The following is a 72,089-nucleotide window of genomic DNA, read 5'->3' on the forward strand; positions in this document are numbered from 1 at the left end:
CAAAAGTCAATTCTAGTTAAATTTCAAAGTTAGCAATTCTATCTAGGTCAACAACAATCAAAGTGTGCCCTAACCACTCAAAGTCAATAGTCAAAACAATCCTCTAAGAGCTCGGTCAACAATCCACAAACTCGGCCTTCAATGCTGGTCAAATAGAGGTCAAAAGAATCCTAATCCAAGCGGTCAAACCTAGTCAACGAAGAGATTTCATGTGGTCAAAATCTACAATCAAGCCCGCGATCAAGCGGTCAAACTTGATCAAGAAAGAGATTTCTTGTGGTCAAAGTCAGCAATCAAGCCTGCGATCAACGCTGGTCAAAGTGCCTAGAACGCCTTAGTTCTTATGCCAATCAATGCGGCCTAGCAAAAGCAAAATTCTCCCAAAAGATCGAAGTCAAAACATGCCCAAAACATCAAGGTCAACGTTGGTCAAAGTCTCCGAAAGCATAATATAAAAGAAGACTCCCCCCTTCGCACGTGTGAAGAGAACCCTACAATTTTCAGATTGTACAAACTAACTTGAGAATAGAGAGATGCTTGATGATAATGTCTCCAAAGAGGTACCTCAACTTCTATTTATAGGCATTGGAGGAGGGCTAATTAGCCTCTTTAGGTCTACCTTAAATTTTGTGCCATTGGGGGTTTTTTTATAAAAAAATTAGTTTTACTTAACCAAATTGAATGCTTCAAGTGGCAATTTTGGGTCTCTCTCTAGATGAAGAATTTTGTCCAATAAAGGGAATTTATTCCTAAGCTGCCAAATTAACACTCTAAGAGGGACATTTTCCTACATCCTATTTTGGGGGAGATGCAAACAAAGGTAGCAAGGTAAATCCCCTCAAAAAATGAGATGCTCCCACATTCCCTTTTGACCAAAGTCCATCATTCTAAGGAAAAAAGACAAACAAGCAGAGTAAAAACAAAACAATTGTAAACTTAATGCACAAATAGATGAACGTAAACCTAATGCACAAATAGATGAAGGGAAGAGACCTAATGAAACACATCTTTGGTTGGCTCATGTGCTATTGAGTAATCTTCATAATGTAAGAGATTCAAATGCGATAGTAGGATTCTCATGGTTGGTTTTTATTCCTATATGCAGTCATTAGATGCAGAGACTAGTGAAGCATTAATGCCTCATGTAGTGGTGATCATTTGACATTTTGACTAGTTCTTAGATTAGTTATCCGACTTAGATCTATAATCTTTTAAATATAATGAGAAATACAATGGTGATAGATAAGTTTTGAATTATGACTAGTATTTTATGTTACACCATTACACATGTCAATTATGATATGTTACATCACTTATGACAATCATTAAAATTTGGAGGTGCTTCCACATGTTCCCTAGAATTTTAGGATTCTTTCAGATATCCCTTAGATGTTTCCTACTCTCACATCCCAATGTCCTACAAACTTGGTATAACAATGATATATATACAAATAAGTTATTTCACTCTAAAATGATTTAATAGTTCATATCATTTTATTCAAATTTTGCTAATTGTAGCTTTAACAACCATGGCTTAGCAAAATAAAATACCATGCAAATTAACAAAAAGATAGATAATGTACCAGCACTATAAAGCATAGGACAAGAGTTTAAGAATAAACTTGTAAATTATACACATAATTGCCCATTAAAAAAAAATCACAATATTGTCCCACATGCTTCAGAATCAACAATAACAATGTTACTTGGAAGATGAGGAAGCATTTTCTATTTGTATCTATTTAATTATGCATTCCGAGTAGCTTAGTGCACCTCTCACACACTGTTATAACGAAGTGTACTTCATGGTTTCATTAATAAGCTTTTCGATTTTCGATATTTGTTGAACATTAATAAATTATCTTGTTTTATATATTATTTGAGGTAATAACATATAGAGAAATATTACTATTCTGAGAATTATGCCGCAGATATAGATGAACTAAACAATATTAGTATTTAATATTATAATGTGTAATATTAAAAAAAATTACACATTATAGAGAAGCAAATATCAACCAAAATCACAGTAAAGGCAATTCCGAAACATTTTTCTTCTTTCCCACATCAATGAAATATAACTTATATGACAGCAAATGCCTAAGTTTGCATGAACATCACATACTATGGTAGAATACAAACACCATTAGTTACAATGCATAGAAGCTCTATTGATATTAGTATTGGACATTAAGTTATTGTATAGTAGAATAGTTTATAAATCAAAATGCATACTTTCTGTGTTATCGATCTTAGGACAATGTCAACTATTTACCTATCTATCTATTCTTTTGAATTAATGATACCATAAAAACATTCATCCAAAAATAGGCAAGTTGTACGTTTAGCATTCCTTTCGTCAACATATGCATACAAATCTGATATTGTTTTTTCTTTTCTTTTTTGGTAAGTTGGAGGTAAGTTGGAACTTGGGCGGCTGAAATATCATAACAGTACAGAAAATAAATGTTTTCCTGTACCTAGTCGTATGCTGCTTTTTTTACGACTCAAAAACTTGGAACCATGTCACAAAACCTATCAAATACCAAATATAGCTATCATATACTTTTAGCTTACTGCTTAGGGGGACTTATACTAATTCTAACCAGATAACAAGATTGTAAATATAATTAAAAGTGACTGAAAACAGAAATTGTCCATCAGATAAGCAGTGGGGGAGTCCACCTAGATAGTTTTAGGCCGACCAGCATCCTGTGAGTCTGAAAATACAAAGTTATACAATTTTGCTCAGTTTCTTTACCAGAACCGTGATTTTACAATCTAGTTTCCCATGCTGAAATTGTATTATTCCAAATTTTGAAATGAATCTTAACCACAAACTGACCCATGTATTCATGCATGCCATCACAATACGTAGATAGTTCAACTAAATAATACTATATTTACATCTATTTTTACTGATAGCACAGACTGTCTGGTAAGAGAATCCAAGAGAAATGCCAGCAAGTACATAGGACGAAAATGTCAGAATCAAGAGCAAGAAGAAAATATATTCAGATGGTAGAAAACTCCATCAGAATATGTACAATATTCTTCCATCACTGTCTGAGAAGCAGCAAGGGCTTTCTTTCTAAGTTAGGTAAGAATGCCTGGTCTTTATCATCAAAATTAATCCCGTTGAGGTGGGTTTAAAAGTATCGACCACGATTGCTGGCAGTGGGAATGTTGCATGATGCAGCACTGCTGAATGTATATGTTTCACAGCATTGTCGCCAGCAGATCCTTCAGTAGAGCACCATCTTTTCCCAGTATGATCCTTGAGGTCAACAGCTAACTTGGGACCTGCAAAGTAGGCTTACTATATATCAGAAGCAGACAGTGGACACCATGTTCATTCCATATTAAGAGAGCAGACAGTGGAAACCATGCTCATTCCATATTGAGAAAGCCATAAATCAGAGCAATACCCCTACTTATATACCCTCTTGTATAGCCTAGCTGAGGGGATACCACCGTATTAATTCATGTCTAGTAGTTAGCAGGGTTACGCCCAGTTATTAGTCAGCTGTTAGCAGAACGATTGGTTACTTTATGGATCTGCTTGAAAATGTCTTTTATAGTTCGTGTTTAGTTACGTGATAGTTTCATTGGGTTAGAGAGGAAGTACGTGAAACTTTTAAGACGCTATCTTAGAGGTGGATCCACCGGGATATTGTAAAAGACCAATTGAAAATAATAAAGTCAAGAGTATTTTTCGAGACATTGTTATTTGTATGGAAATAGTCCGGAAGATAAACTAAAGTGAAAGTTATCAAGCCTAACCGATCATACCCTGTCATATGTGAGGAGACTCGGGCAGATTAAACGCTGACAGCGCTTGTCGAGTCAACGTTTTTTGAGAAGGGCACTTCATCAGTATGAATATCATCATGTTGCTGAATCACTAATATTGATGCACTGATTGGAACAGTTGGTGAGGCCAGCAAATCCCCAATTGGGCCTAGTTCTGGACAGTCCGCAGTTTGATCCGCCAAGTCTGCCACTAGCGGGGATGGAAAACGCCCCCTGCCCACCAAAAACAGGTCGTACTTGTTGTTCTTCGCAATTGCCAGAACTGAATGCACCGTGTTGCTGATCACCTGCTCTTCATACACAATGGGTTTCCCCGCATCACTACCATCAGATGAGTGGGTTTTCTTCGTGATAGGGACTAAGGCATCTTCATCCAGAATACTCTCATGCTCTCTGTTCATTTCTGCAGTGGAAAATTTGTACTGTTGTTGTGTCTCACGCTCATGGGCGGGCAGAGGAGTAAGGTTGACGAGAGTGTGGTTGAATTCTGTTCCAGGCAGGAACCTTATGACTGTGAGCGCAATGCCTGGATGCTCTGCCATTCTTCTTCCAAACACCAGAGCCTCACGATCATCTGGACCTCTAAAGAAGAGAACCGCAATGTTATGGTCTACATTGGAAGGGGCCAACTGGGACTGACCCCCGAGGCCCCTATCCACCAGGATGCCGACTGAGCAGGGTGAGTTCTTCAATATCTTCTCGTTCACCGTCCTGAATCCTAGGTTCACAGACTCCAGGACACCATCAACGCGCTGGTATTTGTGGAAAGGGAGGACGATCATGGCGGCCCGTTTCTGGTCCGCAATTTTGCAGATATCCTCATGCATGTCCTGAAATTGAGAGATTGCTATCATGGGTCTGACCGCCACTTTGCTCAGCTGTCCGTACGCCTCGAATGCAACCACAATCTGGTCTTCTTCTGATCGGTTGTGGTTCCAAAACGGGAGACCATTTTTCCTTGCCTTGTGAACCATCATGATGGCAGAAGACCTTTCGGACAACTCCACTAGGTGCATAATGTAGAGGCGCAGGGCATATTTTCCAACCCCTCTGGAGGCCTCTATTAGGTTTATCATGGCTGGGATGTTCCTCGAACCATGTACACAGGCTACAATTCTCAACTCATCTGGTTTATCTCTTTGTATCTTTCTGTGCTTGTATGGGACTTGTTTCCTTGCTGGTTTGTATATGGCCATTACTATTGGGGTCGTGATGAATGTCGTGACCAGAGCCATCAATACAAGGATTGCAAATGTTTCGTCATTCAGCACCTGTTAAAACAAAACAAACAAGGAAATGATACTCTTGTCCAGAAGAAATGGAAATCACGGATCAAATATATTGCTCTGTTAAAGAAATACGTGATAGGCAATTAATACGCAATTCATTCATCGCAGAATCTAAAAGTAAAAGAAGCTCCAAAAGATAACCTCAGGGATCATACTGGGAAAAGATGGTGCTCTGTATGTCTATGCCCATAATACTGGAAAAACTAATAATAATTTAACAGAAATAAGAGGCCCTGCAATATGGGAGGATGCTGAAAATTTCAGAGCTAGAGATTGAGTGGACTCGAATACTTAGATCCCTTCCATGTGGGATGAAGAGTATCCGAGAACACCAATTGGAGACTGGTGTTAACAATGGAATACATAAAATATCATGTGAAGGCCTGTTCCACTGTCGAGTTTTTCCATGTACAAGGCAAGGGCAGCATGGTGGCTGATCGATTAGCCAACATCAGTGATGAGGCTAACTGAAAAGTAAAACGCCTGAATAACTGATGGACAGATATGAGAGGGACGAGCTACTATCTTGTGCTCAAAGCACTAATTGCGCAGCGTATCACTGGCCAGGATCCTCAACCATTAATTCCAAATGAATCTTTGCAGTCAGAAAAATCTCAGGTTCATGATACAGGGCATGGGAAGGAATGAACAGTTCTCCCACTTCAGCAAACACAGATAGCTGGGCAATCATGTGTTACTCTCATGCTTTTATCCATTTTGAGAATGAACTTCAATAAATTCGAATACTGTATATAGACATAACAACCCATCACTGGCTGTGAACGGTATGCCTGTTTTTAGTTTCCTCATCTGATATCATAGTGTGCCATAACAGTTGAGGATAGCTTCTCTATCAAGGACAGTGAAGAGAGAGCGGTGGCTTAAGTGAACACACCATCCCGCTAAGTCACAATACCTAATGTGTCTCATGTATCATGTTCTGTTACCGCTGCTCTTTCTATTACAAGTTTTACTTGGTTAATATTTGATGCTGGCAATTTTGGTAAGATATTATTTGGATTGCAAGAATGGAATCGCAAATTCAGATTGAAAAGCCATCTTTCCTGGTAGTAAGAGTACTGTTAGACAGGAATTTTTTGACATTTCAGCAACAAAAAGAAAGAGAGGAGAAGGACAAACGAGCAAGCATAATCACCATTCAACCAACCATTACTAAATAATTTATTCAACAAATGAAAATAATATTTGAAAAAAAAAACAGCGTTAAATTTTAAGACAAAAAAATTATTAATAAATTGGGGTTTTACCTTCCTGTCCTTTCCAATGTTGAGGACAATTAGCTCTACTAAGCCTTTGGTGTTCATCAAAAAACCGAGGGTCAATGATTCACGAAACTCCACCTTGTGGGCTATTGCAACCAAAAATGTTCCCAGAATCTTCCCAGCACAAGCAGTAGTAATTACCAAGACAAGCAGACCCCAAGATGTCGCTCCATGAATAGTTGCAACATTGGTCTTCAAACCACTAGAGGCAAAGTAAAGTGGTAGCAGCAAGGATGATACAAAGTCTTCAATCTTTTCAGTCAGCATCCTTGCGAATGGGCCATCTTTTGGAATTGTCAATCCAAACACAAAAGCTCCAAAGATTGCATGAATCCCTATTGCGTCAGTTGCAAATCCAGCTGCCAGGACTCCAACAAGAGTAAGACAAACATATGTCTCACTCACTGGTTCATTGTCAGGTGAACGATGGCCAATCCAGGTCATTGCGCGTTTCACTATGGCCATCATGAAAATCACAAATGCTATTCCACAAAGAAGAACATAGACTGCTATGACCGGGCTCTTGCCTGAGTTTGAAAGAGCAATAGCAAGGGCCAGAAGAATCCAGGCAACCACATCGTTTACAGCAGCTGCAGACATAGCCATCTGCCCCACATCTGTTGTGAGAAGCTTGAGTTCTGCAAGTATCCTGGCAAGCACAGGGAACGCAGTGATAGACAGAGATACACCCATGAAGACAAGGAACTGTCCATAGCCCACATCCTTAGAAATCGTTGCCCTTAGAACATAAGCAATCCCAATCCCAGCTACAAATGGTAAACTAATTCCAGCTGCTGCAATTGCTAATGACTTCCTTCCAGTTCGCTTGATTGCTTGGAAATCTAGTTCCAACCCAACCAAAAACAGAAAGAAAAGAAGCCCAATATTTCCAACAGATTCAAAAACAGGAGTGCTGCTCTTGGGAACATTCTGTTCAAGTAAGCTTCACTGCGCCCAAGAGCCGATGGTCCAAGAAGAATCCCACCCTGTATTGACAACAACCAACACAGACAAGTCATAAAACTATACTTTAACAATCCATTCAATGTTCTGGATGATGACTTGACTATTTTTTATAAGAATCTCCATCAGTAACAACTAGTATGAGTGATTCAAAAGGATCAATACCCTTGTGAAATTCCTTCATGCCAAAAACAAACATGTCCATATTTCTTTTGGATCATGGTTGTGTTAATGTTTTTTCAGGTCTGACCTTTCAGGTAAACATGCGATTGAGGAATGATTGATAATGATGCTGTGGCCATCCCTAACTATGCCTATTTATTTCCATTCTCTTCATTGTTCTCAATCATTCCTTGATAGCATGTTTTCTTTCCCTGATAACGGGTAATGGTCTTACCCGGAATGCCAGACCTGCAAAAACCTTCAACACAACTATAATGCAAGAGCAGTATGGAATCCGGACAATTCCACAAGCTGTGAAAGCTTAACTGATTTATAACAAACCTACTTCAGAGATACTTGGAAATACTTTGAAGCCAAATAATAATAGGAAACGAAACACTTTGGAAATACTCGGAATGCATGACTAGTTTCATCTTCAAGAAGTTGATTAGCATGACTAGTCTCTCCTACTCTGTAATGTCAAAACACATGTAAGCTAAAAACTATTACGGGAAACTACAGAATTGTGGAGATGGTTCCAGTCAAGGGATATAATTCAGTTCTTTGCCAAAAATTGAGAATATTAAAAAACTAGTAACATAGGCGTTCAAAAACATAGAAGAAGAAAATTTACGTAGTAAATGTCATGTTGGAGGTTTAATAGTCAAAACCCCGTTGGAATGAAAAGATTGTTTGCATAGACAAAATGATGGAGAAAAGCTGGTAGAACTTCAAAATCATGAGTAAGCAAATAATAGAGTAACAATCAAAATTATCGCATGTCCATGGAATGTGGCTAATTTTTTTTGGCTTATTTTGTAATTTTTTATTTTTATTTTGCCAATATTCTGCAATATTTGGTGATATTTTCAAGCTACTTATGATACTTTTCTTTTCTGGACCTCAGTGATATTTTCACCGACATGATGTCAGCAACATTGATAATAATACAGAAATAAGACAAGTAGTACAGATACTGAGGGAGAGACCCCAATTCATCATGTTCAGACACAAGCCAAGCATGTCATTTACTTCTAACCTTCTTCTCAATCTTGAGGACAATGCCTCTGACTGTAATTAAAGACGGATATTGTTATGAATATTATTATGTTTATTATTTATTATCTATACATAATTATAATAATATGTAAATAAATAATAATTAGTTAAACAAAGAGACATGTCTAAGGAGACATGACCGTTCATAATGGGACACCTGCTTGGTATATAAGCAAGCCCCTCACTCTCAATTTTATCATCATTATCATTCATACATTTTATATATATTCTTGTATCCTCAATGGATATCGACATATTCCAAGTCTTCTGGAGTATTTAACTTGAAGAACGAACTTTGTTCGTTCCAGATATATCCATTTCCTCCACCAACTTAAAGGACTAACCTTCTCTGTGATTGATAATCAAAGTTCACCGTGCTCCATTCTCGTTCCCCTAGTTTGTCATTTCTTCATGCGTTTTTCTGGAAAAAGTTCCTACATGGCAAGAAATTGAATCTCAAATTTCAATTGCATTAAGAAGCCAATAACCTAGTAGTTAGTAGGCATATGTTTCTAGGCCTTATGCTACTCGTAAATGATGTTGTTAGGGTTGACTTCCTTTTTTTATTATCAGTTTCTTTCCTCGAGGTCACTCTTCTTCTCAGCTCTTAAATACTCCTGAATTATCCTTGATCCTCAAACTCTAAATTTAATTTGCCACACCTACTCTCCTATTCATCTATCTAAGCATGCGTATGCACTTCACAAAAAGGTTGGTACTAATGACCGCTGTTTTGATCTAATGCTGCCTCTCAATATTTGTCGTAGTTCCTGTAGGATTCTCCTAATCAGCTAGAACTTTCTTAAGATGCTATTGAGGGGTTTAAAAAACTGATCATTCAATCTTTGTTATTTCATGAAGATGTTTAACAAGGCCAAGGTTCAGCACTTTTGTGGACTTCTAAATAGGAAGATAAACCTGTTCTTACGGTTCCTCAGTTGCAACACTTGTGCCTAAAAACTATGCTTAGGCAACCATCTATGCCTCAATTACCATGCTTACACAGAGTCACAGACATGTACATATTTATGTTTAGGCAACCATCTATGCCTCAATTACCATGCATATACAGAATCACGGAAATGTACATATCTTCTCAAACAAGTGAATGCAGTTAGTACTTTTCTTATTCTTAAATTGCTATTTGCCCATTCTTTTTTATTCTAACATTGACCATAATTGTTGCTGCTTTGGAAAAATATGGTAACTTTAATGCTCAGTCATTTTGTTTTCTGTCTTCCCAGCATGAGATGGGACCATGTACGAGTCTCGTTTGTGAATATGTGCAAAAACAGCACCTCTCACTTCCTATTTATGGATATACAAGTTCAGTAGTTAAAATAAGATATTTTTATTGATGTGCAACAGATGATCACAAAATTAGGACGATGGGATTAAAAGATATAACAGTGTGAATACAATGTGAGAGTCCAAAAGCAATTACTAGGTAATGCTGAAAGCAATATAATGAAAGCTAAAGCAAAAGTGTGTCATAGATAATGCTGAAATCAATAAAAGGAAAGCTAAAGAAAAAGTGTGTAATAGATAAGTATCTAACTAAGATAATCACTAGGTATAATCAACACCAAAAGATATAGATAACAGTATTCTACACGCGGTGATACAAAGTGAGAGTCCAAGACCAGAAAACTGGACATCTTAATGTTGAGAGAGAGAGATCTGAGGATGAAGTCAATGATGTCAAGATCTCCTGGGCCTGATGAGTGAGGGCAGGGGGATAAATGGGTCATTGGCTCGCTGTGAGAGTCCACAAACACCATGGAGGGATCTGACTGTACTAACCTAAAAGGGAAATGAGAGCATGGGAACCTTGTTCTCCTATCATCTGAGGTTGAAGGAAAGTAACTCCAGATAGATCCATGGTTTCTTAGCTAAAGCTAGGAGCTAATCTGACAGGCAGGATTCACCTTGCTTTGGAGCTGTTGAGAGCTGGCCCATCTGTCACTATGAGGATGACAATGAGGATGTTTGGTCGGACACATTTGAACTGGCCTCAAGGATGTCAGTCCATCTCCCTGGGAGGAAGATTGAGGGAAGATCAAAGGTCTCATCATTCTATGTTTTGAAGTACTCTATATCTCTACTTCTCTCTTGATACCACTAGGCTCTATCTGTTAGAGCAACATGAAAGTATGAGGTGATCCTCCTAACAGTCCCCATGGCAGGGTGGTGCATGCAAGAACTGAGATCTGTGGCTAAATATCTGCCTAGTGAAGAGGGATAGGCATCTTTGATTGCAATATTGGAAGAAAGTGGAGAGGTAGCTCCCTGAGTCCATATAAAGGTTGGTATTGTCATATATTCTCATAGTAGACGGGGCACCTAAAGATGCAGTGCACCTCTATATCTAGCTCCTATAAGTGACACATTTGGCAGATTCTATTTGGTTAGGGAATATGATGATCAGTCTCAACATGGAGTCTATGAGAGCTAACTTGGAGCTGGACCAAAGGGATCCTGAGTGAATGCATCCAATGTCTCCACCTGTATGAGGGATGGATGATGATGCAATCCCATAACTCTAAAAAATGCTTTAGGTAGAAAGACATCTTCAGACCTAGGCTCTTTGAAGGTGAGATCCAAGAGACCTAGATATATAATCTATAGATGTCCTCTCGGCTAACCTGATTCAGATCCTACCTAGTCAACAAGAGATGGCCGGGTGCATCTAGAAAGGCACTTTAAGGGGATGGTCATTGACTACAGAAGCTGAGAGGCCTCTGAAAACCAACCTCATGTACAACCATTGTGGCAATATGAGGCAAGAGCCTTTGAGGAACAGTGTGCAAGGTAAGGGTACCTCTCTCTCTCAAAGGTAGAGTCCCTAAAGGTCCTAACTCTATGTAGGAAAGAGACTAGACAAAAGATAGCATCAAGGTGAAAGGGGTGGAATCTAAAATCCGCATGAATAATGGGTTGGGCCACTTTACATTTACATCAGATGATGCACTTGAGGAGTAAGATATAAACTTTCTCCATTCATGCCTAGTTAGTCTATAGCAAGATGCGCTTGAGAAGCAAGATCTAAACTCTCTCCATCGATTACTAGTTTGTCTATAGCAAGATGTCCTTGAGAAGCAAGATCTCAACTTTCTCCATCCATCCCTAGTTTGTCTATAGCAAGCTCAGTCCTCATATCTGTAAACCATACAGGACTATATTAATGTTTTAAACTAACCATGGAAACACTGTCTCTTGATGAGGCTAGAGAGCCATAGTTTTAAGCCAAGGCTAGAGGGCTTGAGGCATAAAAAGTGGGGCCTCGTTTCAAGCACAATGTCGTGAGCTGCTTTAAATCAAAACATATTTATGTTATGTGAATTGGTCTTAAATAGTACCTGGATGCTTCTTTGACAAAAGCATAGTTTCTTACTGGAAAGACATAGAGCAAGATACTAAATAATGAGAATCATATTTCAGGATAGTCTGGCTCTCTGATTGCTGTTTGAAATATCTCTAACACTTGAGCTGTTGTTTTAGATGTTTTGGCTTTTCCCAACATCAATTTTCTCCAATGAAAAGGGACAGAGAAGTGGAAATAGTGTCTGAAGAACATAAGACTCGCGAATCAAAACAGGACAAATGCCAATAATTCCACTCATAATTCCTGAATAACAGGTGGAGTGTCCACTTGAAACATTGGATGTTTAAAAAATTACAGAGTTAAATCTCCAGAAATTTCAAGCACCAGGATAAAATATGTATCAATTTTAGCCTTTAGGCAAGTTGAAAACAGTCAATTAATGTTAGCTGTGGAGGATACACAATCAGCACCTATGAAAGAATCAGTAAAACATTCTGAACGATAGTCGTCAGACATGCAACGAAACCAAGTCATTGTGGAGGAACCATCTCCTTTCAGATAGACTCTTTGCCACTTGGATCCAAAGCAGATATGCTGGCACTCCCAGCCTCTGTTGGCTGGGAATTATTCTGCCCATTCTTTGGACTTTTAGATATGTTGATCTCGATGTACGTGTTTACTGACTTTTTTGGAAATATATGCTGCATTTTCAAAAAGAAAAGGAACAGGGGTTTAAGAAACTTCAAGATGAGCAGCAAATTCACCGAGAGGCAGATCAGGAGGGAACAAAGAAAAAGGCAGGAAAGGTGTTGATTTCAACATTGATTTTTAATGAAATATATGCTGCACTTTCAAAAGGAAACAAAGAAAAAGAAAAGAGATTTAAGAAACTTCAAGATGAGCAGCAAATTCACCAAAAGGCAGATCAGAACGGAACCAAGAAACCTAATTTCCTCACATTGCATTTCTACAACACATGCAACACATGCAACACGGTATATTGGTGTGTTGACCTGACTAAGAAATAATGTTGGATTATCAACTAACACTCGGAGCAAGATTGGATGTCACAAAACAGGCATGTAGTAGCTCAGTGTTAGGACAGCTTGTTAGCTGGGAGTTGGTCCTGGACTCCTTTGCCAGTACAAGTTGGTTAATTGGCTAGGTAATTCTCAAAGCTCTACATCTATACGTGTGACTGTGGCTTGAGAATTCTGGATTTAATTCCTAGCCTGTCCAAGTTTTGACAAATTCAACAACCAAGACATAACAAAGGACTGACACAATCTATTTGGCATATTGATTTGTTGACCTGCATGAGAAATAATGTTGGATTATCAACCCACATCCGAACAAGATTGGCTCTCAAAACAGGCATGTGGCTCAGTGGTAGGACAGCTTGCTAGCTGGGAGTAGGTCCTGGATTCCATTGCCTGTACAATTTGGTTAAGGGGCTAGGGAATTATCAAAGCTCTACATCTATGACTTTGGCTTCAGAGTTCTAGATTCAATTCCTAGCCTGTCCAAGTTTTGACAGCTTCAACAACCAAGACATCACAAAGGACTGACACAATCTATTTGCCTTACATCCAAAGAGAAATGTGACAAATATTGCCCGATAAATATAAAGTCATGCATTCCATTACAAATTGTTTCCGCAACCAAGTTTAAACAAATTCGACCATCAACAGCCGACACAGGACTGAATCCATTCTGAGAGAGAATACGAACACGGTTACGAGTGCGATCAACACCCCCACAAAGGGCTAACACGATTCACTTTAGGAGTAAACGGTCACAAGCTGTGAGCATCAGTGAAAAATAGGAGCTATAACTGTTCCCAGCATAGTTTGGATCTAAAAAAATAACATGGTTGCCCCTAGCGTTCCAGTGTTGATTAGCAGAAGCTATCATAACAGTTACGCCAGGCCGAGTAGTCACAGGCCCTTATTTATAGGGCTATATGGAACGGCCGGCCTCTTACTTAGCAGTGTTACTAAATATCTAGACATGCATTCAATTACTGATTCTTTCCGCAGCCACAAAATAATGTGTTAAACGGGCACGAAACAAGGAACAGTGCTAGAGGGTTTCTGGCGACTAAGAAACGTAAACGCGCCATTATATACTCTAGATATATAAAATTGATGGTAATGTAAATATTGAGTCATGCATTCTATTACTGATTATTCCCAAAACCACAAGTTACATGTAAACAGATGCAGAAAACGGGGTTAAAGGGTTTCATGATCTAAGAAACATGCACAGAATGACAAATGGCTATCTTCAGTAGATAATTAGGCCGAATTCATCGGTCTTTGAATCTCACTATTGAAGATATCTTTTCAATGTATCAACGAACCAAGAAACGATTTCCCACAGGAGCTTTAACATTCCAAACAGAAAATTAAAGAAGACTTTAAGCGCGGAAGCCAAAAAAAACACAAAAATCATCAGAAATGGAAATTTAACACAAAAGTCATCAGAAAAGGAAATTTAACACAAAAATCAACGCATGGAGCCGCAGAGAATACAGATCGAAGAATTCAGGAAAATACTTACAATAATTTCTGCTATGACGCGAGGCTGCCTCAAGGGCTTCAACAGAAAAGCCAGCGTTCTTGTGACGAGAAGCACTAGACAAATCTGGATTATAAGCAACGGGAATGCAAAGTCCATGGGATTATCACCTTGCCATACTCCATTGGACGACGTCTTCATCAATTTCACACATGTTGAGTTGCTCTGGGCAGTGGCGTTCGCCACAGAGGCAGCTCTCATAACAGCACCCTCCATTACTATCTTCCCACAATCCAATGCGACTCGTTCCGGCACCTTAATATAATATAAACTAGATTTATGTTAAACCAGCTTTATAGTAAACCAGCACTAAGATAGGCAACATGCAGAAGCTTGCAACCAGGGAGTGTCAATCACTAAGTTTAGCCATTAAGATAACAGAGTCACTAAATACTAAAATTAGAAAAATCCAAATACAATTATAGCCTCAAATCCATCGCAATCCATGATATTTGAGTTCCTGTAATGCAATCGCTTGAGAGATCTAAAACTGCTCACCAGACTGACGAGATTTATGCGGCCAGCAGCAGTGACGTGGTTATTTCTCGAGATAAGTAAAACATGCAGTAAAACTGGGATCCAAGTAGTGGTTAAATTCGTTTTCAATTCAGTTATCATGTATATTTTTCATGGTTAAATTATATATATATATATCAATGTGTAGATTGAATTACTTTATTATTTAAATTTGGAAATAGATTGATTCATTATTGCTATTTCATTATTTCAATATTTAAAATTTACATATATAGATAATAAATAATTTCCATTATTAATTTATTTATATTATAATTATTATATATTTATTCCTATTATAACTCTTATATATTTATGCTATATTTACGCTATATTTATGCGTAATTTTAAATTTGCATAATATGATGATAAGTTTGACACATCATAAGTTTAACATCATCTTAGGATAAGTTTGACATCATTTTAAGAAAGTTTAGCATTATCTTATTTGGTAAAGAGTTTAAATAAAAAGTCCTTTAAAATCTCTTTTTTCAATTACGTTGGGAACTCAAAAGGTTTATTTGAAATGCTTTCTATCTATACAGACATAAAATAAAACATAATTTATAAAAAAAAATTGTTGATTTGGGTTCTATATATATATATATATATATTTTTTTTTTTCTCTTGGGAAAAATCGTAATTTTATTAATAAAAATAAATTACATTTTGCAGATGCATAAATGCATATTCAGATCATTTTCAAAAAACTTAACTCTCATCATCAACAGTGTTCAAAAAATTGTTTCCTTGATCCACACAGGGAGGCAGCAATATATATAGACCTGTAAAAAACTACAATATATAAAAACTGTGAAGCTCTTCATGCAATAGATATATACACAAAATGATAATGTTTATATGCCAACAGAAAATTAATGTATTATGACCAATATATAGAACTGTAAAAAACTACAATATATAAAAACTGTGAAGTTCTTCATGCAATAGATATATATACACAAAATGATAATGTTTATATGCCAACAGAAAATTAATGTATTATGACCAATATATAGAACTGTAAAAAACTACAATATATAAAAACTGTGAAGTTCTTCATGCAATAGATATATATACACAAAATGATAATGTTTATATGCCAACAGAAAATTAATTTATTATGTCCATAAACGGTCGGTGATAATATTGGTAGTGTTCACCATCGTGTAGTTCACGGATCATCTAGATGCTCGACTCCCTGATCGTAGCTTCTTTGGATAGGTTGTCAACAACCCCGTTCCGCTCCCTGAATATGTGTTTACATGTGAAGGAGTCAAAAGATGTAATCAATCTCAGAGTTTCATCCAATATATGACTCAAAGAAAAAGAAGAGCAACTAGATGTTCTATTTAGCCAATCACATATGATTTTGGAGTCCCCAAATAGTTGTATGTCTCTGATATTTTTCTCCAAAGCAAAATGTATGAGGTGTTTTGCAGCTAGTAGTTCTACAAAGTTATCTGTGCCTCTTCTGAAACCCATGAGAATGTTGTAAGAATGATGATGGTTGATCCACCGCACCTAGTCTCTTGTGCGGCCTCGTCAAAATAAGCCCATGGCTTGCTATCATCTATACGTTCAGGTACAATATTCCTGGGCCTCCTTGGGGGTGGGTCATCTGGAATAAGAATGTAGTCGACCAGAACCTTGGCAGCAATAATAGTCCAGCGCGATGGTTGGTTCTGAAAACTTATGTGGTTTCAGGCGATCCAAATAGCTCAGCATATCAAAAGGGGCAGATTGCGATGCTTATGCGTAGTTGCAGATGTATACTAGGTCTATCAAGCCTTAATAATGGATAAGCCTGCCCATGTACTCGATGGAACAGCAGCTGGAATAATGATATCCCACAATTTTCAGGCTTCTGTGCAGTCGAGGAAAAGGTGTTGAACAAATTCATTTTCACTTCTGCAAAGGTGACACCAGTGAGGGCCACATTGTGCTCGCTTAAGAAGGTTATCGCATGTAGGTATTTTATTCTACAAGATTGTCCACATTAGCATCCGAAACCTGGGAGGGGCCTTTAGTTTCCATAGATTCCTCCACCATTCTGCAATGATCTAAGGTCTTCAAGGTTCAGACAGGACCAAGTAGCCATCTTTGGGGGAGTATCTCCCAGATTTAGATAGGGCCCAAATAACCTCATCATCTCCTTCAGTGATGCGTATGTGAGCCTCTGTAAGTGCCTGTGTATAAGCCTCCCATATCTGAGCCCATTAAGGAGGTATATGAAGATGCAGCGCAGTTTTACAGGCCTATTGAAGGAAAGTGGTATTATCATCATTTGCAATATGGGCTATGTGAGTGGTATTTTGAATTTGTAGGTGATGTATGAGTTCAAGAGGTAGTCTATGCATGTTCCCGTAGCCAATCCATGGATCAATACCAATGCGCACTTTATTTCCTGAGTGTATTCTCCAAGTTATACCCACTCTAATAGGGTCTAAGGCCTTTATAACCGCCTTCCAGATGATAGAAATCCTAGATGTACATCTGTGTGATCTCCTAATCCAATCCATAATGTGTGATGGGGCAATATATTTTGCAACAGTAACCTTTGACCATAGACTGTCTGTTGTTACCAGGTGCCAACCAAGTTTAGCAGCCAGGGAAGATGAGAAATCATCAAGCTTTTTAAGCCCCGTCCCCCCCACTTATTTGGCAAATTAATGGCATCCCAATTTACCCAAGCAAAAGTCTTGCCTTGCATGCTACCCTTCCAGAGAAATCTGTAGCAGAGGGATTGAATCCTGGTGAGGATACCCCTGGGTATCCAAGTCAGAGACATTCAATAAACTGGTGTGGCTTCTAGGACGCTCTTGATAAGTGTGAGTCGCCCAGAACACGATAGATATTTGAGGTACCAGATATTGAGTCTTTTTTCCATCTTTGAAATGAGCCAAGTCCAATCCGCAATCTTGTAGCCTAGGGGTTTTAACTTGTACTAGAATTCTGAAGGGGATGTTAGTTATACAACTCATAATCCATTTGATGAATATGTATCGAAAACCCAGATGGGTTAAAAGCATTCTAATGTATAACCAATTTACTCTGTCAAAAGCCTTGGATAAATCAACTTTCAGAATCATACCTTTGCATCTCCTGGTATGTAGAGTATGTAATACTTCTTGTGCAGTGCTCACTGCCTCATGGATCTGTCGATCTTATAAGAAAGCAAATTGTTCCAGTGAGATGTGGTTGGAAAGAATGGGCCGCATCCTGTTGGCAGTGATCTTTGCAATAATCTTGTATATGCAGTTGCAGAGTGAGGTAGGGTGGTATTCTTCATATGAGACCAAATTATCTGTTTTCGGGATGAGTGCTATGAAGGTAGACTTGATGGATGCTGCTATATTCCCACTGATTCTGGTATCCTTAACTACTTTTAGCAGATCTTCACCAATGATGTCAAAGAAAGCTAAGTAGAACTCTATTGACCATCCATCAGGTCCTGGACTTTTGTCTTTTTTAAACCACTTCAGGGTGGCCTCCAACTCTTCCAGAGTAACTGCTTTGGTCAGGTCCCCTTCCTCCTCATGATCTACAAACCTTGGAAAAAGTTGAGCCACTCTTATGATGTCTGCCAGGTTTGCTTCCCGCGGGGTACTATATATACGTTTGAAATGAGAGGTTGCCAGCTCAGCCAGTTGTTGAAATGTGTTGACAACCTGTCCCTGTTCGTTCTAAAGTTGCCAAATAGTATTGATCGCTTTCCTCCTGTTGGCAAATTTATGATAGAATTTGGTATTTGCATCCGCATCCTTCATCCATATAGCCCTGCTTCTTAATCACCAAACTTCTTCACGGTCCTTAAGTATTTTCCCTCTAGCAGAGTATAGGGATGTGATCTTTTCCTTGTGATCATTATAAGTAAATAATCCTCCCTGATCATTTTCAAAGACAGATAAATCAGATTCTATCTGTTGTGGGGAATGCTCGTCCTGTACCCTTTTGTTGTGTGCTCACTGTTTAGACATTTTCTTCAACTTTGTAAGGTTTTGGATAAAACCTTGTGTGAAAAATAAATATTTTTTGAAGAAATCACATCAGAAAAATTCGGTCGACGCGTTTCGAACTAACCAGTGTGGTTAATCATCAGGACAAGATGAAGGATCAGATCATAGCTGTAAGTTAAATAGGGAGATGGGCATTCTAATGGCTAAAAGGAAACGGCTATAAAACAGCTATATTTGACTAGGTTAAGAATAATGAGAAAAATATTACATTGAGAAACCATTTTTAATTAAAAATATTTAAATTAGTCTGATTTGAATTAGTTTGATTTTATTTTATTTTTATTTATTCATTTATTATTATTTATTTATTAATAAATCTAATATATATATATATATATATATATATATATATATATATATATATAGATAGATAGATATAAACTAAATAAATATTAGATTCAAACTAATGGTCAAAGGGAAAAATATAAAATAATTAATAGTTATATTATCAATTAAATAACTAACCAACTCAGTTGTCAAATGAACATTTTTTATTATGTTTTATTATTATTTATATTAATTTGGAAGGAATGGAGATTAAAAATAAATAAATAAAAATAATAAAAATGAATAAATAAATATATATTTAACGAATAATAAAATAAATATACCTAACTAAAACAATATAAAATAATATATACTAAGAGACCATAAGAGCATGAAGGGAATGAAAAGATAGAAAAAAGAGGATAAAAAAGGAACCATGGGGAATTTGACAAGGAAAAAGAAAAGGAAACTAGGAGGAGAGGGCAGGAACCCAACAACTACTAATCTTCCAGCCATCATCCCTATTAAGATTGTTAGGCCTCTTCTCAATTTCTATGGCTTCCCTAAATTTACGGTGATGGAAATGAGAAACTTTCGCAATGACCTTAGCCTCCTCAATACAAATATGGTGTTTTGTCTTCTATGCGTGCTCTGTTAAGGCTGAAGAGCGAGTTCTATTGTGCTTAATATCAATTGCATGTTCCTTAATCCTTTGATTAATGGACCTCCCCATTTCACCAATGTAAGAGGCTCCACAAGAACACGGGATGATATAAACACCTTTCATATCCTTCGGGTCCACCGGGTCTTTTACCGATTTTAGGGAACTCTTGATGGTGTTAAGGGGTCTAAAGGTTGATGGAATATTATGCTTCTTAAGAATTCTCGCAATCTTGTCAGTCTTCCCTTGGATGAAGGGGAGGTGAACTCCAGAAATATGATCGCTAGGGTCTTTTTTGACTTTGGGACTCTTGCTAGCTTTGAGAAAATCTTTAAGACCCTGCTGCCTACTATAGCCATTATTGGCGAAAACCTCCAGAAGATGGGATCTCTCCTTGGGAAAATGATCGCCATTAGAAACCCTCTGAGCACGAGTGGCTAAAGTGTAGAGAACACCTAACTTTTGAGCAGTGAAATGATGGGAATTGGCATGAAGATATTGCTCAGTATGAGTTTTCTTCCGAAATACCTTATGGGAGAACAAGCCATTGTCTTTCTTAGAAATGAGAACATTGAGGAAAGGAAGGCATCCATTAACTTCCTTTTCCATGGTGAATTTTATGGAGTTAGATTGATTATTAAGATGTTCGAAGAAGAGATCTAACTTATCTTAACTGGGCTGCCAAAGGGCGCATGTATTGTCAACAAATCTATTCCAAAGCTTAGGTTTATAAATAGTTGAGGCTAAAGCTCTGGATTCAAAGTCTTCTATAAACAAGTTAGCAACGATGGGGGACAGGGGGGACCCCATGGCCACACCACATGTTTGTTCATAGAACTCACCTTCGAAACAAAAAAAAAGTTGAAGTGAGGCAGATCTCAACTAATCTAGAAGTGTCGGGATTAGTGAGGCGGAAGATGACATCCATGGCTTCCCTGATAGGGATGTTGGTGTAAAGGGAGACTACATCAAAGCTAACCAAACTATCTCCAGGTTCAAATTTCATATCCCTTAGCTCCTTGACAAAAGATGAGGGGTCTTTGACAAAAGATTCCGTGAGGCCAACAAGGGGTTTTAGCTTCGAGGCTAGATATTTAGCAAGAAGATATGTTGGTCCACCTATGGTGTTCACGATGGGTCTAAGAGGGACTCCCTTCTTATGGATTTTTGGAAGTCCATAGATCCTCGGAGAGATCAATATTTTTGTTTTTTTCAAATAGTAAAAAAACTGTGTCAAATTAATTAATGGAAATAATTATCATTAGATATTATCCATTAATGTAAACTCCAAGATATTTATATATATAATTTTTTAAAAGAGTTGCATGCATATTTATAATTTTTTGTCAGGAGCCACATGGTTTGGGTTATATATATATAATATTTAATTTAATAATTTTTATTTTTTTTTCTAATAGTAAAAAAAACTATGTCAAATTAACTAATGGAAATAGTCATCACTCATCCTTTTAATGGGTGACTTTAATGCTTGAACTTCAAGCAACCAAGCTATTCTTCTAAGCAATCATTCCAACCCTAATCCTCTTTGGTTAGACGAAGACCTTACTCTGGCTAGCCGATACAAAAAGAGCTCTAAAGACCTCGGAGAGCATTTGTTTGGGTCGGAGCTAGTCAAGCTCTGTAGTGCTCAGGATCTCATAATTTGCAACGGTCTAAAGAAGTGGCCCAATTCTAGCTAGATGACCTACATCCATGGGCTTGGTAGTAGCGTGGTAGACTATGTTATTTCCGATCTCCCTGTATACAAAAAAATAATAAATTTTGACATCTTAAACAACCACAAGCCTGACTCTGATCATAGGCCTTTACTTATAACTCTCAGTTTTGTCATGCATAGAGATCCCATAGAAGATAATCCTTATAGCCAAAAGAATTTAATCTCTGATAGAAATAAAATCGATCTCTTTATAAATGAATTAAAAACTATTTTGCTTCCTTTATCTAGTATAGATAACATAGAAGACCTCTATCATAATTTTACTACAACCCTCTCATATTCTATTAACAAGTTCTCAATTGAGGTTTCAAGTAATAAAAGAAATAGCAAAACCAACCCATGGTATGACAAAGATTGTAAAAGTGCGAGGAGAGCAATTAAGGAAGCTATTGATGAATCTCTTAAAATTGGCAAGATAAAAATATACAAAGCCCTAACTAAAAGGACAAAAGCGCAGTATATTCATAAAAGACAAGAGAATCTCTTACACCTCTCTAAGGTAGCTCCTAAGAAATTCTGGAGGTAGACTAACAAGGAAAACTAAAGATAATAATAAAATTGCTTTACACGACTGGAATTATCCAAATGTCATGGATAACTTTGAAACCCTGCTCACAACGAAAGAAGTTTTCTCATTAGAAGACATTGATTTTGGGGTTAAACGCTTGGCAAATGGGAAAGCTAAGGACATTGAAGGTTACTAGGCGAAAATCTTAAAAATTGGAGGTCCTGTCCTCATCCCCCACATCCACAAGCTTTTCAATCAAGCGGTCAAGCAAGGGTTCCCTAAACCATGGACTCAGAGCCTCATTATCCCTATTTTTAAAAGTGGGGATACAAATAACCCCTCTAATTATCAGATAATTATGATCAGCCCTCTCTTAGCCAAGTTATATGGTATTATTTTGGAAAAGAAGTTGATCATATGGCTTGAAAGTGAAGGTAAGTGAGCTAAATTCCAAGCGGGTTTTAGAAGGCAGCACTCAACAATAGACCACCTCGTTACGCTTAGGATCATTATGGAGGAATGTCATAATGATAAATCCAATCTCTTTTGTTGCTTTGTGGACTTTAGAAAGGCTTTCGATACGGTTCCTAGAAACAACTTATGGAATAGATTAGAAGAGCTAAAGGTTCCTTTCGAGTTGAGAGCTGCCGCTATAAGGTTATACGAGAATGTAATTGCCAAGTTAAAGAGCAATGAGGGGTGGTCGAAAGATATTAAGTGTAATATCGGAGTTAAACAAGGTTGCCCCCTCTCCCCTACCCTATTTGGCATTTACATTGACAAGCTAGAAGGTTGTTTAGAGGAAGCAGGCTGTGCTGGCACGATCTTAGCTAGGATAATCATCATCCTTCTTCTCTATGCTGACGATATTGTTCTTCTCGCAAGGTGCCCATCTGATCTTGATAAGCAACTTAGACTTCTTAAGGATTTCTTCTCTACCATGGGTATGACTGTTAATGCTGACAAAACAAAAGTTATGATTATCAAATCCAAGAAGGACACTTACGCTATTTTTATGTATGACAATAGTAAGTTAGAGGAAGTGTCTTCTTACAAGTACCTAGTAATTGATATCCATAATAAGCTCAACTGGAACTATAGCATTGAGAAAATGATTAATGGGGGGTGAAAAGCTTATTTTGGTCTTGAAAATAAATGTAAAACGACAAACCTTGTAACGTGGGATACCTCTTTGAAACTTTAGTCACTCCTGTTATCTTATATGGATGTGAGGTTTGGGGTTGCAACATCTCTAGAGAATCTGGGAGAAAGATTGAGCAAATCCAGAAGCGTTTTATAACGTATAACCTCAAAATTAAAATCAATAAACCCTATCCTATTCTCCTTATAGAAGTGGGTCTTTCCCCTATTGAGAGCCTAGCTATGACTAGGCTTCTGTTGTGCAAGCACAAACTCAATAACATAGGAGACCATAGACTTCCTAAGATAACTTTAAATTCCAGCCAAAACCACCGAAGGCTCAAACGAGGTTGGTATAAAGACACCAGGGCTTGGTTAAACCATTGGGAGATCGACGAGAATGTTGCATTGCAAAACATTAATAACATTAAAAATATTGTTACTTTTAAGTTCAAAGAAAAAATGTGGTGTGAGAAAGATTTAGTAGCTAAAAGAAAATTAAGATATTATAAGGAGGTCGTCAATCCCACCCTAGAAGATCAAAAGTATCTCTCTGTTTTAACTAGCTCAAAGAAGAAAATTAATATAGCCAAGATTAGAACGAACTCTCATGAGCTCCAGAGTGAAATGGGTCATTGGGAAGTTCCTAAAACACTATGGATGGAAAGGATCTACCACCTCTGTGAGAATATGAACGTCGAGGATGAAAATCACTTCCTCTTAGAGTGCCCCGCATACAACCACATTAGATCTCAGTTTCATAATATTTGTTGTAATACTGACTTTCCTAGCCTTTTACGATGTCAAAATTATAGTGAGCTCGGGAGGCTTCTCTCCAAGCTTTTCGAGCATAGAAATAAAATCTTAAATCAAACTAAATAATTCATTTCTTTAGGTCCGATAGACCAAAGTTTGGGATCATTGGACATTAACCATCATCATCATCATATATAATTTTTTAAAAGAGTTGCATGCATATTTATAATTTTTGTGGGGAACCCCATGGTTTGGATTATATATATATAGATAGATAGATAATATTTAATTTAATAAATATTTTTGTTTTTTTTCTAATAGTGAAAAAACTATATCAAATTAACTAATGGAAATAGTCATCACTAGATATTATCCATCAATGTAAACTCTAATATATATATATAAATAATTTTTTAAAATATGTTTAGTATTATTAATGTATCATTAATTTTTAAAATTATTAAATAAATAAATAAGTTAAGAATTTACTCTTGTCTATATGACGAATAATTACATATTATTGAAATTTTGTTTTAGGATTAAAATATCATCTTTTTCTTTATAGGTGGGAAAACCTATCATAACTTATAGTTGTTAAACGAGTAATGAGGACCTAGAATGGAAGCTCACTATCACCCTTAATAAAAAAAAACCAAACCACTTAGAATAAAGTGTCCGTAACCTATATGATGAATAATTACATATTATTAAAAATTTGTTTGAAGATTAAAATGATCATCTTTTTCTTCACCGATGAGAAAAATTCATAAAAACTCAAACTCACTCTTACCAAATAAGATGATAACATTTTGGTAAAGAATTTCAAATTCATTTAACATAACAAATTTTGAGGAGAAGAAAATAAAACATTTCTAACGGATCTGAGAGGAGAAGAAAATAAAACATTATTCATCAATTTTATCATTTCATCATTTAACATAGTGGTGAGTTGTATGTATTTAGAGTGGTGAGTTGTATGTATGTATTTGTTGATATTTTTGATAATTGTGAAGAATTATTCGTTAAGGGTATTTAGAAACCTTTTTGCAACACATAGTTATACATAATTTTTCCAAATATGTTAACTTAGGATGAGTAACCTGTGAGAGAGGATTTAAATAAAACAAAGTCATAAATGCACTAAAAACAAAGCTGCCATTGTCTACATTAAAAGTATATTTACATTATATGCCTTTATGTGAGTGTGTGCCCATAAGTGGGTTCAATTTAGTAATGATGGAATGTGAGGGGAATATGCTACTTGGAAAGAAAGATGCTAATCAAATCACAATCTTAAATATTTAAGAGTGAAATGTTTTATGCATTTAATGATAATGATGTTATCACAAACTTTAAATTTTGTGTTATGGGTTAGGAGGGTTTGTATTATAATAAACGTTGTTTTATGTTTATATTTAAAATAAGTAAAAATATATATAATATTAAATATAAGTGTGTTACATCATAAGTGTGTATTTATGATGAGTCGCGGATAGCAGTGAGAGATGGCTGTCCTCACTATTGGTGTGACACTTGAGTTTGAGTTTGATAGGTTTTGCCACCTTCAGAGGAAAAAGAAAGAAAGAAAGAAAGTGTGTATTTATAATAAAAGTTGTTGTAGATCTATAAGTAAAAATACATATAATATAAATATTTAAGTGCGTTGGGAGTGTTTGTATTTATAGTAAAAATTGTTTTATGTTTATATTTAAAATAAGTAAAAATATATATAATATAAATATTTAAGTGTGTTAGATTAGGAATGTTTGTATTTATAATAAAAGTTGTTTTATGTTTATATTTAAAATAAGTAAAATTACATATAATATAAAAAAATTAGTGTTGGAAATATTAAGGGTTGAATTAGTATTTTTTTTAATTGTTATTTATGCCAGTCAAGATTTTTCACAAAATGAACAGAAGATAAAAGATAAAAATGAAATTAATTTTATTAATAAGATGATGAAGACTCCATTTTTTTTTTATAATGAGCCAGGATCCATCTTATACACCAAATCTTAAATTCTTCTCAAGGCTCCAACCTTGAGAGGGGACTCCAATCCTCCTTCAAACCCAAGCTCCAACTTAGTCAAATGGTTTCAATCCCTTCAAGCTCCAATTTGGACAAATACAAATTCAAAAAGAAACTTACTTCAAAGATGCACAATGTCTTTAATTGCTCCAAAATGGTTCAAGATATGTTTCCCAAAAGAAATGCTCAAGACAATGCTTCAAAATTTCAAACAAGGTTTGCAACTATCAAAAGATCTTCAAAGAGTATCAATCACTATAACTCCAAGATTATACTTCAGCTTGGTCTAGTTTTGTTCACAAGAATATATTAAAATCACTATAGTACCACAAGTCTACTGCTCTGAGGTTTGTTTTGCACAAGAATTCTGAGGTCCAAGCTCAAAGTCCTCGGTCTTCTGCTCCAAAAGTTTGCTTTGTCCAAATGTCACAAAGTCTCCAACAATCCGAGCTTTATAGCTAAATCAATTCTCCATAGATCTGAAGTCTTTTGTATTGGTTCAACTAGTTAACCACAAGTCCGAAATGATCTAGCTTACTATAGGCTCGAGTTATTTAAGACTTCTCCCACATGTCTGAGCTATATTGGTCAACAAGTACATGTTTCTCACAAATCTGAGGATAATGCTTGCAACAAGTCCAAAGTTTGGGATTCTACTCACAGATCCAAGCTATTTTGTAAACAAGTTTGAGCTCTTTTATTTCTCCACTGATCGAAGGATAATGAGGTCTCTAACACGTCTCCAAATAGAAGTCTGCACAGGTCCTAAAATATTTATTTCTTTACAGGTCCGCGGCTACTAAGATTACCACCAAGATGCCTCCAATCAGAGGTATAATAAGCATAGGAAACCAAAACAGAAAAACAAACAAAGATATTCACCAAGTCGTGTCCTTCTTAGCCTTTCTAGTTCACGAGTTGTGAACTGACTTACTTCTTTCTTTCTTCTTCTCCATGTTGATGCCTTGAATGAACAACTCATAGTTTATATTTATACTATTTTTCTAGGATTGAACCATCATGACTAATGGGAGAGCCAACCTGTGTAAGTAGGCCGACTTACAGTAGGGTTCACAAATTAGTTTTATAATTTCAAAAATTAATATCTTCACAATATGCAGAAATTCCTTGTAGATTCAAACTACAACTTGTAATATGCTAAAGCAATTGACTTGAATCTACTCTACTCATCGGTGGAAACAATAATTGATCGATGAAATCACAAAGTAGAAAAAGAAAGAATTCAATCACACATAGCACAATCATTTGTTGGGGAAAACCACAGCCAAAAACTCCTGCTATCTGTATATTGCATTAATAAGAAAATTTGAGAAGGTTACAATGCTTTTCTCAAACCCAAACAAACTTTTCACTATCACAATCTATCTCACTGCTTCACAAACAAGCTCCAGCCAATACTTAGAAAAATATTTTGCTTGTCAAGCTCCTATTTCCTTGTGCAGTTTCCTATGGAATTAACCCATATTTAATTGAGAAATTTCTCATCCATAAGTGTGGAATCCATCATAGGCCTTCCTCTGATTGCATGCACTACCTGTACAATTTAGATGATTATACAACTAATAGTACACTTTCCTTGAACTCTAATCTCAGCTAGGTCTTTCTCTTATCTAACATGCATGAGTTAATTATGAGTGAATCTTCATTTTACTGGTTGAGCAGTGTTGGTTACACCCCACTACTACAGGTTAAACCCCACTAGTGGATCTCCCACTAATTCCTGCATCAGTTGGAACTAGTTTAACTGAATTTAACTTAGTTAAATTGAAATAAATAACTACAACTCAAAAGAACTCAACTTGAGCCCCTAAAATTCAGGAACCACTCTACATGACTCTTGATAGAATCCCAACTTGAGTTATCTTAGCCAAATAAGTCAAATTAACTTAGTTAACTATTACAAGTTGCTATGAGAATTAGAATTACAATTTAATTCCTAATTTAATTCAAGGACAAAATTAAATTAGGATTTTCTTGTTGCATTTTTCAACACTCCCTCTCAACAAGAAAGGGATTATCTGCTACCCTGATCCTGCCTCTATGAAACTCGAATTTGCATCTTGACAATGCCTTTGTCAAAATATTTGCATCTCATTCCTCTGTAGGAATGTATTCCAACAACATGATTCTCCTCTGCACACAATCTCATAGATGGTGATACTGGATGTCGATATGCTTGGACCGATCATGAAAAAATGGATTCTCAGAGAGTTTGATACAACTCTGATTGTCACAGTAAATCACAATAGGATCCATCTATTAATCAAATAACCCAACAAGGATCTTCCTCATCCAGATAACCTCACAAACTACCTGAATAGTAGCCATGTACTCTACTTCTGCTAAACTAAGTGCAATTGATCTCTACTTCCTGCTATACCAAGAAATTGTTGCTGACCCAATACTAAAGATTCCCCCTGATGTGCTCTTTCTGTTGGATGGGCTCCCTACCTAATTTGCATCTGTGAAGCCTTGAAGCTTCACTCCCTCTGTCCATCTATATCAAAGACCAAACTGAGTGGTTCCTTTGAGGTATCTCAACACATGTTCGGTCGTGTGTTCACCAAATACATAAGTGAACTCACAAGTTGTCTATAAATAATAGCCTCCAGTACTTCACCTGAAGTAGCATCTTCTTTCCTCTAGATACCTACTAGAGGAGTCTCCATGGGTTTGCTGCTCTCCATGTGGAACTTCTTCAGTATCGTGTTGGCATACTTGCCCTAAGAGACAAATAATTCCTCATCTCCTTGCCATACTTCCATACCAAGAAATTAATGCATGAGCCCCAGGTCCTTCATCTCGAATTCTCTTGCAAGATCCTCTTTGCAAGATTTTATCAACTTCTCATCACCTGTTAGAATCAAATCATCGACATATAATACTATAATCAACAATTTACCTTCAACCACAATATGGTAAAGGTTCACATCTGCTTCACTTTTGGTGAAGCCCAACCCAGTGAAATAGTTGTCAATTCTAGTGTACCAAGCACAGGGTGCTTGTTTTAGTCCATACAACACTCACTTGAGTCTGCACACATGTGACTCTCTATTGAAGGTCTCAAATCCTTCCAAATTCTCAATATACACCTCTTCCTCAATCATACAATTGAAGAATGTTGTCTTCACATCCATCTGATGTATCTTCCATCCCATATGTGCCGACAGTGCTAGAATAGATTTGATTGATGAGTACTTTGCTACTGGAGCACAGGTCTCATCATCATCAATTCCCTCCACCTGAGAGAATCATCTAGCCATAAATATGGACATGTGCTTCTCCACACTCCCATCAACTACTTGCTTTACCTTGTAAATCCATCTGGAACTCACCGCTGACTTGTCTGTTGGTCTTGGGATCACTTTAAAACAATGTTTCTGATAATGGAGTCATACTCCTCAACCATGGCATCAACCCATACTGGTTGTTGCACTACTTCCTCAAATGAGGATGGCTCAACCTCTACACTCTCTCTCATCAAAGCCATGTAGCCAGTGTACCAATCTGGTGACCTCCTTTTCATGCACTGTGATGTGGGTGCTCCCACATTCTCTCTAGCATCATGCATCAATCTATCAACCTCTCTGGTGCGCTTCCTTCCATACTTGGAAGTCTCTGCATGAATGGCTACTTCCGCTCTCTTCTCCTCTGCATGTGGATGCTCGACATCATCTTGAGGTTCCACCTTTGGAGCTAAATGTTCCTCATCTGCATGTAACTGAAGATCCATCTCAAGGGAACATCTCATGACCTTCTCTTCATCGAACTTCACATCTCTATGAACCATTGTTATCCTGCTGGATGGAAGGTACACCTGATAGTTGTGAGGTGTATCAGTGTATGCCACAAATATGCCCAACTCAATTGTTGGCTCTAGATTTTTCCGTGCATCCTTGGTAACATGAAAATAGACTGATGAACCAAAGATCCTGAAGTGTGCCACATCTAGTTTCTTACCTGAAAAATCTTCTTCTGGTGTACTCATCCCAAGAATTCGATGAGGGCTTATGTTCTGCAAATAAACAGTTGTGTTGCATGCTTTAGTCCATAAGTGCAACGGTAGGCCCTGATCATGTAACATCGCTCGTGCTGCTTCCACAATATTTTTGTTCTTCCTTTTAGCCACCCCATTCTACTGTGGGTTATGAGGTGCTATTAACTCCTGTCAAATTCCTTCTGTTGCACATAAGTTCTTAAATTCATCTGATACATATTCTCCACCGTTATCGCTTCTGAGAGCTTTAACTTTCCTGTCAGTATCTTTCTCGACAAGTGCTTTAAATTCACAAAATTTAGTGAACGTCTAATCTTTCTTCTGCATGAAGAAAATCCAACACTTACAGGAAAAATAATCAACAAATATTACATAATACATGTGCTTGGCCGTGGATGTTGTCGAGAACGGTCCACACACATCTAAGTGAACTTGATCAAGGATCGCTTGCACTTAATTGTCTTTATCATGAAAGGAAGCTTTAGTGTACTTCCCCAATGCACACCCTTTGGATGCGTCTCTCTGCTCTAGTGTGCCCTTGGGAACTCCTACAAAAATTTGTTGCGTGATCTTCAAAGCTCCGTGATGCAAGTGACCCAATCTTCTGTGCCACAACTCACCAATGTCTCGACTTTGCACCTTCTCTGCTTTTGTGCTCAAAGCAACACAGTCTTCTACATCCAATTTGCAGAGGTTTTTCACTCGAACATTGATCCACTTCACCTATCCTAAGGCTATGTGACGAATGAAAGCCATTCCCTTACTAAATATCACATCGTAGCCATGACCCTCCAACATGGAAACTGAAACCAAGTTCTTCTTCAAACTTGGAACATACATGACATCTTTTAATGTGAGGGGAGAACCAGACTCCCTATGAAAGGTAACAATACCGATATTGGTCATGCTATACCTCCCATCATCTCCCATCTTGATGTGCATCTGGAGGTCCTTCTCCTCCAAGTCACTGAAGAACTCTTTGTTGTCAGTTAAAAGGAATGAGGCTTCACTAACCAGGTACCACACACTACCCATCACCGATGTCACCATGCAAGCGATGAGGGTGAAATCCAGTTTGAATTGTGAAGCAAGAGCTTCACCTTCCGATCCTCCTAAGGACTTCTTACCGACCGTCTTGTGAAAACACTTTGTGGCATAGTGCCCTAACTCATGACAGTGAAAACATTTAATCTTTGACATGTCCTTCTTCTTGCTGCCCTGATTGGAATCTGATTTGGAATGGGATGAATTCCCTTTCCCTTTCTTCACCTTTCTAGCTAAGGAACAATTCTCCTCATCATCATGCTTGGATGAGGATCCATCTCTAGTGTTCCGTTGGATCTCTTCTTGTACCAAGTCGGACCACAATTGCTCCCATTCTGGTAGCTTCTCCCTCCCATTAACTGAGTCCTGGTAACTATGCAATCTCTTGGGATGTCCTAGAAGTGCTAGGCTCACCAAATCGTCTTCAGAATCTGTAACACCGACACTTCCAAGCTCATCTCGACATTGGGTGAACTTGACCAAGTACTTCGGTATTGTATCGCCCTTCTCCATCTTGATCTTTCTGAGCTTTTCCTTCAGTGCAAGCTTCTTGTGGTCATTGTTGTTTTGAAACAGGTCCGTCAAGTCCTTCTAAATTGCAAATGGAGTTTCCTTACCATGGAGGTTCAAGACAATATGATTTCGAACTCCTAAGATAATACTTCTCGCCTTTGCCACACACGTTCTCCACTCTACCAGATCTTGAGCATCACTTGTTAGAGGCTTAGGAATATAATTGTCTATGAATTCCTTAAGCTCGTTTTCTTTCGACACTGCCTCAATCCTGTCCTTCCAAGCAATATAGTTCAAACTACCCTCAAGGGCATATTCGAGAGTCAATCTGTAGAATGAAATCCTGCTGGCTTTGAAGTATGATGCTGCAAATTTGATTTCTCTTGCAAAAAAAAATCATATTCTCCTCTTCTATATTGATTTCAACTCTGATACCATGTAGAAATTCCTTATAGATTCAAAATGCAAATTGTAATATGCTAAAACAATTTACTTGAATCTACTATACTCATCAGCAGAAACAATAATTGATTGATGAAATCATGAAGCAAGAAAAGGAAGAATTCAATCACACATAATACAATAATTTTATGGGGAAAGCCACAACTAAAACCCTTGCTATCTGTATATTACATTAATCAGAAAATTTTAAATGATTACAATGCTTTGCTCAATCCTGAGCAAACTCTACATTATCACAATCTATCTTACTGCTTCACAAACAAGCTCCAACCAATACTTAGCCAAATCTGTTGCCTACTAAGCCCCTATTTCCTTACGCAATTTCCTAGAGAATTAACCCGTATTAAATTGGGAAATTCCTCATCCACAACTGTGCAATCCATAATATGCCTTCCTTTGATTGCATGCACCACCTGTACAATTTGGATGATTATACAACTGATAGTACATTGTCCCTGAACTCTAATCTCAACTGGGTCTTTCTCTGATCTGACATGCATGAGTTAATTATGAGTGAATCTTCAGTTTACTGGTTGAGAAATGCTAGTTACACCCCACTACTACAGGTTACACCCCACTACTGGATCTCCCACTAATTCCTCCATCATTTGGAACTATTTTAACTGAATTAAATAATTACAACTCAAAAGAACTCAACCTGGGCCCCTAAAATTTAGGAACCACTCTACATGACTCTAGATAGACTCCCAACTCGAATTAACTGAGCCAAATAAGTCAAATTAACTTAGTTAACTATTACAAGTTGCTATGAGAATTAGAATTACAATTTAATTCCTAATTTAATTCAAGGACAAAATTAAATTAGGATTTTCTTTTTTCATTTTTCAGTGCAATAGATAGGAGTTAAGGGATGAGTGGGGACTTGTTCGAAAGGGCTTGAAGCCCTCTACAATATGGTATAGAAACATTTTTAAAATATTTTCTCTAATGTGAATAATAGTTATTTTCTTCAATGAAAATGTCTTTTATGATAGCCCTTAGGGTCTCTTACGCAAAATCTTTTTATAAGGCTACTAGATTAGGGTTCCTTCACATGTGTTTTTTATTCATTAGGATTGGGGCATCTTAAATAAATATAGGGTATCATAAGGTCATCAAACATCTAGGGCTTGCCATCATCAATGACACATGGAGCTAGCTTCAACAATGTTGGACATTATATTGACATCAATTTCAAGTTTATCCAACAATCTCCCTCTTTGTCATTGATGGCAATACTCTTCCCCTTTGACATCAATGGCAACTTCTTCATATAAGACTCCCCTTGTCATTATGTTGCTTATGTTTCTCCCCTATCATCATGCTTTTCCATTTTTGATATCAATAGAAAAGGGATGGTTCCTTCTTCATTCATCTTGTTCTTGAATACCCACTTGGTTCCTATAACATTCTTATCTTTTGGAAGAGGTACTAGCTCCCCTGTTTCATTCTTTTCGATTTGATGCATATCTTCTTCCATTGCTTTTATCTAATAAGGATCCTTGCTTGAGTAAAGTTCTTTGGTTATATCATGGATAGTAGGGCAATGCCATTCCTTTTTGGTGTATTTGTAATCTTTATTCAAGTATGTATACCATAATCTACATCGCTTGTGCCATAATAAACTTTCATCTTCTTTACTTATGTAACATTTTTCTTCTTGAATTTCACTAAGAACATATACATTGTCTGTTGTTCTTACTCCTTTTCCCACAAGTTTTCTTGAAGAAGACCTTCTTATCTCACAATCCTTGGCACTAAAAATGATAGCATGTCCTTGGTCACAAATTTGGTTGATGTTTAGAAGATTGTGCTTGAGCCCTTCAATGAGTAGTGCATTTTGTGCTTTCCCCTTGCCATAAAAAAGACTCCTTGTTCCTTTACCAATAATTTTAGCTGATCCACTTCCAAAGGTTACATTTCCATCCTTCTTATCTAATGAAATAAACTTATTTTGGTCACCTGTCATGTGCTTAAAACATCCACTATCTGCAAACCACTTGTTTTCCTCATTAGACACATAAGCTAGATCACATTTTTCTATAGTAGATTTCTTCCTTCTCCAAACTTTTTATTTCTGCTCAAGTGGACCATTTTGTGCTTCATGACCTAAATTATTACATTTGGAGCATTCTAGACTATACTTTGACAAAGGATCAAATGAGTTATAAGTCTTAATTAGATCTTGTCTTCTTGAATCAATAGGCTTATTTGGGAAGTTAGTCCTTCTTTGAATTAGTATTCTTATTGCTTCCATAAGCCTTGCAATGTTTAGCTTGGTGACCAAATTTTTTACAAAAGAAATAATGACCAAGAAAAATAGTTTGTTACATATTAGGGTAGCCTTGGCTTGATGTGCCATCCATTTGTAGAAAATACTTATTCTCATTCCATAAAGTATTGTAAGGATAGTTTTGAATTAGACATAACTGCTTCTCTCCTCTTTTTCCTCTTTCTTAGTTTATCATTTTATTTCATAACACTAATCAACAAATCATCCACATCTCCTTCTTATTCTTCTTCTTTGGGTTCATTAGCATCATTACCAACATATTTGGGATATCCATCTTTGGGGTAAGACCATTGGACGGTCATTGCAAATGCCATGAGCAATACTTCCCTACATCCTACATAGTCATCTTCCTCATCATAATCACCATCTTGTTTAGAGAAAAAAATCCTTTTGTTTTAGCCTTTCTTGAATAATATTTTCTTAGGTTCATATTCATCAGAATCATCACTTTCTTGTTTGGAGAAAAAAATCTTCTTGTTTATCCCTTTCTTCTTGAATGTTCTTCTTTTGGTTCCATCTTCAACATCACTATCATATTTGAAGGGACAATTTGAAACATAATGTCTTAGTTTTCCACATTTAAAACAAATGAGAGGGTACTTACCTTTGAGTTTTGATCCTTTCTTTAGCTTCTTCACAAATAGTGCCAATTCTATCTCAACATTTGAATCATCATTGGTGCAACTATCACTTTTCCCTTTTCTTGATGCTTTTGAAGCCTTGAACGCAACTTCTTATGGATTTGAGTTTCCTATTCTCATTTCATATGAAATGAGAATTCTATGAAGTTCATCCATTGACAAAGTGTCCAAGTCTTTCAACTCTTCTATGGCATTGACTTTGGCATCAAAATGGTCTGGAAGTGATCTCAAAACTTTGTGGATAATTGTCTTCTCCTTGATGTCTTCACCTATACCTTTGAGTGAGTTGAAAACTTCATTTACTCAGAGAAAATAAAAAACGCTGTCTTCTTCTTCATTCATCTTTAGACTTTCAATTTGTCTTCTAAAAGTTTGGGGAACTTCATTCTAATTTTCTAAAAGGAAAAAATTGTTCCACAAAAAAGAGGAGCCTTCCCTACTTCCTTACTAGCCATTGTGAATCAAAATCCTTCTTCTAGCTATTAGGCTAATTTTGAAGAAGCTGGATCTGATATGAATCATTAGAAATACTAAGAGACAAAAATGAAAATAATTTTATTAATAAGATGATCATGACTCCAATCCTCTTTTACAATGAATCAAGCTCCAACCTATAATTTATTTATTTTTCTCAAAGATCCAACCTTGAGAGAGGACTCCAATTCTCCTTCAAACCCAAGCTCCATCTTCATCAAAGAGTTAGGACTCCAATCGCTCCATGCTCCAACTTGGAAAAATACAAATTCAATTTTTTTTTTTTTTACTTCAGAGATGCACAATGTCTTCAATTGCTCCAAAATGCTCCCAGAGTGTTTCCCAAAATAAATGCTCAAGAAACTGCTTCAAAAATTCAAACAAGGCTTATAACTATCAAAATATCTTTAAAGAGTATCTCAATCACTATAACTCCAAGATTATACTTTATCTTGGTCTAGTTATGTTCACGAGAAGAGAGTAAAATCATTGTAGTGCCACTGGTCTACTGCTCAAAGTCCTTGGTCTTATACTCCAAAAGTATTCTCTAAACAAATGTCAGAGAGTCATAAACAATCTGAGGTCTATAACTAAATCACTTCTCCACAGATCCGAAGTGTTCTGCATTGGTTCAAGTTCTAGTTAGCCATAGGTCTGAAACGTTTAACATACTACATGTTCGAGCTATTTGAGACTTATCCCACAGGTCTGATCTATAAGTTTCCCACATGTCAAAGGATAATGCTTGCAACAGGTCTGAAGTTTCCCACAAGTCTAAGGATAATGCTTGCAACAGGTCTGAAGTTTGGGATTCTACTCATAGATCCGATCTATTTTGTAAGCATAACCGAGCTCTTTTATTTCTCCACAGATCTCTAACATGTCTGTTGGGTCCCTATAATACTAGTGATTACCCCATTACTATTGTAGTTATACCCCTTATTAATATTGTTGTGCCCCTATTTCCCCCATATTGTTATTACTGTGCCACATAGAATCCCTCTATTGTTATTTTTGTGGCTTTATATTATTATTGTTAGGTCGGCTGGATTATATTGTGACTCCTTAGACTCCTATATATAGAAAGGAGGTTTTGTCATTTGAATCATCCAAGAATTGTTCATTTATGTAATGTAAAGGAGGTTTCCCCCTCGAAGAGGCTGAATTCTAAGGCGTTGATCTATCTTTTCTATCTTTTCTTGAGCTGGTTTCATAACATTTGGTATCAGAGCTTTGGATTCTAGGGTTTCGCTGCTCCAAACAGGTCATCGTGGCATTTTCACTATAAATTTTTTTATGTGATGTTTCAGAAGTCACAAAAAAAACCCATTTGAGAAGAAATCACGCTGAACCTTGGGTCCGAATTTTAGAGATTTTCATGTGATATTTGCGGAGATATGATCTGAGGAAGTTGGTCTTTTTGCAGACTCCTGAATTACATTCAAAACAAGTGACCTGGGGAAAATCATCATAACTTTCTCTCTGGGGATCGGATTGAAATTTAATAAGAAGTTATAGAAAGAAGACGGACTGTAGTTTCTTTTATGCATTTTTCAGATCCAAAGGTCGAAACAGTGACTCGTGGCACATCATACAAGTTCGCTCTACTGAACTAGTCTATAATCAAGTCACTGTGGGAGATTTCGCATAACTCTTCCTTGGAGAATCCAATTTGGGTCAGACTTGTGGCATTGGAAAGAGGACATAGAGGGCTACTGCAGGTCACAAATTCAGAACTAGATGATCGAAAAGTACAGAGATACATCAGAGGCAATATCGAGCTCCTACAAAGTGAAAAAAGGTGTGTAGATTTTCTTAAATTTTTGCTTAAGCTTGGTTTGAAAATTTATTTTGAAGGAATTCAAAGAGCATAATAGAGCATTATTATCGGTAACTGATGCCACGAGGAAAGAAAATGCAAACACCTAGTAAGGAACCTGAAAGCTCTAGCATGACTCATGAAGAAGAATAAGAAATGCTATATGATATATCAAAATTACAAGAACAAGTGCAACGAGTGTCACTTGCACAAAAAACAACAGAATCTAAAATGGATGGTTTAAGGAAAGATGTAGAAGCTAAGATGGATGGTTTAAAGAAAGGTGTAGAAGTTAATATGGATGGCATGGAAGCTAAGGTGAATGGCATGGACGCTAAAATTGATGGCATGGATGATAAGATGGAAGAATTGAAGATAAATATGAATAAGTTGCTACAGGAAATGGTCACTAAGGGTGAAAGGGTACTAAAGGAAACTCATGATGAGAAAAAAAGAAATGTTAATCATGATTCCATAGACTCTAATGTTGGATCAAAGACTCACCATGTTCCAAAAATCGATATGAGGAAGTTTGATGGCAAGGATCCCGCCACATGGATATTACAAATGGAGCAATTATTCGATCTCAATAATGTGCAAAACACACAAAAGGTACGTATGGCAACTTTGTATTTGGAACCAAATCAGTTTGTATGGTATCAATGGCTTTGCTCTCCTAAACAATTTATTACTTGGGCAATTTTTATAGAAGAATTGATAGCACATTATGAGGATACAAAAAGCAACACTTTTTTGAGCCAACTGATAAGTCTCAAACAAAAGGGTTCAATAATGGAGCACATTGAGGATTTCCAAAAATTGAACATAAGGGTCAAAGATATTCCAGAGGAGCATAGGATTGATGTGTTCATAGGGTCTTTAAAGGATAATATCCAACAGGGGGGAGGAATGATCTAGGTGGATGTTGGTGGCCAACCACCTATCCCACTTGGACCCCCACAAACTGTCTCTTTCAGTTTTTCAGTTTCCTTATTTGTAGCACAATTTACTTTTTTTAAACAGTTTTTCGGGTCCTAAACTTCTGGAGCCGTTTTGAGGCCCTAAACGACGTTTTTTTGGGAAAAATAGGAGCAACATCCATGGACCAATGTTGCTCATCCCAAAGTTGTAGTCCTCGGATAAACCTTTCTAACGAGGTATTGTGCGCATCAAATGAAGTTCGTATGCCAAAGTTACGACCCTGGGAAGTTGATGTACCAATTTACCCAAAATGGGGCCCATAGCTGGCGCTTCATCTCCTAGGGTTAGGTTTTTGGATGTTTAGGGTTTTTAATTGTTTCTCAACAATAAATAGGCCTACGAGCCTCATTGTAAGACAGTTCAGAGGCATGTAGCCACCACATATCTTCTCAAAGATAAGATACCATCGCAGAGCTAGTTTATTTCCATTTATGTTTGTAAGCATATTTCAGTGCTTTACATCAATGAAATGAAGTGTTATTTTTGTTGCATCTCTGTATTTATGGTCATCTCTGTAATTTGTTGCATTCCTGCATAAATCTGGATCAGTGGTATTAGAGCGGTCTACTCTTTCTCTATTTTTTCTTTGCATGTCCCTAACAAGGTTGGGATATAAGGAGTTAGGGCTTGAACTGGTCGAACCTTTGCAAGACCAGCCTCACAAATCCCAATAGCCTCCCATAGCGAATGAAAAGAAAGATGAGGGGGTAGGAGATCCTATCAAAATTTTTCTCAAAGAAGCCCTCGAGCGACAAAGGAACGCGATGATGGACAACTTTGCCCAGATCCTTCAGCGGCTACCCAGGGGAGACACAGCTACTTCCGACAGCTACTCTGGAAATGCCACACCCTTTAAGGTACATGTTAACTTTGAAATCCCCATATTTGAGGGTCAGATAGACGTAGATGTTGTAGATAAATGGTTAAATCTGCTAGAGGGTTATTTTTCTATTCATGATTTTTCCAGCCGGGAAAAAATTACTTTCGCTCTTCTCAAAGTAGCCACCCATGTCAAGGATTGGTTGGAAACCTACTATGAGCACAAGGATGAAATTACGGGCTCACTATTTTTAGCCACACCCACTTGGAATTCATTCTGATGCCATCAAGGAGCAGTACTACCCTGTCAAGAGCTATGAGGACAAATACATAAAGTGGACCACGCTGCGGCAGGGAAGGGGCCAAGATGTGCCGGAATTCACAAACATTTTTCATACCCTTCGCACAAAGTTGGGTATCAAAGATTTTGAGCTGCATTTGGTACTCAAATATCGCGGCTGCCTACATAGATACATCCAGGACGACATGGAGTTCCTAAAGATCTCCTTGCTCGGCACGAAATACTGATATGCTGTCAAGATCGAGCATAAGTTTAAACAAATGAAGCGAGACTTTGGATCTGCGAATCCGAAGAACAAAGGACAAAGCTAAGGCGGGGTGACCCAAGACAACCTGTCGAAGCTGCAAAAAAGGAAAAACACCACGAAGCCAAAGAAGGACACAGGAAAGTGGTGTGAGTTCCATAAGAGCCCCACTCATAACACAAGTGAGTGTCAGACCAAGTAGTCACTGGTGGTCGAGTTGAAGGCTTCAGAGTCAGATGCATGTTCCGACCCTGAGTCAGGATCCGACAAGGGAAATGACAAAGGGAAGCAGATCATTGACGCGGAGCCTAGTGTTACTGTTGCCACCGCCAAGATCCATAAGAATGAGCCTGAAGATCTAGAGGAGGGGGAGCATCTTTTCCACTCACAGATGTGGGTGAAGGGTTCGTGCTGCAATTCATTTTTGACATTGGGAGCCAAAAGAACCTCATTTCAGTAGAGGTCATGAAGCGGTTGGGCCTACCGACTACACCACACCCACAACCGTACAGTATCGGGTGGCTTCACCATGGATGAGATCTCCGAGTTCGCCAGTAGTTCCACCTCCCCTACAGCATCAAGCCCTTCATAGATGAGGTATTGTGTGATGTTGCACCTCTGGATGTTTGTGGTGTATTATTAGGCCAGCCATACTTGTGGAGGTGACATGCTGTGTATGAGTCAAGGCCTCGCTCTATTATTATTTCTTTGTGTAATTCATTATACAGGATACCGTAGGTAGCCCCACCTACCACCACCTCTTTGATCTCTACTAAGAAATGCAGCAAGATCATCTCACAGACTAGGAAATTCATTTTCTGTCTGGTTCACTCCCAAAGTAAGGGGAAGATCGACGCCACATCCATGACCCCTGCAAAAGGTTCCTCCATACAGTAGCAGCAACAGATGGATATGGTCATGAAAGAAGACAGGGACATCTTCTCCTCACCCACAGGGGTACCGTTGCACTGTCAGGTCAAACATTCGTTCGATTTGACTCCTAGAGCACCTCTACCCAATAGGCCGATATATCACCGCTCCATTCTGAAAAATGCCAAGTACAAGCAGTGACATGATAAGCATCAGGTACAACACAAGTTTCAGGTGGGTGACAAAGTCTGGTTGCATCTGTAGAAAGAATGCCTTCGAAGAGCCCATCGGAAGCTCAGGCCACTCCGATATGTTCCTTACACCAGTACCAAGGTTGTGGGAAACAACACTTTGGAGCAAAACAATCCCCTATTCCTTCGCTTTCACCGAGTGTTCAATGTGGACTGCCCTTGACAAAGCTTCCCACCATTACTAGACACATCATAGGTTATAGAACAGCTCACTAGGGACCGAGTTCAACAAAAGTTTTCTCATCTCATGGAGAAACTCAATGCAATGGGGACCATTGCTTCCTAAGGGGGGGAGGAATGATCCAGGTGGATGTTGGTCGCCACCCACCTATCCCACTTGGACCCCCACAAACTGTCTCTTTCAGTTTTTCAGTTTCCTTATTTGTAGCACAATTTAATATTTTTAGCAGTTTTTCGGGTCCTGAACTTCCGGAGCTGTTTTGAGGCCCTAAACGACGTTTTTTTGGGAAAAATGGTAGTGACATTGGTCCATGGACCAATGTTACCAATGTTACTCCTCCCAAAGTTATATTCCTTAGATAGACCTTTCTAATGAGGTATTGTGCGCATAAAATGGGGATCGTATGCCAAAGTTACTACCCCAGGAAGTTGATGTACCAATTTACCAAAAACAGGGCCCATAGTTTGGCGCTTCATCTCCTAGGGTTAGTTTTTTGGATGTTTAGGGTTTTCCATTATTTCTCAACAATAAATAGGCCTTCTTGCCTCATTGTAAGACAGTTCAGAGGCATGTAGCCGCCACATCTCTTCTCAGAAATAAGCTATCATCGTTTGAGTTAGTTTATTTCCATTTATGTTTGTAAGCATATTTCAGTACTTTACATCAACGAAATGAAGTGTTATTTCTATTGCATCTCTGTATTTATGGTCATATCTGTAATTTGTTGTGTTCCCGCATAAATCCAGATCACTTCCGCTTAAGGCCCTCGACATAAACACATATCTATATATGTAAGCTCCTCGAGCCCCTTCTCCTATGCACTACTTTCACGTGGTCACAATCTCTCTTGAGGCCATACGACTACATACACCTTCCACCACCCCACACCCCCCCCCCCACCAACACACACACATATATAGTCTTACATAACCAAGCTAGCCCTCTAAGACTTTATAATCTAGAAACTAAGGCCTAAAGTATCTTCTTATAACAAAACAATAGTTATTACAAAGCTCCTTCTGCATCCTTACACTCGGGCAACTTAGACATTGCTCCAAACTCAAGCAATAATTGGTTCACATATTCAAATACATATGTGCCATTAACTAGAATTTAAACTAAAATGAACACAAGGACTTAACTCATTCCAAAACCATGCTTGAATTTAGTAATTCTCTGCTATATAGGAAATATAATTTCCAATATTATCAAGGCCATTGTTAATCAACATATTTAACAAGCGTTAAACCCTCAATGCATTTAGAGAAGTTTAGGCTCAGATTAATACGAAGATCCACCTATCTATCCCATTAAATGTTTCGCCAACATATAGGGTATAGAAGAAAACACCATAAACAATCCATTCTTCATATAAATACATAGAAGACTTAAAATCCATATTTGTACAAGAAATCCCATTCCTAGCATTAAACCATGCATTGAGACCATAGTTGAACACATACATGGCATTCAATAACAGTTATACCACACAACAAACATCCTTTTGGAAATCCATGATACAAAAGGCATAATATGCACTCATAATATAATAGCCAAAGTCAAGAGTTCTACATGCATATAGGTTGTATGAAAACATATATGAAAATGAAGGAAGGGCTGCAACCAATTCTTACTTGCAACTGTCACCCCCGAGCCAAATTTAAAAGCTTGAGGAAGGGAGTTTCAAGGGACTTCTCATACTTTCATATCATTGGGAGTCCAGTGATCCAGTGGATATTGGTCACCACCCGCCTATTCCACTTGGACCCCCAACACTATTTTCTATCAGTTTCCTATTTTTAGCACAATTTCCTATTTTTGGCAGTTTTCGGGTTCTAAACTTCTGGAGCCATTTTGAGGCCCTAAACGACGTTTCTTGGGAAAAAAACAAACAACTCATATTTGTAGTCGAAACTTGTTTTCCTTGGATAAACCTTTATAATAGGATATTGTGCATGCCAAACATAGATCGCATGCCAAAATTATGACCTCGAGAAGTTGACATTCCAACTAACCCCATCAAAGCCCATACCTTTTGGCACTTCATCACCTAGGGTTAGGATTTTGGATGTTTACGATTTCTTAATGTTTCTTCATGATAAAAATTCCTTCGCACTTCATTCTAACACAATTTAGAAGGCATGTAGCCCTCACACCTCTTCTTAGAGATAAGTTATGATAGCCTGAGCTAGTTTGTTTCTTTTTTGCAAGTCAACAATTTTTCAACAATTCTATTTATTAATTCAAGTCATGTTTCATTGTATCTCTGTGCTTTTGTTTAAATATGTATTTCATTTCATTCCTTCATAAATATGGATTAGTGGTATCAGAGCAATCTTCTCTTTCTCTATTTTTCTGTGCATGTCCCCAACAAGGTTAGGGTATAAGGACTTGGGACTCGAACAAGTTGAATCCTTGCAAGACCAACCTCGCCTGACCTTGAAAACCTCCCATGGAAGAAGAAAAGAAAGAAAAGGGAGTAGGAAATCCTTTAAAATTGTTGCTCGTAGAGGCCCTCGAGTTACAAAGGAAAAAAAGATGGATACTTTTTCATATATTCTTTGTCGGGTATTAATAAGCAAAGCATATCCATCCAGTAGTCATTTTGGAGGTCCCAACCCATTTAAGGTATGAGTTAACTTTTACATTCCTATATTTGAAGGCTAGATAGATGAAAATGCTCTAGATAGATGGTAAAATCTGCTAGAAGGATATTTTTCAGTGCATAATTTTTTCGATAGGGAAAATATTACCTTTACACTCCTCAAAGCCAACCCCCATGTCAAGGACTGGTGGGAAATATATTATGAGTAGAGGGACAAGGAGGAATAGTCACTACTTTTATCCACATCCTCTTGGAATTATTTCTAAGATGCCATTAAGGAACAATATTAACCTGTTGGGAGTTGTGAAGATAAGTACATAAAGTGGACCACACTATGACATGAAAGGGACTAAGACATGCAGAGTTCACAAATATTTTTCATATCCTACACATAAAGTTGGGTATCAAGGGTTCTTAGCGACATTTGGTACTCAAGTATCATAGTTGTCTACAAAAATAAATCCAAGAATAAATGAAGTTCTTGGACATCTCTTTGCTTGGTGCAACGTACCAATATGTTGTCAAGATCGAGCAGAAATTTAAACAAAAAAGTGAGACTCTGTATCTATGAATTTGAAGTAGGGAAAAGGCACCTCCAAACTGTAGAACAAAGGATAGAGCCAGAGTGGAGTGACCTAGGACAACCCATCAAAGCCACAAACAAAGAATATCATTATGAAGACGAAGAAGGACACATGAAAGTGGTGTGAGTTCCATAAGAGACCCACCCACAACACAAATGAGCACCGTGCCAAGCAGTCACTGGTGCTCGAGCTAAAAAAATTATAGCAATATGCATGTTCCAACTCTAAGGAAAAATCCAAAAAGTGGAAAAAAATTATTGATGTACAACCCAGAGGCACCATTACCACGACCAAGGTCTGGACAATTGAGCTTGAAGATCAAGAGGAGAAGGAGAATCTTTTCCATTCATAGATGTGGGTGAAGGGTTCTTCGATACAGTTCATTGTCGATAGTGGGAGCTAAACGAACCTCATCTCAGTAGTTGTTAAGTGGTCAGGATTGTCAACCACACCATACCAAAAACCATACACCATCGGGTGGCTCCACCAAGGGAGAGACCTTTCTGTTAGCCAACAATGTTGCCTTCCCTTGAAGTTTCTCCCATGTGTGATGTTTCTCCCCTTGAAGTTTGTGATGTTTTATTAGGCCAACCATACTTGTGGAAGCATCATGTTGTGTATGAGTCCATACTTCATAATGTTATTATTACTTTGGGCAGAAAACTATACAGGATACCAAAGGGATCCTTGCTTACTACCATTTATTTGATATCAGCTAGGAAATGTAGTAAGATCATCCCCCATATTGGGATTTATTATTGTTATTATTATTTTTCGTTTTTCTCTCAAAGTAAGGGGAATATCGTGGCCACATCCATGGCCCCCAAAAAGGGTTCCTTCATGTACCAAAATCAAGTTGAGAAGTTTGTGAAAGAGTATAGGAACATCTCCTCACCCATAGGGGTACCCTTACACTGTCAGGTTAAGCATTTGATCGATCTAACTCCTAAAGCACCTCTACTGAATGGACCAATATACTTCCACTTTCTTCTAAAAAATGAGGAAATCAAGTGGTGGATAAAGGAGTTGCTACAAAAAGGTCACATACAACCAAGTTCCTCACCTTGTGGGAGTCGAATTATACTCCTACAGAAGAAAGGAGGGAATTGGAGACTTTGCATTGATTATTAGGCACTAAATAAAATCATTGTTAGGAACATATAACATATCCCACAGATTGTTGACCTTCTTGACCAAATCAAGGGGGGAAATTACTTCAACAAGATTGATTTAAAGTCTGGCTATCACCAAGTTCCAATAGAACCCATAGATGTATGTAAGATTGCCTTCAAATCCAATGAAGGATTCTTTTAGTAGTTGGTCATGACCTTCAGGTTGAAAAATGCCCTTGCAAATTTTATGAGGCTAATGGATGACATGTTGTGGCCTTTCACGAACTCGTTAGTGGTTGTATATTTAGACAAGATCCTCATCTTCAACAAGAGTTGGTCAGAGCACTTGCAACATATTCAATAGGTCCTTCAAACCCTGCCACAACACAAACTATGTGCCAACTTGGAGAAATTATCCTTTGGCATGAACCAGGTCTAATACTTGGGCTACATAATTGATGAGCAAGGTGTTCATGTGGATCTAGCTAAGATCCAAGCTATTCAATATTGGAGAGCCTTGAAAAATCTAAGATATCTTCATAGCTTTTTGGGCCTTGCCAATTTTTATTAAAATTTTGTGTTGGGGTCCTCTCATATCACTTGGCCTTTGAGTCAAGTTACTAAGGGCGCAATGAAAGAAAATTATTTTTGGTCCAAGTCACAACTAGAGGATTTTGTTGAGCTGAAACACCACCTTTACTCCGTGCCAATTCACACATTGATAAACCTAGACCAACCATTTGAAATTGAGATAGATGCCTTCGACTATGCTATTGGTGCAATTCTCACCCAACAAGGGCATCCAATGGCCTATCATAGTGAGAAACTCTTTGATACTATTGAGAAATAACCCCACCTATGATAAGGAGATATATTCCATCATGAAGGCTTACCGACAATGGAAACATTAAATTTTAGGGAAGGAGAAGATCATCGACACAAATCACTACCCTCTTGAATTTATGCAGACACAAGGGAAGTTGTAAAACGATCACCATCAAAAATGGTTCATATATCTAAAATGGTTCCATTTGAAAATTAAATACAAGAAGGGAAACACCAATAATGTTGCATATTTCCTTAGTAAATCCCTAGTTGTGGCACTAACCACTGTTCTCAACTCTTCTGGGCACGAGATTTCTGGATGGCCGTAACTATGCAAAAATGATCTAGAATTCACTCACACATATCAGATGTTGATTGATGGAAAGGAAGTACCAGAATTCCACCTATACGATGCACTGTTATGCTACCTGGGACACCTTTGTGTTCCTTCAAGTGAGCATACCGAGTTGATTTGGGAGGTTCACTATAGTCAAGTTGTGGGACACTTTGGTTTGGAGAAAATAGTGGAAGTACTACATAAGTATTTTTATTGACCAAAACTATGATAGGATGTTGGAAAATATATCAGATCCTATCACTACCTCTGCCATTGCCAAGCCAATTATCATTAGGACGCAAGGTCTGTACACTCCTCTTCCTACTCCGAGCTAGCCTTGGGAATCCATATCCATGAAATATATGTTTAGCCTTCCTTCTACCAAGCATGGTAATGACTGTGTATTTGTGGTCATTGATAGATTTTCTAAGATGACTATATTGGTTACTTACAAGAAGAATATCACAGTAGAAGACAATGCCAAAATATTTTTCGAATGAGTGTGGTTACAATTTGGGATCCTGCAGATCATTATGTCAAATTAGGATAGCAGGTTCCTGAGTGCATTCTTGTCTAGCCTCTGGTCATTGTTGGACATCAAGCTCACCAAGTCAACTGCATTCCAACCCCACAGTGATGCCCATACATAGTTCAACAACATGATTATAGTGCACATACTACACATGTACAACTCCAAGCATCCACAAATATGGGATGAGAGTCTTCACTATGTGCAACGCAACTTTAAAAAATGTCTCCATAGCTCGGCTAGCCACAATCCCTTTCAAGCGGGCCTAGGATTTCAACCATTGTGCCCCATTAATTTTGCAATGCCTCTTGCAACTACATAAGAAAAATATGCACATGTTTAGTCCGAAGATGATAAATCCACAAGGTTTATTGAAAAAATTCAACACATACACCAACAAGTTCATGATATCTCAGATAAAGCCAATTCCAAGTATAAACAATGTCATGATTAGCATTAGGTGCCACATAAGTTTCAAGTGGGAAACAAGGTGTAGTGGAATTTGGAAAAAGAATGCCTTGTTGGAGCTCATCAGAACATTCAACCAATTCGATACAGACCTTCCGCCATCACCAAGGTTGTGGGTGACAATGCTTTTGAGCTAAGTATAACCCCATTCCTTGACCTACACCTAATATTCAATTTGGACAACTTTCAACCATACTTTCCACCATTGTTGGACACATCAGACATTGCTGAGTAGCTAACGCCAAAATAGACCAATCCAGATTACATTGAACAAACCAAAAATGACCATATCATAGACACACATATTAATAACACTCGCCAACAGAAGATCCATTTGTATCAGGTTGTCAATGTTGCCCACCTCCTACACCAAGGCAAGTGGCTCACTAGGGACCATGTTCAACAAAATTTTCCCCATCTCATGGAGACACTCAACGCAATGGGGACCATTTATTCCTGAGGGGGAGGGGGGGACTGATCCAAGTGGATATTGGTAGCCACTTTCCTATTCCACTTGGACCCCTAGCAATGTTTTCTATCAGTTTCCTATTTTTCAGCATAGTTTTCTATTTCGACAATTTTGGGACGTAACTTCTCGAATTTTTTTGTCCTTGAATATACCTTTATAATAGGCTATTGTGCGCACCAAATGCAAATCGTATGCCAAAGTTACGACCTTGGGAAGTTAACGTTCCAACTAACCTCATTGGGGCTTATATATTTTGGTGCTTCATCTCCTAGGGTTAGGTTTTTGGATGTTTGGGGTTTCTCAATATTTGTTCATGACAAAAAGGCCTTTGAGACTCATTATAACATAGTTTAGAAGGAATGTAGGAATCACATATATTCTCAGAGATAAGCTACCATAGACCGAGCTACTTTGTTTCCATTATGCATGTAAACAAATTTTCAACAGTTTCTATTTAATAGTTGAAGTTATGTTTCATTCTATCACTGTGTTTTTGTTTAAATATGTATTTAATTTCATTCCTTCATAAATTTGGATCATCTAGACATACTCCTATCTCCACCCAATAACCAAATAAGGAACTCTAAAGGTTAAACCACCTCCAACCTCAATAAAACAAAGGAATCCAAGGAATTTTCACCTCCATTCTTAGATAGATTGTGCACACTGTATTCCACCCAAGCTCAAGAATCTAGAACAAGCTATGATAAAACTAAGAAATAAGAAAAGAGATACTTCAAAACACTTCGCACTAGGAACCCAAGAAGTAGGCCTTCATCCCAACTGTCAAGGGAATCTCGAGATTAACCCATCTCCAACCTCCACCCAATTAGGGAATCCATACACTACTAATCCTGACTTGAGAGGTGTATCCATATGGCCCTCTAGTGCTCAACTGAATTACTGCTATTCATTGCTCATCTCTTTGGCGATGCAAATTTTCCTTTCGCTTAACTCCAACACTTGGATTCTTCCTCTTTCTCTATCAAGGGTGTTTAATACCCTATGATGGCTCTTTTGTGTTTGTCCACCTCCTCCTCTCATTTCTATTTGGAGATGATATCGAGAGACCTCTCTCTCTATTGGGTTTTTGTTATATTATTTCCATAACTATTTGCATGCGCGGGGGCAGGGCGGGGGGGGGGGGGGGGGGGGGGGGGGGGGCGCGATAACCTTCCCTGTTTGTTGCGCTGGGCATAGAAGGGGGGTAATAGAGGGGTTGCACCCCCCTATCATGGGGTTTTAGGAGAGCGGTAGCTCCCTTGTATGGGGTTTGGGGTAGCACCCTGAGATTTTCTTTTTAGACCCTATATAAGGTGGGCGACCCTACCTATGGTTTTGTGCATGGGTTTCGCACATGGTTTTTGGCATGATGGTTTTCTGCCCATGGTATTTTGTAGATCTGGCCAAGGGAACTATGGTTATGTTCTAATCCAAGGTTAATGGATTGGGGTCTATGAATTCTTCGGAATGTATATATATTTATTGTAATATTCAAAGGAACATAATGAAAAATCAATCTGGTAGTCAGAGTTTTTGGATCTAGGGGAAAATCTCTGTGCATATATGTTTTATGTTCTCGCCATTGTTTATTTTCTGTTTTTAGAATTCATATGTAGGTAATTTCTATACAGGGTTAAAACCTACATTTGGTATCAGAGTTGTTTTAGCTTCAAGGGGACACCTTTTCTATTGAGGGATTTAGCTCGGGCTTGTTGTAGACCCGCTTCAGTGGGAGATCTGCGGGATCAATTCTTGTTGTGAAAGAAGATGACGAGCAGTGGAAAGATATAGATCGAGAAATTTATTGGTCAGAGTTTTGAGTTGTGGAAACTCAAGATTTGTTGGTGGATAAAGATCAGTGGATTGCACTAGATCCGGGTACTAAACCAACGATAATGTCAGCTAAAGACTGGGTGAAGTTAAATTGGAAGGAAAAGATCACAATACGGTTATGTATCTCAGATTCAATATTGTTGAATGTATCAAGGGAAGCTACAACGAAGGATTTGTGGGCCAAGTTAGGGAATTTATAACCTGAGGATGAAGGATGGAGACTCGGTGATAGAGCATTTGAATGCCTTTAATATTGTGGTGAGCCAGTTGTTATTGTTGAATTTCCATGACCTTGGGTCTAGGTTAGAGTCTTAAAATCACTGATGCTACCAAACTAAGAATATCAAGCATAAACTACTTTGCAGAGTCGTGTTGAATTTTCTAAGTCTCCGTTAAAAAATTAATCTGTATTCTGTTGGTTTATTTCTTCTAGTTGTTTAAATTTGAACAAGTTATTTAAAACATTTAAATAATGAAATAAACACAATACAGTCACAACATCTACAGATCATCAACTAAAAAAAGACAAGCACAAAAGTGACACTGTTATTTTTGGACAAATGTCCCCGGAAAAACCCAATGCGGGAAAATTGGTGTAGTTATTCTGAGGGTTATATTATTATGCAGTCTTTTTAAGTACAACTAGGTGCTTAACAGGCTCACCTGACAAACAAAAATACATGACAGCAATACCTTTATATTCGGAAATAGGTATTCAGAAAACCTATCCCACGAAACCCTGTCCGGCACAATTGAAGCTCAATGCTAGCCCTTATGGCCTCTGCTTCAACCTCTTGTTGACCTGTGTCAGCCCCAGGACCCTCTGTGTCAACCCTCTGAGGCACTGCGCAACCTCTAGGACCCTCTGCGTCATTCTAGCAGCCTTTGCATGCATGACACAGTCCCTCTGGCCTCTGCGTTGTCTTTGTTGGGCTCTGCATAGCTTGGACTGGCTACTGCTGTCACTCTCTGCTTCTGCACTGGTCTCTCAGTATTGTCTCTGCCTCGTACTCACTGCCCCTTGCTGCTGATCACTGATTCAACTTTTCTTAGCAACCCCGCTCTAGAAAAATGAATGACTAATCACTCTGGTGTGTTCTTGAGCTGACCCTTAAGCCTCCTCTTATACTTTTCTTGTTGGTCCTTCAACGAACAAGATTAAATATCTAATCAACAACTAAGATTAGATTTGGCTTGATCCATGAATTTTGGAACCTTCTAACCCAGTTTTATATTAATACCCATTAATATTTTATTTTTCCTAAGTTTAAACTTAGGAACTCCATTAAAAATATTAATTATTTTAATATCTCCCAAACCGGTTAGAATATGCCCAAACCATTTTCGGGTCTTGAAGATCTCATGTGCTTTAGCCTCTCCACCAATTTTCATGGCTAGATCGCATTCGATGGTACCCCAAAGAAACACTCCCTCTTAGCGTGGACTGTGCTCTAGTAATACTCCTCACTGAGCATCACTCCGAGTATTTGGCACTAGTACCTGTGCTGATGCTAGGCCTCCCTGACCAACATCCTCTACACTGCTGCATCCTGTACTGCTTCCCATGGCCCTTCCACTACCACTTCTGCATCCGTACGACAGCTCCCTCTGTATCCGTGCTGTTGCTGGTCCATCCTCCCAACACTCCATCTACACTACATCCCCTCTCATCATGCTGAATCGTGCTACTGCATTGCAACTCAGTTACTAAGAAGTAAGTAACTGATCCACCCAACTTCTGAAATCCCTATTAGGCTAGAAACACTCCCGAAGCTAAAGCTTCCTTTTCTGCTAACAAGTTATCCCTCTATTGACCTCTGTGTTGCTGCAACAACTCCCTGCGTCTTGCACCATTGCACACCTCTCTGGGCCATCCTACACTGTTGCAATACTCTTTGTGCCTCTCGCACTGTTGTAGCCTGCTAGCCTTGCGCTGCTCGGGGACTCCTACATTGTAGCACTCTCTGTCACTTCATCCGCATCCGTCTCTACTGACATCAGCCAGTCCTACTACTCTCTCTTCGGGGCTCCTGTAGCAAGGTATAATCCAAGAGGTTGGGTACCTCAAGGATCTTGCCCCTCATCGCCTGTAGTCCTCCTGAATACAACTCGATGTCTCCCCACATCTTATCTAGAGGTACATGAGAATTCATGGCACAATCATCATCCTCCTCGAATTCCTTTTCCGCCTTCGTTGGCGCTACCTTAGAGTCAGACACCTCTCCCATGTTCTTCTTCCTTGGACACTGGTTCGCATAATAACCCAGTTCCCCACAGTGGAAGCACTTAACCTTGGAGAGGTCCTTCTTCTTCCTCTTCTCCTACTTGCCTGCAGATACCAGAGCTGCATCCTCTTCCTCTTCCTTCTTGATTTGGACTCCTTTACTGCTACTTCCCGCCTTGCTCAATTGCATGATCTCCTCTTGATGAAGAGCCACCCACAATTCTTCCCCATCTGGAAGATCCGCCTTGCCCAGTATGCTCTGTATAAATGTCTCCCACTCCCCGGAGACTGCATTAAGTGTGGTCCTTACCATCATCTCTTCATTTGGAATGGCTCCTATGGAAGTTAGTTGGTCTCGGATCTCCTTCAACCCACCGAGGAAGTGATATATCTACTCCCCCTTCTACATCTGGTATGACTGTAGCTGATTCTCAAGTAACATCTTCCTCTGCATAGAAGTATGTTGGTACAACGTCTTCAAGGTGTCCCACATTTCCTTTTCTGTCTCCTTCTCGGCAATATGTTGGACCACATGATCCTTGACCCCATCAAGGATAATGCATTTTTCCTTGGACATTTCCTCCTGGTACTTCTCATTAGCTATCGGGTCAACTGGGATAACCATTGTTCTCAAGACGAAGCCCTTGATGCAATGTCTATCTAGAATGGACAAGATCTCGGCCTTCCAAACCACAAAGTTGAATGCTCAGTCCAGCTTGTCTTGATCTCTCAGCCCATTCATGACCATCTCGCTGCCCTTTTGGTGACTCCTTTGAGTCTCTCTACTTCCCACCTGGAAGTTCTCAGTTCGACTCCTATTGAGTCTCTCTATTTCCCGTCTGGAAGTTCTCGGTTTGACTCCTCCTGAGTCTCTCTACTTCCCGTTTGGAATTTCTCGGTTTGACTCCTCCAAGTATCTCTACTTCTTGTCTAGAAGTTCTCTTCTGGACTCCCTCTGAGTCCCGATTTCCCTCCTGGAAATCCTTTTGCCAACTGTCAAGTTGCTCCTCTCCTATTGTCTGTGTAACTGCAACACTGATCCAGATTCCTTGGCTAGAAATCTGCCTCAGAAACAACTGCCTCTACCTTAGTCTTACCTTGTTAGGTACTTTTCTAACCACAATACCCCACCAGCTATGCTCTCACAAACTTCCCACAACTTCCTTTGCCCCAACAACTAAAGGATTGAGCCTCTTGGCTCTACGCACTCCCGACACTGGCAAAATAGCTCCCTTAGCCAACTATGTCAGCCCTTTTGGTCTCTACATGGCTCTGCGTGAGCCTCTCTCTGCCCTCCTCAGCCTTTGCGTTGGCCTCTCTCTGGCCTGGATTGATGACACAGTCCCTCTGTGTCAACCCTTCCTCTGTTGCTTCTGCAAGGATCAACTACTGTCACTCAGGACAACTGATTCTGCTTACAATGCTCTGCTCAGCCGATGCCTTCAGATCTCCTATGATCTGCAACCACGCTATAATACCATGTTGAATTTTCTAAGTCTATCCGTTAGAAAATTAATCTGTATTTTGCTGGTTTATTTCTTCTACTTGTTTAAATTCGAACAAGTTATTTAAAACATTTAAATACCGAAATAAACACAATACGGTCACAACATCTACAGATCATCAACTGAAAGAAGACAAGCACACAAGTGACACCGTTATTTTTGGACAAATGTCCCCGTAAAAACCCAATGCGGAAAAACCGGTGCAGCTATTCTGAGGGTTATATTATTATGCAGTCTTTTTAAGTACAACTGGGTGCCTAATGGGCTCAACCGATAGAGAAAAATACACCACAACAATACCTCAATATTCAGAAACAGGTATTCAGAAACCATGTCCCACGAAACCCTCTCCAGCACAATTGAAGCTCAACATTGGCCCTTCTGGTCTCTACGTTAGCCTCCTTCTGACTTGCGTCAACCCCAGGACCCTCTGAGGCATTGCGAATCCTCTGGGACCCTTTGCATCAGTCTAGCAGCGTCTGCATGGATGACGTAGTCCCTCTCGCCTCTGCGTTGTCTCTATTGGGGTCTACATAGTCTGGACTGGCTATTTCTCTCTCTCTCTCTGCTTCTATGCTAGTCTCTCAGTACTGTCTCTGCCTCTCTACCTCGTACTCACTACCCCTCGCTGCTGATCACTGATTCAACTTTGCTTAGCAACCCCGCTCTAGCAAAATGAATGACTGATCACTCTGGTGTGTTCTCCAACTGACCCTCAAGCCTCCTCTTATACTTTTCTTGTTGGTCCTTCAACGACCAATATTAAATCTCTAATCAATGACTAAGATTAGATTTGGCTTGATCCATGACTTTTGGAACATTCTAATCTAGTTTTATATTAATACCCATTAATATTTTATTTTTCCTAAGTTTAGACTTAGGAACTCCATTAAAAATATTAATTATTTTAATATCTCCCAAACCGATTAGAATATGCCCAAACCATTTTTGGGTCTTGGAGATCTCATGTGCTTTAACCTCTCCACCAATTTTCATGGCTAGATCACATTCGATGCTACCCCAAATCAACAAGCCGAAATATAAAGCAGTAAATCACATATGCACAATATACACAGTTTTAAACAAAATTGTACAATATGTACAATCCCAATCTTCATTATATTAAACCATATTTTGAATAATACAACAGTTTATGGTATACAAGATATAATGACAAACTTGGTGCAACTTCTATGTTGTATCTCGTCTTGTTGGTCCTTCGCTTTCGTATTGCTCACTAGCATTGCCTTAGTCCATCAAGGGATCTACACATCGAGACTCCAAGAGGGATGCCTACTATCACTGCTACAAGTCACATCTTCTACAATGAACACGGGCTCATCAACTGCTCTCTGGGTAGGCCTACCAAGGTCCAATCTGCCAGGCTAGCAGTAACTTTCATCCATCAAAGTGCTGCGCTTTGGCACCAAATATTCACCCAATCTCGAACCAACAAAGTCCTTCTTGTCTACTTCTATAGGGCTACCTTGGGTAGCCAAATCACTACCCTCCAACCAAATCTATGACACCCAACCAACTCACTGTTGATTTTGCTCCTAGGATGACACAGTCACTTTACCATCATGGAATGTCATCCACGTGGCACCAACATGATGCTCAACAACTGATCCAAACTGATCAACTCCTTTGACCTAATACTCTTCTCCAAAACACTACTATTTACACCTTGCTGCACTATTGTAATACTGTACCACTAGATAGGGCACATGATGCTACCCTCAACCTCCACACAACTCAACAAGACAACCTCAAAAGACTGCGATTCATCCAAGAAGAGATCCTCTATACATCTGCTGCCTTGTAGGGCTTCCATCCTCCTTGAACACAACTCCTAAAGGCCTCCAACTATTGGCTATGGCCTGCAGCCTAGCCCAATAGTGGATTGTAACTTCGGTCCCTTCAACTAGTACCCCAATCAGCCCTTAAACAAAAACCATTTTCTTCTCTTTCTGCGGCTTCTTTTGCTCTGCAAACCGAGCTCAAGAAAAACCCTATCATGCTGAAAACAACCCTGAAATAGGCCACGCTTTCATCTAGAAAAATGCGACTTTATAACAGAAAATACCATGTTGTCTAGGCCTCCTCACGCTGTCCCTTGTGCCCTTCAAACTGCAGCTAAGACTCCTTCAATCCCTGTGCTAAATATGCACTTGAAACAACCCTAAATGGACCTATCTAGCCCTTAAACTTATCTAAAAATCACGTTGTCCATACAACCCTTCCACACTATCTAGGGCAGCCTCCTAAACGTTGTTCCAAGCCTCCTTCTCCATGCATATTTTAGAGTTATTCTTGAGATGTATTTCACACCAAATGGATGCCTTTATCACCCTCATATCACCTTCTATATATACCATAAAGAAGGGCTCAACGTCACATTTGAAGGGACACATTCATTGGCTCTTCAAGTCAGCTTACTTGACAACCAATAACTACTAGTCAAATCCAAAAATTCATATGTCTCTAACGACAACTCGGATTCAGATGATTTTCATTGTGTTGGAATCGTCTTTCCCAACACTATCATCCTCATCCATTACATATCATAAATCCATCATCTTTTTACCCCAGATCTCGATGGGTGCCTATTGTAGTGGTTACAACCACCCTCCCAAATTTTGGCTTGCACCCAATTTTAGAGCTTCTCTTGAGAGTTTCGCTTGATGATTACACACCCCAGGTTCACTCTGTGAGACCATGTAAGTCTTTAGATCCATCTTGCTTGTGCATTTCATTTAAGTTCTGCATGTTGGTGTCTAAGTCATGCTTTTCACCATGTTCTAGTTATTCTCAAAGTCTTTGCTTCGTGTACACTTGTTGTGTTTGCTATGAAAGCATCTGTCACACTCACACATGGAGTCACATTCACTGTCGCACAAGCGCCGTCATGGTCGATCAACGATCAATCATGAGTGTCACGCTTGTCACTTGCACCGTCGGTCAGTCATGTTGAACATGTGTGTCTGGATGGTTTGAGTCGTCTCGTTATCGAGTCATGTGAGTGTGTGTTTGCATGATCACCTATGCATCTTTCGATTGTTCACACATTTAATCATTTTTTGCTAAATTCCCGGTGATCGGACTCCCCTCTGACAATTGGACCATCGCCTCACCGTCGACTCGATTGACTATCACCGAGAGCAACGTAGAAGCACTCAGCAAGTTTTTCCAAGCTGTGTTGATCGCAAGCAATTCATTCAGATCTCATGCTGGCCACCCGGACAGTTGGACCCGACAGCCGCCCCAAGACTGACTCCTCTCTAAAATTTCCTAGAGGCTACAGACTTTCCCTCTTGGCTGATTGAGGAAATTGCATAGATAGGCTGGACAGACACTAAGTGCTCGTCCCTGTCTCCCTCAGAAAATTGTGTAGTTTTCCTCGTTAGTCATCCCGACAGTCGACTAGCTACTCATCCAAGAAATTGCACAATTTTCATGAGTATGCCTTCTGCTACCCAGCAATCCACTCAACTCAAAAACTGTGCAGAGATTATTAGCAGGCCGTTCTCCCAGCCTCAGTGTAGTCCCCCTCGCCAGTAGCTCCTAGTAGCAGACTGCCAGTTCCTCCCAAGAATTGTGTAGTTTCTGCTACCAGTGAACCAACATCCAACTGCCAATTCCCTCTGGGAATTGTGTAGTTTTGGCTGCCAGTGACCTAACATCCAACTGTCAGTTCCCTCTAGGAATTCTGCAGTTTTGGCTGCTAGTGACCTAGCAACTAACTGCCAGTTCCCTTTGGGAATTGCACATTTTTGGTTGCCAGACTCTCAGGCAGCTCCTCCTAAAAACTGCACAATCTATGCCTATTGACCCTCCTTGCAGCCCAGTCTATTCCTCTAGAAATTTGGACTTCCATCCCCTCCTGCCCGCTCATTCCGGAAAATGTGCAAATCCTGCCTACATTGCCTTCCTGCCACCCAGAGTGTCCCTCCCAAAATTTATGCAATTTTGCCTTCCAGCCGAGATAGACCTCGCTGACAGTCATGGTCGACTTGGATTTCCCATCTCCATCACTTAGTGACTCTTGCATAGTTTTCATCAGCAGTTCTCGGAGCCATCATCCCGCTTCACAACCTTGTTGCCTCTCCTGGTCACCTACATCTGAAATGATCATGTGTCATGGTAGACTAGGAGGTTTTGGATTTGATGTCGTCTCGTCATGAGTGACTGCAGGTACAGGTACACCAACAAACATGGTGCAAAGACAAATGGGATGAATGAAGGGAGCACATGCAGAAGGATAGGTTCACCAATGGATGGACGAACGATGCATGCAAAGAGATGTGATCACAAATGGACGATCATGCAAAGATGTGTTCACGTACGAATGAACGAGCAAACATGAAAGATGTGCTCATGGACAAACGAAAGGACAAACATGCACCTTTGTTAGATGATCCAAACATACTTTATTATCATAGGTTATAAAATTGAAATAAAATAATTATTAATTTAAGAAATTAAATTAATAATTATTCTAGAATGATTAATTATTTTAGAGACAATTAGAAATAGTATATTGTTGTAACAAGATATGACTCTCCAAATGAGTCGTATCTTAGGCTCTATTATAGGAGATTAGTTAGCTAGTTGGTTTGAATAGCATTTATTGTAAATGGACACTTGTTATTTAGTAAGTGCTCCATAATTAGAGGTAGTTAGGACATGGAGCTTATAAATAGCTCATTGCAAGAGTGTGTGGTTGTTCGGGTGTAAGCTCTTGCAAATCAAATATGTAATTGTTTTTTCTGATTAATAAAATTACATGTCTGAGGACACTTCTGCCATTATTGTGTTATCAGAGCTCCAGTAATGCTGCAGTGGATTTGAGGAGATTTCAGCTCAACAAAGTCCTGGAAAACTCCATTCAGTTGGCCAGCAAATCATTGGTATGGAAATTGCACAGTTTTGTTTAAAAGGAAAAGAAATTTTTTTGTTGAATTTTGTTTTTTTTAAAAGAAAAGAAATGTTCTAATTATCGGAGGCATAGAAAGGATTGTACAACAAGTAATTTAGTGTAATACAAGATTTACAAGGTAGGCACTGCATCCAAGTCAAATCACTACCCGTGTCAGCGATCAAATTTAGTTTTTGTGGATTGAAGGATCCCATTATGACCAGCACCAAGAAATTCCCAGTAGGCCGTAGCCACGATCGAGGAACATGACACAGTGTTTGGGAAGGTTGTCCGCATTTTGTTGCACATCTATGTAAACTGTAATTTCATCGATAATCATACCCTGAACATTCTCCTACAGGCGCCAAAAAGGAAGTCCAATAATGTCCAATATGTTCTCCATTTATCCATGCTTGACCTTTACCCATACTGCTCAGGCCTGAGATAAGAGGTTCATCGCCCTCAAGCACATCAATCACTGCCTTGTACCATGTCAGCGGCAGATTATCGGTGGACCTGCATCAAGAATATAACAGAAATGAAAAATCTCATACGTAGAATCTCCTCTCTAGTGTTTGGCTGAAGCAGCTTTTTAATTTTCTGAATTTTAAGTTGCTGTAATACTTCTTGTTGTAAGTTGCTGTAATACTTGGTCTCGTTGGAAGCTTGTTGATGGTGAACACCAACATAACCGTTTTCCACGAAAATACTCTCATCTCGGTTACGATAAACTCAAGGAAGCTCTTGAGAAGTGCAGCCACGGGGAAACGAACGAGGGACAGTCTGAAGTCCGTGGGGTTTGTTCTGTTTGTGACCAGAATTTTTTCTCTGAAGTCACCACTGAAATATCAGGTATAGTTGACCGCTTCAGTTCTCGTGCCAACCGGTTTTCACAGATACTTATGGTGCCTGAGACACTGCTTCATTGATGATTATTTGGCAATGATTGAAGAAGGCCAGAACCTAATAAATTATGTTGCCATGAATTCCATTGCAATTTGAAAATTTTTTGGAGGAATATGACGAAGTGCGCTGCGCAGTGAATGGCCAGAACTTTAGGAGAATGCTGCAGGCTAAATACCTTGAGCTGTTGCAGTCACCATGGCTAATTGAACTGAGTGTTTTTTCAGATTAACACAAAAGACTCAAAGTATGTAGTGTCCTGAGCGTGAGTTTGGGCATTAAGCCAGCGTGAGGATCATAATTTTTTTTTTTTTTTTTTTTTGTAATATTAATGCATATTGTATTTTGGAGAGATCTAATGATTTGTAATTTTGGGAATTTATTTTAGTGGAGAAATAAGGTGCAATAGCAATTTGTAATTTTTTTGGAGCAATAAGGAGTTTTTTTTTATTTTTTCAGGAGATAAATGTAACTCAAAGTAATTTTACTTTGAGGGGGGGTAATTTTTTTTTTTTACCAGATTGTGCAAAGCACCGTTGTAAAAAGTCAAATTTTGAAAGTTGCCCTGTAAAAATTTGAGAAATTGACTAGAGCCAAGTGCAAAGCTCAGTCAATATTCTCCTGTTTTGACGACTATTCGAGGGTCAAGGCCAAGCCCCGATAGATCGCGTTTTTTGCGTGGTGTGTTGTGTTGACTATCTTGTACCTTCTGTTCTGCTTCTTGGTGCGTCTCTTCAACGATAAAAATGTCTAAGTTGATTAACTTATTTTCTGATTCCGACAAACTTGAGGGCACTAAATCTTATAAAACGTGGCATCGTCTTATTGAAAGCACACTCATTTACAAGGAATTATGGCAAGGAATATGTGATGGAGATGTAAAGCCGAATAAACCCACAGATGCAGATGCACTGGCAAAATGGGAAATCAAGAATGCTAAAGCCTTAGCTCTTATTAAATCGTCTGTGAATGATGAAATGTATGTACATATAGAGAATGCCACAGATGCATGGACTGCCTTGAAAACTTTTAAAGATCTCTTTGATACTCAGCCAGAATCAAAGAAGGTTGATCTACAGTTAAAATTGTTGCAACAAAAATTAACTGAAGATGGTGATATTCTTGAATATCTCTCCAGACTTAAGAATATTAAGCAGGAAATTATTAATGTTGGCTTTCCCGCAATTGATGATAGCTTTATGGTCACAATTGTAATTGCTGGGCTTCCTTCTTCCTATACGCATTTTTTAGAAACTTTACAAGTAACTGGGAAATTAGAAAAACTAAAGTTTGATGAACTTTGTGAAATGTTAAGTCAGCATGATAAAACTTTTGGGAAGAAGAAGAAAGTTGGTGAAGATGTTTTTCTCACAGAAGCCAGCACAAGTAAGTCTTCAGCAGATAGTTCTCGAGGAAGAGGCCGATGGAATCAGAATCAAGCAAATCGAGGTCGAAGCCAAAGTAGAGGCAACAATTTTAACAGAGGAAGAAGAAATAATTTTCAAGGTAGAGGAAACAACCAAGGAAGAAGCAATTTTCAAGGACAAGGATATAATAGTCAAGGTAGAGGACAATCTCCAAATAGAGGACAAAGCAGAGGCAGAGGACAATCTTTAGGACGAGGAAGAGACTTAAGTCAAATTGTGTGTCGAAGATGTAACAAAGTTGGCCATTATGCTGAAGATTGTCGAACTTCACTTAATAAAATTCCCAAGTTTCAGCAGCATTCAGCACAATTTGCAAATGATCAAGATGAAGATAGCTCAGAATATGTTTTTACTTCCTCACGAGCATCACAAATTTCATCTCATCTTAGAAGTGACTATGAAGATGCCTGGATCTTGGATTCCGGGGCAACTCAGCACATGACATGTCGACGTGATTTTTTCTGGAATTTTCAAGAATGCCAACTTAATTCAATTTTTCTTGCTGATGATACAAAACATACTCCTTATGGAAAAGGAGTCGTAAAAGTTTTTCTCCCTGACATTGGAGAAAAATTGATTTCCAATGTATGGTATGTACCTAGTTTCAAGAAAAATTTGCTCTCTTTAGTCACGATTCGACAAGCAGGTCATCAGGTGATTATGGAAGATGGTTTAGTGAAGATTAATTCAGTGAAACAGAACTTGAAAACAGTTATGACAGGTTATGAAGATGGAAAACTGTTACGAATGAAAGGGACAGTTATTCCAAGGCATTCTGATTTTGCAGGGGCAGTGACTACAGGTATTTCACCTATCAGACTATGGCATGTAAGATATGGACATTTGAATTTTGAGAGTCTTTCACAATTGCAGAAACAAGGAATGGTTAAAGGACTTCCCACATTCAAAAGGGAAAATGCAAAATGTGAAGCTTGCATTTATGGAAAACAAAACCGAGAAAGTTTTCCAACAAGTTCATGGCGAGCAAACAGGCGGCTACAACTAGTTCACAGTGATGTTTGTGGTCCACTACAAACTTCATTTGGTGGTTGCAAATATTTCTTACTATTCATTGATGATTTCAGCAGAATGACTTGGGTTTACTTCTTGAAAAACAAGTCAGAAGCATTTGATAAGTTTAAAATTTTTCGCCAACTTGTTGAAAATGAAGTCAAAGAAAAGATAGGTACTCTCAGGACGGATAATGGGGGAGAATTCACTTCAAATGAATTCAAAAATTATTGCAGTGAAAATGGCATAAGACGACATCTTACTAATGTTTACACTCCACAGCAAAATGGAGTAGTCGAAAGAATGAACCACACTTTGTTAGGAATGGCGAGATCCATGTTAACATTCAAGAGGTTAAGTCCAACATATTGGGTGGAAGCAATACATACAACTGTCTACTTAAGAAACAGATCTCCAACTGCTCCTTTAGACGGCATCACACCTTATGAAGCTTGGTTTGGTTTCAAACCTCGAGTTAAAAATCTTAGATTTTTTGGGTTAGTGTGTTATGCCTTAGTTCCGAAAGAAAAATGAACTAAGCTTGACTCAAGAAGTTTAAAATGCACAATGATTGGCTATTCTGATGAGAAGAAAGGGTATCGTCTTTTGACCAATGGAAAATTCATTGTGAGCAGGGATGTCATTTTTGATGAAACAGAGAGTAAGAGGGCTGAAGAAATTGAAAATCTTCTTCACAAATTAGAAACTAAGGGCAGTAAAAGAAATGGACAAATGCAAAGTCAACCAACTTCACCAAATTGGTATGAACTTGATTTTCCTTCCTCTGAAGATGAGTCATCCAGTCCACCTACATCAACAACATCATCCGGGTCTTCTAGCAGTTCATCCGCATCTCCAAGCAGCAACAGTTCTTCAGACAGTGAGTCTCCACATTCTTCACCTGAACGGCGTACATCAGTTTATATTAATCCTCTTTATAATGATGGGGACTTTACAGAAGCTCAAACAAGTGAGCACCAACTTCCAAAATGGGCAGTTCAACTTTTGAAAGATGTAAAGCCTGATGAACAAAATAAAACTGGCACCAGAAGGGCACATAGAAGTGAAGGCAATTTTGCCTTGATAGCAAATGATTTTACTGAACCTTCCACATACAAAGAGGCAGTAAAACATAAAGAATGGCAACAGGCTATGGTTGAAGAATATAAAGCAGTAATTGATAACAACACTTGGAAACTTGTTGAATGTCTATCAAATGTTAAACCCATAGGATGTAAATGGGTTTACAGAATTAAGTATAATCAGAAGGGTGAACTTGACAAGTATAAAGCACGACTTGTCGCAAAAGGTTTTGCGCAGCAGGAAGGCATTGATTATGAAGAAACCTTTGCTCCAACAGCTAAATGGAACACCATCCGATTAACACTTGCATTGGCCGCTCAAAAAGGATGGAAAGTTCATCAAATGGATGTAAAAAGTGCTTTTCTCAACGGGGATTTACAAGAGGACGTGTATATGACCCAACCACTAGGTTTTGAAGTGGAAGGACAAGAACATAAAGTCTGCAAATTGATCAAGGCTTTATATGGGTTAAAACAAGCTCCCCGAGCCTGGTATGCAAAGATGGATGATTACCTTAAGAAAGTTGGTTTTCATCGCAGTGAATCTGATGATACTTTGTATGTGCGACAACAGGGAAAATATTTTGTAATTCTTGTTATGTATGTAGATGATTTGATCATCACTGGCAATCATGATGATCATATTGCGTAGGTTAAAAAGGAGTTACATGTAGGTTTTAAGATGACAGATTTGGGATTACTTCACTACTATCTTGGAGTTGAAGTCTTCCAACGTCCACATCATATTTTCATTTCTCAGAGCAAGTATGCCGCAGAGGTTTTTCAGTGATTTGGCATGCAAGATTGCAAGCCCGTTCTAACCCCCATGGAGCAAAACTTGAAACTTTCAAAATTTGAAGGGGGGGAAAAGGTGGACAGTACAACTTACAAACAGTTGATTGGCAGCTTGATTTATTTGACAAATACTCGTCCTGATCTATCTTATGCAGTCAGTATTCTTTCACGTTTTATGCAGGAACCACGAGACAGCCACTGGAATGTAGCCAAAAGAGTTCTTTGATATATCCAAGGAACAAAAGATTTTGGTCTTCTTTACACAAAGACTAAAAATTTTGTACTTGGTGGATATTCTGATGCCGACTTTGCTGGAAGTATTGATGATCGAGCATCAACATCAGGTTATTTAATGAACATGGGGTCAGCAGCAGTATCTTGGAGTTGTAAGAAACAAGCTGCAGTGGCCACTTCTTCAGCAGAAGCAGAGTACATTTCAGCATGGGAAGCAGCATGTGAAATTGTTTGGTTGCGCCGAATTTTGCAGGACTTGGGCATTTCTCAGGGAGAAGCTACATCATTGTTCATTGACAGCCAGTCAGCCATCAAACTTGCCAAGAACCCAGTTTTTCATTCAAAGACAAAGCATGTGGACACCAAGTATCATCATATCAGGTCGCTCATTGCCAAAGATGTCCTCAAACCAGTTTATTGTCCTTCCGAAGATCAGATCTCCGACATTTTCACAAAACCGCTTGGCAGAATAAAATTTACTAAGTTCAGAGATGAACTTGGTATCTGTTGTAATGTATCTTTGGATCATAGGGGGGAATGTTAGATGATCCAAACATACTTTATTATCATAGGTTATAAAATTGAAATAAAATAATTATTAATTTAAGAAATTAAATTAATAATTATTCTAGAATGATTAATTATTTTAGAGACAATTAGAAATAGTATATTGTTGTAACAAGATATGACTCTCCAAATGAGTCGTATCTTAGGCTCTATTATAGGAGATTAGTTAGCTAGTTGGTTTGAATAGCATTTATTGTAAATGGACACTTGTTATTTAATAAGTGCTCCATAATTAGAGGTAGTTAGGACATGGAGCTTATAAATAGCTCATTGCAAGAGTGTGTGGTTGTTCGGGTGTAAGCTCTTGCAAATCAATTATGTAATTGTTTTGGTGATTAATAAAATTACGTGTCTGAGGACACTTCTGCCATTAACCTTTTGCGAACAAATGAACCTGTCAAGCCTTTCAATATGCAAGCAAGGAACAACATGAAAAAGCTTCATCAAGCGAACCAAAGGCCATCGAAGACTCCATGCACTTTGCCATGCGGAGGTAAAGCTGTGATACACCATGAAGACATCCATCACCCAGTAGCACTGTAACTCGACATGCACTCCAACAACAGCACAAATGTACCAACATTGTCATGTCGAGTCATGTCACGAGTCATGTCAGCCACACTTGTACTACGGGCTATGTTTTCAATCAATGTAATGTGACGTGGAAGTCCAAGAGACCCACTTGTTGTAAAATGAGTCATGTAAAGTTGAAAAGTCATGGAAGTCAAACATTCATGAGGGTAGTCGAACAACCATAAGGGTCAGTTTCACCCTTGGCTATAAATAGCCCCTCATTTGTACGTGCAAAGGACTTTTCACCTTAGATCCTCCCACATAGCCACTGTAATATTTTCTTTGAGGAGTAAGTAGTGGCTCCAACGCCCCACACTCAGGGTTAGTGATGTATGGTGTAACGATGTGTCTTGGAACTTTTGCTTAATTCAGAAGCCTGCTTACAAGCCAACATGTTTTCACACATGTATTGTAATTGTTGTAAGACTGATCTTTAATACTTGTGATGCATGTTACTTTAACCTGTGTTCTACATATGAACTATTTCACTTGTTGTAATACATAATCTATTAATGGAAATGTGTTGTATATGCTGTTAACGTTGTCTCGCCTGTGTAGACTACTCTCCCGAACACCAAACAAACCTTTCACATAAAACTTGCTGTAACAACCATTGCACTTGTTTGGACTCATCCATTGAGTGTTGTATGTGTTATCTTACCTTGTGTGATGTGAGTGTCGCATCCGTGTGGACTGCTCCTCTGGAAGTTGTACACATCCTATTGTGTTGTGTGTTCCTAGCCAAGTTGGGACTTCATCCCAACCAACTTGGGACTCACTCCCACCCTCTCCCTCTACAGTGAAAGAACCATTGACACAAGTGACACTTACACTCACTAGGAACGCGAACCTCACTTCTCGAAGATAAAGCAGGCCACTCTCCTAGGTTGACAAGCAAGAGTTGAGGAAAATCCTTAAGACAATGGCAACCTGGCCATCATACCAGATGGGACTCCCACACCAAATAGTGTGAGGCCTAATTGGGACTTCATACTGGGGTGATCCCTCGAATGTTGGCGGTTCTAGCACTGTCAACATTTCTAGCGCTAGAAGGAGGGAAGCCAGTTGTATATGGCTGAAATTCTCCTCACACTCATTCTTCAACCATCTGGTCAAGGCAGTAACTTGCACTCCCTCTCACCTGCACCCGACTCTGTAGTTGGTTACTCCTCACCTCCTAGAATTGAACACAATATTCCATATCAACACCTTCGCTCCGTCCGTCCCATCATTCGCTAGTTGCGAAAGCAGTCAGACTAATCCCAGGCATCCATAACCTTCCATATGCATCAAAGAGGTCAAAAGCCACTCCCACCAGAGTTGTTGTATCATTGGTGGAAGAAGCAGTCCTTACCACACTTGAAGGTCTGGTAGAATCCATTGAAGATGGAGAGGAAACTTCGATCTTCCGGCAAGGCGAACAAGACACTCTTGTGATCTTGGGATCAGACTCTTTTATAGGAGGGGGGGGGGGGAAGGCAATGAAGGAGGCAGATTCAGAGACGAACCAACTGAATCAGAGCCGGAACCATCAGACTCCGAAGGAGAGGAAGAGAACGAAGAAGAAGAAGAGATGGCTTACCCAAATCTTGAATGGATGAATCAGGGACCATTGGCTCTCTCAGCTATTCTGCACAAGATGCTGAAGTGAGCAGATAGAATGAACATCAAGTTCAACCCTGATAGCACGGTGAAGGCAAAGACCAATTAGAAAACTTCTACCTAGAGCTGTAGACCCTTGAGGTACGTTATGACGACGTAGCATGTAGATTGTTCCCATGTACCTTGGATGGCCAACAACTAATTTTTATTGCAACCTTGCACCCAACTCGATACAAAATGGGGTGCTTTCAAACGTATGTTCCTTGAAAAGTTTGCTGATGATAAGACCCCAACCATGCTAATCAAAGACTTGGGAAGCCTTAAGATGGAGGGAAAATAGAAAGTGAAAGATTTCAATTAGAGGTTTACACGTATTTTGAACAAGTTTGCAGTGGACACTAAACCTCATGATTCCATCACTGTTGACTATTACACATCTGCACTTCTAACCAACATCGCGCAGTTCATCAAGCGAGACGCAAAACCAACACTCCTGGAAATTTGCGAAGAGGCTATTGCTATTGAAAAATACTTACGCGCAATTGGAGTCATCAAGGATGATGAATCAATGAAGGACTCCAAGGATGTGAGTAGGAAGCTCCAAGCAACGACGAGCAAGGGTAGAGACAAGGAAGCAACTGATATTGATACCCTCACTTGCCTTGTCAAGAACTTGACCACGGAAGTGTCTGAGCTCAAGCAATGGAAAATAGACACATTTTCAAGTAGTCATCTGCCCAGACAGAGACAGGCAAATAATTCATCAACCGGCTCATCAAGCAACAACATGTTCACTTCAAAAACTGTGCAAAAGCATGTGGTCCAACTCGAATAGTGCACAGATCCTAAGTTTTGTTCCTTCCACGAAGAACATCACCTATAGAACTCTTGTTCGGATTGGAAGCGAGTCATTAGCTTTGTCTGCAGTCATACACTTGATGCGGAAAGTGATATGCAGGAGCAATTTGAAGACACTTACAATGATGAAGAGGCTGCACTTGATGAAATATCAAGTGCTGGGCATGTGGTGAATCCATATTAGTGCTCACAAGTAATGTCAAAACGAACACCGAGAAGTAGCCCCAAAAGTAAAATGACTGTTACAATCTTAGGAGTAAAGGGGCTCCCCCTACACTTGGGGAAATGCAAGAGAAGGTGAGATTTTTGATAAAGAAGGTCGATACACCGACCGCCCCAAAGCAGAAAACACAAAGCAGGTCTGAGAAGACAGCAGTGGTTAAGACTACATCCATGAGAAAGAAGTTGCAAAACACCACATCGGACAACACGGACATCCATTCCACCCCGGACACCTCGGTAAGTCTACTACCTCTGGAGTACAACATTTTTGAAGACATGAAGAAAACTCGAGCGAACATCAGTTTGTTCGAGTTAGCTAAGGTCCAGAGTCAGCGAGATATCCTATTGCGCACAATGGGACAGACAACAATGGATAGCACAACCTCCACTAGCAAGGGAGAAAACACACCTCCTGGATCACTATCCACTGTGCTCAACACACTCTAGATGGAAGAAGCAAACTTGGGTTGCCCTCCATTCCTACTCTCGTTTGAAGTTTTTAACTACAATGTCCACAACTGCTTGGTTGATTCTAGCATGGTAGCCAACATCAAATCGCTCTCCATTGCTAAGAAGATCATTGCACAATGGAGTGAAACATCCACAAGAATCATCCAACTCGATCGAACATCGGTACCATCCATTGGTGAGCTGTGAGACGTGATCATATGACTATCTCATGACAGTCGAGTCCACTGATGCATCAATATAGTTGTTGTGGACATACCGGAAGCATATGGTCTATTGATCAGTAGAGACCAGTCCAGCAAGTTAGATGGATATTTTGCTACAGACTGGTCTCACATGTGGCTTCCGTACAAGGGCAAATGTAACCAAATTTGGGTGTTATCTAAGAGGTATATGAAACACAATGTCACTCCCCTTAACGGTGAGAACAAACCATTGGCCTTTGCAGAACTCATGTGTGGCAATTGCCTCATTGAAATGACATTGGAGTGTTATCCCACATGGCCAGCTCCAACCTCATTAGACATGCAATTGGGACTCCTTCCTTGCCCAACTAATGGTAATGAAACTTTTACAGTTCATTGTACTGATAGTCGCAGTAGTAACCGCAATAGTAGTAGCAGTGGTACTAGCATGCCAAATGGTCTGTGTATAGATCAAGTGTGGGCCATGGATTTTGACATATTAGAGACACATGATGGCTCAAGGACTGGTTGTATCTCAGTCATCCAAAACAACAGACAATGCATGATCTCAAGCTGCTTGAAGTTTGAGCGCACAAACAACACTGCTAAGTATGAAGCACTCGTGTTGAGCTTACAAAGGACCACTACTACGAACGAACATATCAACTTGGAAACCTATCATGATCCAAATATAACCAATCTCGGTACAAGCTACACACCACAACATCAACAAGTCTTTGACCGCTTGACTGAACAGTACCGAAATGGGTCTGCATGGGTAGATGATGACTTGAGTACACATTACACGCGAGCAATCCGACACCGGATTCTAGGTAAAGGAGGAGATAAGCTATTGCAGCAAAGACTAGGTAACAAACACATGTTGTTTGCACTCCTTACACATAAAATATTGAATAACATTTTGGATGGTTGGATTACTTGCAAAGTTCGTCATCATACTTTGTTTTCCAATTTATATTCTGCATGTAAGAAATTTGGTAAAATCTGGTTATGCATTGATTTCATAAACTTGAACCATTCCTAGAATAAAAAAAACTACCCCATGACATCATTCGAGCCTAGATTGCACACAGTACCTGAAACAGTGGTGTTGTCTCCACTTAAAGGTATTTTGGAATGCCATCAGGTTCTGGTAGTGGAGCTCGATGGACTTGCACTGGTCTACAAGAAGCTTGGCCCACACACATATCACTTGCAACCACTTGATGGGAGGATTGACAACCTTCCTATCAATGGCCAATATCTCAAGCATTACCTTTAATAGGTCGGGCCACACCCATGCCATGTACATAGTCTGTGTTAGGTTCCTATACCAATAGGTGTCATATATCATGATTAACTTGGGTTAGCTCTGAAATATTTTCATACCTTTGCTTGTTGCAAATGTTTTTCATATTTGTGAAAAACAAAAAATTAAAAAATGTAAACATGGTATACCCTAGAAAAAGAATAAAGAAAAGGTCAAAAAATGAAAGAAAATGAACCCTAACAAAAAGAAAAGACCATGAAAGTGTGCAAGTCTAAATGCCACTACTATTTACTTTATGCATAATAAAGATTGTGTGCAACTTGTTACTTATGCCACAATCCATGGTAACCAAATAGTTTAATCTTGGTTATTCCATGTTTTGAATTTCATACTTAGAGATAGAGAATAAAATCTAACCAAACTGTTTAATCTTGGCAGATAAGTAGATAGGTAGAGTAAATAAAAGGAGCTCAACAGTTTAATCTAAGCCCTTGGATGTAATAAGTGTAGATTTAGATAGATATCACTATGTAAAAGAAAAGAAAGTGTGAAAAGGGTTTTCCAGCTTAAGTGCACCCTAATAAAGAAGTGAACATGCTAGGATAAAGTAGGTAGGGTAAGTAGATGATGGTTGTAGAATAAATGTGTGGTGAATGGTTAAGTTTAATGCTTAAATCTTTTGCTTTCATCACTTGGACAAAGCACAACTCATAATGGAGACAGCACATCAAGGAAACAAAGTCAAATTAATTAACTTCCTTCATTTTTCCCTAAAAATTCACTAATTTCCCCTAAGTGCCAAAGGTATCTATAAAAGTTAGAGGGGCTGAGAGCATTTATCTGACTTTTGGAGGGACCGGACCCTCGGCCCAATAATTTGGAATGCCTAAAGTACTTAAATCCCCTTCATCAATAATTACCCCTTCATAAGGTCACTCATTCCCTTTATAAAAATTTTCCCAAGTAAAATCCTATTTTACTTAGGGAAATTGAAACATTTTATCTCTAAACCCTCATATTAGCCTAAGTAATTTGTATGATGAAATGATTTCGGAAACATTTTTACTTAGCGCACTTCATATTCCATAATCATATTAACTTCTAACTAGTATTATTATCTAAAACCCGAAAAAGAATTACCCTTTCCCTGTATTATTATTAAAAATCCCAAAAAATTACATATATCGCCCCTGGTTGCAAAATAACCTTAATAATGTTTGAATAAATGGGATTAATTAGTCAACCCATGACTAATTAAGAACCTCGACCCCCTCCATGCTAAATAAAGGGTTAATTGATCATCAGGATTAATTAACAACTTTCGACCAATCACATTGCCCCCGATGTAATTAAAGTCTTTAATTAAACTTTGGCCCCCCTACATTAACTATTATTCACTTCCCATCCCCGACCACCGTCTGATCAGATCTCTCAAATTCGACTGCCATTGCTCATATCGCGCAGGCCTTTTGGTCGGATGTTATACCCACGATATGAGTGGTTTTCCCAAAAGCGCCAATGCTATGTGTCAGTTGATAAGTGGAATCGTGCGACCCCCCCAAAATACCACCTACCTCCCATAAGTGGTGTGATAAAACCCACTTACCGCCTCCCACAAACGACAAAACGTCACATCATTAAGTTGACGTCACCTATCCTTGGCACTAAACCTGCCAAAAATTGAATTTACATAAAAAACAAAGGGTAATCCATTTTGTGTCCTTTATCCAGAATAGTTCCATGCATGCACGCAGTACGTCCAAATCAACTAGTTCGTCCCCAAACTATCAACCACCTTGAATGCTACCCTTCAACGCTGCTCCAGTCTACTATGTGCATCCTACGAATGTGAACATCCTTGCTAGTTGCTCAAAAACAGGTATTTACCAGACTTTCTCCCGAAAACCTTGTTATATACTGGAATTCCTATAAATTGCTTTAAAACCCAAAATTTTCAGTATGTTTGAGTTGCTAAGCTTAATTTAAAATTCCTAGACACCTCTGTTTTCAACAATTTCATTGGAAATCCCATTTTCGTCTCTGAAAACACAAGAACCAGGATGGAAACCCCTATGGCCCTCAATGTACCTCCAGTCAATGCTCCCCATAAAGACTTGGATTACCTTCCATTAGCAGATAAAGACTTCCAAATAAAGGACCTTGAACCTGATAAATGCCCCCTAAAAGTATATTTTTGATGCCGAGACAATTACATAAACAATTCTGATACCATAGGACTTTGGGAATCAAATCTTCCAAAGTACATATTCCCTTCTATGCACAGTTTCCCGGACATTATCCACCAATGTCAGGCCAATTATAACCCTAACCTCAGATCCATAATGTCCCCCGACCAGTCAGCCTTGTTTACCATTACTGTTGATTCAATTAACGAAATGTTACAGCTTCAGCCCGGCGAGAACCTCACCCCCATTTCCATTGGAGAATTATAAGAAAA

At 38.7% G+C, this 72,089-nt stretch overlaps 1 pseudogene across 1 annotated transcript; it reads right to left on the bottom strand.

The window, feature by feature from the left end:
* Positions 1-3,275: 3,275 nt before the first annotated feature.
* Positions 3,276-15,073, bottom strand: LOC149267228 (cation/H(+) antiporter 19-like; annotated as a pseudogene). Its single transcript, XR_016260673.1, has 5 exons — positions 14,973-15,073; positions 14,457-14,729; positions 6,371-7,371; positions 3,793-5,084; positions 3,276-3,303 (listed from the first exon to the last, which is right to left on the bottom strand). The product of XR_016260673.1 is annotated as a cation/H(+) antiporter 19-like (transcript).
* Between the last annotated feature and the right edge of the window lie 57,016 nt (positions 15,074-72,089).

The sequence above is a fragment of the Pinus tabuliformis genome, chromosome 6 (assembly GCF_031772625.1).
Source record: "Pinus tabuliformis cultivar Carrire ecotype Pingquan chromosome 6, CPIR1, whole genome shotgun sequence".
In the NCBI taxonomy this organism is placed as follows: domain Eukaryota; kingdom Viridiplantae; phylum Streptophyta; class Pinopsida; order Pinales; family Pinaceae; genus Pinus; species Pinus tabuliformis.